This window comes from Lathyrus oleraceus, chromosome 2, assembly GCF_024323335.1.
Source record: "Lathyrus oleraceus cultivar Zhongwan6 chromosome 2, CAAS_Psat_ZW6_1.0, whole genome shotgun sequence".
In the NCBI taxonomy this organism is placed as follows: Eukaryota; Viridiplantae; Streptophyta; class Magnoliopsida; order Fabales; family Fabaceae; genus Lathyrus; species Lathyrus oleraceus.
The window spans coordinates 235,716,902-235,788,990 of NC_066580.1; the positions used below are offsets into that span (position 1 = coordinate 235,716,902).

The window sequence follows — 72,089 nt, forward strand, 5'->3', positions numbered from 1 at the left end:
CCACACTCAATGGCCAACTTTGCATCTTTGTAGGAAGCAAATGAAGGAGTTCTCTTCTCAATAGGCTCGGCTATAGATAAAGCTTGGAAAGGAGTTCCAACTTCATCCTCAGCATCTATATATGAGAAGGAAGACAAGTGGCTGACCAGGAGAGCCTTTTCTCCCCCTACCACTACCAATTTCTTATTCTTCACAAATTTCAGTTTTTGGTGTAGGGTGGATGTCACGGCGCCCGCCTCGTGAATCCATGGTCTGCCTAAGAGACAACTATACTATGGGTGAATGTCCATAACCTGGAAGGTAATTTGGAAATCACTTGGTCAGATTTTGACTGGGAGATCAACCTCCCCAATCACTGTTTTACGCGATCCATCGAAAGCTTTCACAACAATTCCACTCTGCCTCATGGGAGGCCCTTGATATGACAGTTTCGAAAGAGTGGTTTTTGGCAATACGTTCAGTGAAGACCCAGTGTCCACCAGCACATTGGACATGGCATCGTCTCTGCAGTTCATAGATATATGTAGAGCCAAGTTGTGGTCTCTTCCCTCCTCAGGAAGATCAGAGTCACAAAAACTCAAATTGTTACAAGCAGTAATGTTTGCAACAATGTTATCGAATTGTTCTATTGTGACATCATGATCTACGTATGCCACATCCAATACCTTCTGCAATGCCTCTCTATGTGGTTCTGAGTTTAAAAGCAAGGATAACACCGATATTTTGGATGGCGTTTGTAGAAGTTGGTCTACAACATTGTACTCACTTCTCTTGATGAGCCTTAGCATCTCATCACAGTCTTCTTTCACATTGCCACTCGGGCCAACAAAAGTAGGAGTTATCAATGTAGAGGAGGGCTTAGCAACAGGTGCCGGATTCGGGGTGCTCACAGCATTCCCAATCGGGCGTTCAACAAAACCAGCATCAGCCTGAGGCTTGGGAGGTGCTGAAAACACACGACCGCTGTAGGTCAAACCACTAACATCCGCGATATTAACAATAGAGGAAGATGGTAAGGACACTTCTTTCCCATTTTCTACAGCAACAGCGTTGTAGCGAAAAGGAATTACTTTTTCGGAAGAGTATGGTACCGGACCGGCAGGCTTAATGATAAGAACAGGAGAAGCCTTCTGCTTTCCACCATCATACTTGATGATAACAGGCTCGGGCATCCGGAATACTGGGGAAATTACGTTGACCTCAGGCTCATCTTCGTCAACATTCTTATTCTGAAGAATCTCAATGACTCCTTCATCCAGCATTTCCTGAATATCCTTGCGCACCTGGCGACAACCCAATCGGTTAACAGAGCATACTCGGCATCTATCATGGTCGTGCTCATAATGACTGTAATCACATAGCAGACGATGCATTTCGACAAGAGACTGTCGAATATGACTGACATATTTGACTTTGTATTTGCCAGGGCAGCCCTGGACCATGTTGACAGATTTCCCATGCTCGGGCAATGGGTTCTTCTTCACATTAGGACCTATGTTCTCGAAAAACAGAATGCCACACCTTACAAGGTCTTGAACCTTGGTCTTCAAAGGGTAACAATTCTCCCCGTCGTGGCCGGGAGCACCAGAATGATAAACACAATGTAATTCAGGCTTATACCGCCACTCGGGGTTAGCAGGTATAGCCGGTGGGTCTCTCGGAGTAATCAACTTTCTCTCTATCAAAGAGGGATATAATTCTGCATACGTCATTGGAATAGGATCAAAGGTGACCCTTTTCCTCTCGTAACTCGTGCTGGTTTGATTACTGTTTCGAGGCTGGTAAGCCTGCTGTTGCGGACGGTGTTGTTGTTGCTGATATTGTTGATTGTCTCTGAAAACAGGTGCTATATGAGCCACCTGGTGCTGGTTACCGGCGGGACGCACGGTCTTCCTCCTCACAGAGGGTCTTCTTGGTTTCACATGGGAGGTCACAACATGTGCCTCTCCATCTTTCTTCTTTACAAACGCCCCATAACATTTGACAGAAGAGCCTTCTTCTCTGGTTAGACGCCCTTCTCTAACCCCTTCTTCTAAACGCATCCCCATATTCACCATCTTGGTGAAGTCAGAAGGAGCGCTAGCAATCATCCGCTCATAATAAAATGAACTCAAGGTCTTCAGAAAGATCTTGGTCATTTCCTTCTCTTATAGCGGAGGCACGATCTGTGCTGCCAACTCTCGCCACCTCTGGGCGTATTCTTTAAATGTTCCCTTGTCCTTCTGGGACATGGCCCTCAATTGATCCCTATCGGGAGCCATATCCACATTATACTTGTACTGCTTGACGAAAGTCTCGCCAAGATCGTTGAAGGATCAGATGTTTGCGCTGTCTAAACCCATGTACCAACGCAGAGCGGCACCGGACAGATTGTCCTGAAAGTAGTGGATGAGTAACTGATCATTGTCGGTCCGAGTTGACATCTTCCTGGCATACACGACCAGGTGGCTGAGAGGACAAGTATTTCTCTTATACTTTTCAAAGTCAAGGACCTTGAATTTCATAGGGATCTTCACATTGGGAACCAAGCACAGTTCGGCAGCAGACTTGCCGAAAAGATCCTTCCCTCTGAGAGTTTTCAATTCCTTGCGAAGCTCAAGAAATTGATCATTCATAACGTCCATCTTCTCATAGACATCCGGGCCCTCAGACGGCTCAGAATGATAGATGGTGTCGTCTACTCTGGGTATAGTATGCACGACAGGAGGAGGAACAGCAAGGACCGGGCTAGATGCCGGCACAGAAGCAAAAGTTGGAGCAGGACCCTCAGGCATAAAATTGGGAGGCATCCCCCACGGGAACCCGACTGGCATGGACGTTGGGACAAAGTGTGCATTGGCTACAGGCACAGTCGAGGAGGCAATCTCAGAGATGACTGTCCTCTGGGGAAGAGTTGAGGGCGTCGGAGAAGACTGGCTCTGCGCAGCCAAGAATGATTCCATCAAAGCACTTAATCTGGCCACTTCCTCTTTCAGCTCACGGTTCTCTTGTTCAAGGTGATCCATCAGTCTCGAAATGTTGGCTCTAGTGTAGTACCGGTGAGTCAGCTTGTCTTCAAAATAAATGAAGAACACAGAGTTAGACCACAGGACAAGAAGCTAAGAACAAAACCTGCTTATGCACATGATGCATGCAATGCTTGTGCATATGATTTGTTTTTATTTCAAAGGAACTCTAGGGTTTTATTTGCAAATTTTGGAAATATTAAACATTTGTCATATATGGAAATATCTCATCAAATAATATCAGCGGAAAGAAGTACAGCATCGTCAATCATATACAAGAGAAAAGGAAAATAATCATCCTATGGATCCCTAGAAACAATCATCTAAAGCTCGGGACACAGGAAGATAGGATGCACGAAGCCTCTTCACCTCCCTCTCATAGGCTGCCTTCATATCTGCGTTCTCCTTGGCGAGTCGATCATACTTCCTTTTCCAAAACTTGGAAGACTGAGGAAGTAGAGAAGTCCATGCATCATCTGGATCATCAATAACCTGATGTTCGAGGAACTCTATCAAAGCATCCTTCTCCTTAATTTGCTGAAGCAACTCTTCGCGTTCACGGATCCAAGCACGTGATCGGTCTTCGTCTCTCAACTCCTCTACTCCTTGGTTAGGGAGGGTTGAAGGCCCAATCATAACCAAAGGTGTAGGTCTCGGATACTCGTAAGACATGAGATACTCAGAAGCTCTCTTCCTAACCCAAGCAGTGTAAGGCTCCATAGCAACACAATTCTTAGGACCCAACTCTTTCCTTCCTTTCCTATGAATCTTGCGCCAAGCACGGACCATTCTGCCCTTCAAGCTTTGGGGATCTTTACCCTCCTGAAAGAACACACCCTCTAACAGAATGTTATTAGGTTTATCCTTTAGGGGGAACCCAAGCTGACGACGTGCTAAAACAGGGTTGTAGTTAATCCCACCACATGTACCAAGAAGAGGTACATTGGAGAATTCACCACAAGAGTCGATAATCTGCACACCATCATGCACACGGTTATACCAAGAGATATCATCATTAGTGAGAGACATAAGTCTCGTGGACCACCGTAGACATCCTTTGTTCTCCTTGAAGGCGACCGTCTACGGTAAGTGAGAAATAAACCACTTATACAACAGAGGCAAACAACACACAATGGCACCGCCACCCTTTGCATTCCTCATATGCAAAGAGAAATAGGTATCACCCAACAGAGTCGGAACGGGATTAAGAGTAGAGAAGACCCTAACAGCGTTCACATCCACAAACTTGTCGATGTTGGGGAACAATACCAATCCATAGATGAGAAGTACAAATATGGCTTCAAAGGCATCCTCACTCATGGCCTTCCCATATACAGTAGCTTGAGCAATGAGGAACTCAGAAGGGAGACCTTGAATTCCACCTTTGGTAGTCATATGAGCATCAACCAGAGATTCATCTATGTGCAACATGTTAGCTATCTCTTGAGAAGTAGGAATACTCTCCAAGCCACTGAATGGCAACTGGTCTAGAATAGGTATACCCACAAGATAGGCATACTCCTCAAGCGTAGGTAAAAGCTGGAAATCCGAAAACGTGAAGCAACGGTACAAGGGATCATAAAACTGCACCAATACACTCATCAACCCTTCATCCACCTGAGTAGTCAGAAGAGGAAGAAGCTTCCCAAAACGAGCTTTGAAACCCAAAGGATCTAATACATAGGATGTCAGATTCCTTAACTCTTTCAAATCTGGTTGTCTGAAGCTGTACTTCTTTGTATTCCTTCTTTGTCTTTCCATGTCTGAAATTTTTTGCAAATAAACCCCTTAAGTTCCTTGAAAATTTTCTTCATTATTGATGATATGGATGCAAATGAGTGCATGAATGCATGAATGCAACAATCACACTCAAGGATCAAGCAAAGCACACCAAATAGAGGTCATGGGATGGATCATATTATCCTTAATATCAATCATCCATTTTGGTGGATTATGGCTTACACCTTATCAACACCCAAGTTCCATGGATATTAAGGATACATGAACGGATCAACCATGAATCAAGGGTTTGTTGCGAGTCACGAGCATGGAGTCTTGGTTAAGGACCACCCAAAGGGAGTGTATTAGGGTTTAACCTTCCAAACATGTTCTACAAGAGGTTCCCATAGTCATCATCCCATCTTTCGGATATTATCGGAGAAACGACTACTCGTATTCCAATAATATTCTCAAGAGAGACTCTTATGAGTGTAGTATCGCGTAACAATCGTATCAAATCTTACACTTGAACGACTTTCGCACTACATCCTAAGAATATGCCAAGATGGGCTTGGTAACTAAGGTCCTTGGCTTCTAAGATGAAGTTGGACCAGTCCGATGGAGATCACCAGAGAAGATGACCGAAGCACTAGCTCCGGTGGTGTGTTAGCACACCTCCTGGTCATCTGATCATGTTGGAACGTTTTAATCCTGACATTTGGTTTGAATTACCACACGCACACCACTTTGACTTGTGTCCACCATGGAAAGCGCGCGTGTGACCATCAGATTTGCCACCTTAATTAATGAGGGAGATCTGATGGCCCTTGTTTTTTCTAATTTCTTTTTATTTTCTGAATTTTCATTTAATCATTTTATTTTGTTTAATTCATATTAATTTCATTTTTAGTCCAAAAAATATGGGACTTTCACCAAAAATCTTTAAATGTTTTTCTCTTCTATATTCTGAATTAAAATTATCTTTTGGATTAATTTTGATATTTTTCATGAATTAAAAGTTTTTGTGCATATTTTTAATTGTTTAAAAATACTTCTGACTTTTGAAAAATAGTGAAATTTTTTGTCTAAGGTCCTTTGACCCTGTTTGACCTAGGATAAATCTCTTGGCCATTTATTTGATGTTTTGAAGAGGTTTTAGGTTTTGACCAAATTGAAATGTATTTTAATTCACTTTTAATTGGATTTTTAATTGTTTAATTGTTTTAAAATTATGTTGAGCCATTTTTATGGTCTTGTGATGTTTGAATTTCTGTTTGGGCTTTGGTCAAGGTTAATTTGACTTTTGTTGGATCAAAACCATTGGATTTAGGGGATTGATGAAATGTACATTTCATCTCCCAAAATGAATGAATGGTTTTGATTTGATGAAACTCCTCCCATGACCAATTTGTGTTTCTATCTCCCCCCCCCCCCCCTCTTCATCTTCATCCCTATTCTTTCCTATTCCCTCATTTGACCAATGAGATTTCTAATGTCTCAAGGCTAATTGGTTCATCAATGACCTTGTGTCAGATGAACCAATATAAGTATGACTGAGATATGTCATTCCCTCTTGATATTTTCTTTTAGTGTGTGGTATATTTTAGGAGTTTGGTTCTTGATACCAAATCTCTAACATGCATTAACACCTAAGTTTTTTACCCAACCTCAGATAGATGTGACTTCTACATAAGTCCAATTACGATTGCTTAACATGGAGCTAAATTTGACCCTAATGGCATAACATTCTAGTAAGTGAGATTGTAAGTCTCCCATTCTTCATGGTATTGTGTGGAGACTTGACCTTTTTTCCTTTCATGAGAGCTAGTGGCATACTTGTTGAATTATCCAAGTTTGAGCCCTTCTCATGGAAGATGTCTTGGTTTAAGGATTCATACTTGTGAAAGAATGGTTGAGTGTTCTCCAAATAATGACTTAGTCAATTAAAAACACCAACAATCTTTAACTAACTTTTGACTAATTCTTATTAATATTGCTTTACTTTCAAGTCATTTACTTTATGGAATTTAAATTTCAGTCATTTATCATTCATTGCCATTTACATTTCATTTAACTTGTTTATGTTTATGTCATTTTTTACTTTGCTCATTTGAGCCATATCTTGTGATTGTATATATTTGTTTGTGTGTTTTGGTTTTTGTTTATGATCTTAGGACCTTAAAATACTTAATAACAACAAAAACCCTAAAAAATGTCTGGTGGACTGTTGATCTTGATCTGAACTCTTGGACTTAGAACTAGGCAACATTCCCTGTGCAAAAAGGACTTGGCCAATGCCAACATTTTAAGACCAAGCTCTTGAGACTGGGCCTTCATCTGATGCAAGACTTGGGTTTTTGTTTGAATTCATCTGCTACTCTGTCTTTGTGCTTTATTGTTATTTTGATCATGTGTTTGATGCTTTATTATGAGTTGATCAAGGAATATTTCATCTGATACATTGGAAAAGGGATCAAAACATAAGGGATCAAAACCTCGTAGTTTGTGGGGATGACAAAGTTGGTGGGCAAAAATATAAATTAATGAATTCTTTTCTCATTCCACACTTTATTTTTCTCAAACATATTTTATACCAAAAACACATGCATACATAAAAAAAGGGCTCCCTAGGAGTACCTAGGACACTTTGGGTGCTAACACCTTCCCTCTGTGTAACCAACCCCCTTACCTGTAATCTCTGGCATTTTATTAGTTTTGATTTGAAAACTTCTTATCTATGAGTTTTGTTCGTACTTTTCCCTTTTCCTTTGGAAACAATAAAAGCGCGGTGGCGACTCTAGTTTTATTGACGTTAAGCTTATCCATAGCTTGGTGGTCATGAATTTACCGTTACACTTACCTTAATGAACTGTCAGACTAAAGGAGGAGCTTATAAACCTCAACTTAAGGCCTGTCAAACTCAGGTGGAGCTTACAAACCTCAAACTTTGATGTTAGAATTTGTTGATTATAATTATAAGATCCAATTAACATAGATAAGGAGTTAAGGGTAGCTTACAAACCTTGTCTTAATGGACTATCAGACTTAGGGGGAGCTTAAAAACCTCACCTTAATGGAGCTTACAAACCTCAAACTCTGATGTTAGACTATTTAATTAAATTATCAAACATTTTTTTTAAATACATTTGTTTCTCATCAGAAAAAAAGAGGAGATTGTTGTAACAATATTTGTTCAGGCCCTTAAAAGGTTTTGATGATAACAAAGTATTTAAAGAACAATATTGTTTCCTAATAGTTATTCAAGTGTGCAGGTTTTGAAGTCAAAATATATCAAGGGTTAAAGCCCATTAAAAAACTTAGTTCCTCATAGAAGTGACTCAGATTCAGATTGATCAAAATCTGTAGTTGTTTATCAGTATCTGAAGACATCAGATTCTGGTCTCGACCCAACTTCTGATAACATCTAAGCTTCTAAAAGACTGAAGGGCATATGATCCGTACATTATACTAAAGAAATCTTGTCTTATCAAAGCCCTAGAATTCTGGACAAAGCCTACTAGAGTTTCGGTTTGCAAGGCTCAAGAAATAAAGATGTGACATATTCAGTCTGCTCTACCTATTGGTAGATATCTAGTACCTTGAAAGGTATTGAGAGCGTTGCTATTATTCAGTGGATAAAGCTTCATACTAGATGTTAGTTTCCAATATCTCTCTTGACATACTTCTTTACCAAGCTTTCTGTTATGATTCAAATCCTTCAACAACTATTTTCCAAGTCCTATAAAAGGAAGTTCAAACACATGAAGAAGTTGCCAAAGATAATTGGTCAAGTTGATCACTATGGGTTTGTTGACTTTGGTTGAAAAACTTTGAATGTGCTAAAGATTCAAATATTGTGGAAGTGCTTGAATAAGTTATCAACAAGAACCACACAACTCAAAGAGGATATGATATAAGCAAGAAAACTTATGTATATCAGTTAGCTTGTACAATAGGGTCTTAATATTTCTTATCATTATTAATCTTATAAATCTTAAAGACACCAGAATCTGTGTTGTAACCATGCACCACTAATAAGAGTATCTAGTGCATTTGTAATTACTATCCTAAACTGTTGTTTAGAATATGTAAGAAGTCTCTTGCTGAGTGCTTGAGCAAAGAAGTCTCTTGTCGAGTGCTTGAATAAAGAAGTCTATTTCTAATGATTGAGCATTGGAGTCTCATGCTTGAGGGCAGAGCAAGAAGTCTCTTTCTAGATAGATTAAGCATTGAAGTCTCATGCTTGAGGACGAAGCAAGAAGTCTCTTTTAGGATTTGATTAAGCATAAGTTTCTTTTCATGGGATTGAATAGGAAGTCCTTAATGGGTTGTTCATGCAATGAATTCTCTTGCTTGAGGGCTTAAGCACATGTCTCTTTCTAGTTTAATTAAGCAAATTATAATCTGATTGATTATAGTGAAAATATCTTGTGCTGCAAGGGGGCTGGACTACTCTCGGTTTGAGAGGAACCATAATATATTGTGTGCCTCTTTATTTACTTTGGTATTTACATTCCTCCATGCAACAGACTCTGAAGTTAGACTCTGATATGATTCTGACTCTTACTTGGATCAAAATCTGAGCTTGACATCTCAGGTTCAGAACATGTTTAAGAAAAAGAAGTAAATTTCCCATTACACAATCCAACCCCTTATTCTTGTGTATATTTTTCTCACATTCAAAACTCTTTGTGTTAATTTAGAAAGAAATGCCATGGTATGCTAACTTTGTCAACTACCTTACTGCCAAAGTCTTACCTCTGAATATGAATTACCAACGCAAGAAAAAATTCTTTTCAGATCTTAGGCATTACTATTGGGATGAGCCTCTACTTTTTAATAGAGGTGCCAGTGGAATTTTCTATAGGTATATCCCAGAGGAAGAGTTCGAAAGTATGATGACCCATTGCCATGTTTCGATCTTAGGAATTACTATTGGGATGAGCCTCTGCTTTTTAATAGAGGTGCCAATGAAATTTTCTAGAGGTATATTGTAACACCCCGATAAAATATAATAATTATTTAATTTAAGTTAATAATATATTTATTAATTTAATTAAATAATTGGAATATTATTGGATTATTATTATTGGAATAATAAAGTTGGAATTAGAAAAGAGTTCCATTTTGGTAAAAAGAGTTTTTCACGTGAAAAGAGAGAAGCGACTGAAAAGTGGAAAAAGGGCAAAAGGAAGAGCAAGAGAAAAAGGGTTGAAGAAAGGAAAAGCTTGAAGTTCAAGGATTTGCCGGATTAACTCAGGTAAGGGGGGTTTATCGTCGTTTAATGGGTATTATGGGTTAACATGTAATGGGTAGTGATAAACCATTGAATTGCCTCTAATTTGGATGATGAATGTCGAAATTTTGAACTTATGAACGAATGAGACGTGGGTTATAATTGAAGGAAATTCGTAGGAATTCAATGTAATAAGATTAGAAATTATGAAATTGAATGGGTATGATCTGTGTTAGAAGATGTGAACGAATACTGTGTAAAAATTGGACTGTGGGAGGTTGGATTTGAGAAATCTCGTAGCAGAGAAAACCATAGCAGATCTGGAAATTCTGGTTTCTGGTCATACGCGTATGACACTAGGCCATACGCGTATGAGATGGCCTGGAGGGGAGTGGTACGCGTATGGGTGAGACCATACGCGTATGAATGAAGAAGATGATGTTTTAAACGTAGTTTTGTCTCTGTTGGTACGCGTATGGGGGAAGTGGTACGCGTAGCATACGCGTATGAGACATGCCATACGCGTATGAGTTTGGCTAGGAAATGGGCCATACGCGTATGGGCATGGGGCATACGCGTATGGGCAGAATTTTGATTTTTCTGAGCTGTTGTTGTGCAGTTTTGGTCGTTTCAGCTGAGTGATGTAATTTAGCCGATGTATGATATAGTAGGGATCATTTCCCGTTATTTTGAGCAGTATAGGTATTAGTAGAGTGTGCTAATACTGTGATTTATTAATTGGCATGACATGATATGATTTTGTGATATATATGCTGATGATGCGTGATGGTATGCATAATGCTGTGAATATATCTATTATGTATGCGATTGTGGATGGACTGTTTATGGCTTAGAGTGTGAGCATATGTCCATTGTGGGTTGTTGTTGATGTTGCATGCTAGGTGATTTAGCGTGCATAGTATGGCCTTTATGGTGGTAGCTAATTCCCATGGTGAGGAATTAGTGAGTGAGTTGTTGTGGATTGTTGTTGATGTTTGCATGCTAGGTGATTTAGCGTGCATAGCATAGCCCTTGGGGTGGTAGCTAATTCCCATGGTGAGGAATTAGTGAGTGAGTCACTAGATCTCAAATGAATGGGACTAGTGAGCTTGGTAGCCATATCTGGATTTGATCGGTGAGGTTGAACCATGTGTTCACGAATAGTCGGTACCGCATGCATGGAGTCTCATTGCATAATGTATGTATGACGTATAATATGAATGGATGTATTCCAATATTATAAGTGTGTTTTGTGTTGTGTTGTGTTGAGTATGATTATGAGTGGATGTTGCCGTTGCTGAATGTGTGATATGATTAGGGTGATGAAATGTGTTAATTTACTTAGCATTACATGATATTTTATAATGCTTATTATATCGATTGAGGAACTCACCCTTACAACTATGTTTCAGGTAACGAGCAGTGATTGAGTAGAAGCTAGTGCTTGGAGTCTAGTGTAGTTCCTTAGTGGGTCATGCTCTGGTAGATGTAACATCGGGACGGGATGTTTTACTTTGTTTTCATTTTGGTTGTTGAACAACTTTACATGTAATGTATTACATGGTTTGCATGATTGATTAGATCTCTATCCGCTGCGAATTGTGCAATGTTTTATTTTGATTAATAAATGAGCATGACAAGTTATTTTGGTGAATGGTGTGAAGTGTCAAGTGTGACACCCTTAAATTGCATATCTACTCTGATTAATATTTTGTTGTTTTAATTAATTATTGGGGTATTTTAGAAGGGTGTTACATTAGTGGTATCAGAGCATAGTCGGTCGAGTCGAGTCGTAATTATTCTGTTTCCCCTGTACGGGATAGGTGTTGTGTAACCCTATAAGTACTTATTGTTTTAGCTTGTTGGGCTTTCAGAATAGAGATGGCTGGAAGAGGTAGAGACGATGCTGCGATTGCTAAGGCTCTGGGTATGCTAGCTGGAGTACTTGGAGGGAATCCGAATGTTGTGGGAATGGGAGCTGCTCGTCAACTGAGTGAGTTCCAGAAGAACAATCCTCCAATGTTCAAGGGAGCATACGATCCAGATGGTGCTCAGAAGTGGTTGAAGGAGATCGAGAGGATCTTCCGAGTGACTGAGTGTGTCGATAACCAGAAGGTCAGGTTCGGTACGCATATGCTGTCAGAGGAAGCAGATGATTGGTGGGTTGCTGCCCGCACTGAGTTGGAAGCTGCTGGGAGTGCTGAGATCACTTGGGCGGTGTTCAGAGAGAGATTCCTGAGGAAGTACTTTCCAGAGGATGTCAGAGGAAAGAAAGAGATAGAGTTCTTAGAATTGAAGCAGGGCAACCGGTCTGTTACTGAGTATGCTGCTAAGTTCACAGAGCTGTCGAAGTATTACACTCCCTATGATGAGGCTACTGGGGAATTTTCAAAATGTGTGAAGTTTGAGAACGGGTTACGTCCCGAGATCAAGCAGGCTATTGGGTATCAGCGGATTAGAGTGTTTTCTGACTTGGTCGACTGTTGCAGGATTTTTGAGCAGGATACCAAGGCCAGAGCGGAGAGCTATCAGCAGAGGGTTGATAGGAAAGGCAAGAATCAGAATGATCGTGGGAAACCGTATGCAGCTGGAAAAGGTTTCCAGAGACAGAGTGGGATGAGGAGACCTAGTGGGGGAGACTCCAGTGCCCCTGCTAAGTGTTACAGATGTGGTCAGGCTGGACATCGTATCCATGAGTGTACCAGTATTGAGAAGAAGTGTTTCAAGTGTGGAAAAGGTGGTCACTTGGCTGCAGAGTGCCGGTTGAAGACTATGACTTGTTTCAACTGTGGAGAGGTGGGTCATATCAGTCCACAGTGTCCTAAGCCGAAGAAAGAGAACCAGTCGGGAGGCAAGGTCTTTGCTTTATCGGGTTCTGAGACTTCTGCAGATGATCGTTTGATCCGAGGTACGTGTTATATTAATGGCTTTCCTCTTGTAGCTATTATTGATACAGGTGCGACTCATTCCTTTATATCTTTGGATTGTGCTGTGAAACTTAAATTAGAGATATCTGAGATGCATGAGAGTATGGTGATTGATACTCCTGCGAAGGGTTCAGTGACTACTACTTCAGTTTGTTTAAATTGTCCTTTGAGTATTTTTGGTAGAGACTTTGGGATGGACCTCGTGTGTCTTCCACTAGTGCAGATTGATGTTATCCTGGGTATGAACTGGTTGGTGTTTAACCGAGTTTATATCAACTGTTTTGATAAGACTGTGATCTTTCCTGAGATTGAGGAAGGAAAGAGTTTGTTTTTATCAGCAAGGCAGGTGAATGAGGCAGTAGCAGATGGGGCAGAGTTGTTTATGCTGTTAGCGACTTTGGATGCTAAAGATAAACTAGTGATTTGCGATCTAGCTGTGGTGTGTGATTTTCCTGATGTGTTTCCGGAATAAGTGAATGAATTACCGCCAGAGCGTGAAGTTGAGTTCTCGATTGATTTGGTACCTGGTACTAGGCCGATATCGATGGCTCCGTACCGTATGTCTGCTGTTGAGTTAACTGAATTGAAGAGCCAGCTGGAAGATCTGTTGGATAAGAAATTTATTCGTCCGAGTGTGTCACCGTGGGGCGCACCAGTGTTATTGGTTAAGAAGAAAGAAGGTACTATGAGGTTGTGTGTGGACTACAGGCAACTGAATAAAGTGACGATCAAGAATCGGTATCCTTTGCCGAGGATTAATGATTTGATGGATCAGTTGGTTGGTGCGAGTGTGTTCAGCAAAATAGATTTGAGATCGGGGTATCATCAGATACGTGTGAAAACTGAGGATATTCAGAAGACTGCTTTCAGAACAAGGTATGGACATTATGAGTATTCTGTAATGCCTTTTGGTGTGACTAATGCGCCTGGGGTATTTATGGAGTATATGAATAGGATTTTCCATCCGTACCTAGACAAGTTTGTTGTGGTGTTTATTGACGATATTTTGGTGTATTCGAAATCTGAAGAAGAGCATGCTGAACATTTGAGAGTGGTTTTAGGAGTTCTACGAGAAAAGAAGTTATTTGCTAAACTGTCTAAGTGTGAATTTTGGTTAGAAGAGGTTAGTTTTCTTGGTCATGTGGTTTCAAGAGGTGGTGTTGCTGTTGATCCTTCTAAGATAGAAGCGGTATCTAAGTGGGAAGCTCCGAAGTCAGTTTCTGAGATAATGAGTTTTCTTGGACTTGCAGGTTATTATAGGAAATTCATTGAGGGATTTTCTAAGTTGGCGTTACCGTTGACGATGTTGACTAGAAAGGGGCAAGCGTTTGTTTGGGACTCAAAATGTGAAGAAGGTTTCCAAGAGTTAAAGAGAAGGTTAACTACTGCTCCTATTCTGATATTACCGAGTCCGTCAGAACTATTTGAGGTTTACTGTGATGCTTGTTTGGGTGGTGTGTTAATGCAGAATAAGCAGGTTGTAGCTTATGCTTCGAGACAACTGAAGGTTCATGAGAGGAACTATCCGACACACGATTTAGAGTTGACAGCTGTGGTATTTGTTCTGAAGTTATGGAGGCATTACTTGTACGGGTCAAGATTTGAGGTCTTCAGTGACCATAAAAGTTTAAAGTATTTGTTTGATCAGAAAGAGCTGAATATGAGACAGAGGAGATGGTTAGAATTTCTGAAGGATTATGACTTTGGTTTGAATTACCATCCGGGTAAAGCAAACGTAGTGGCTGATGCATTGAGTCGGAAATCATTGCATATGTCTATGTTAATGGTTAAGGAATTGGATTTAATTGAGCAGTTCAGAGACTTGAGTTTGGTGTGTGAGAGTACTCACAATAGTGTTAAATTGGGAATGTTGAAGTTAACGAGTGGTATTCTGGATGAGATTAGAGAGGGTCAGAAATCCGATGTGCTTTTGGTTGATAAGTTGACTCTAGTGAATCAAGGTCAAGGTGGTGAATTCAGAGTTGATAAGAATGGTGTTTTGAAATTTGGTAATCGGGTGTGTATTCCGGATGTTACCGAACTTAAGAAGAGTATTCTTGAGGAAGGACATCGTAGTGGCCTGAGTATTCATCCTGGGGCTACGAAGATGTATCATGATTTGAAAAAGTCATTTTGGTGGCCGGGAATGAAAAGAGAAATTGCGAGTTTTGTTTATTCTTGTTTGACTTATCAGAAGTCAAAGATTGAGCATCAGAAGCCGTCTGGACTAATGCAACCGTTGGCTATTCCAGAGTGGAAGTGGGATAGTATCAGTATGGATTTTGTTTCTGGTTTACCGAGGACAATTAAGAATTTTGAAGCTATTTGGGTGATTGTTGACAGATTGACAAAATCGGCTCATTTCATTCCGATCAGAATGGATTATCCGTTAGAGAGATTAGCGGAGCTGTATATTGAGAAAATTGTAAGTTTGCATGGTATTCCGTCGAGTATTGTTTCGGACAGAGATCCTAGATTTACATCGAAGTTCTGGGAAGGTTTGCAGAGGGCTTTGGGAACTAAGCTGAGATTGAGTTCTGCATATCATCCACAGACTGATGGTCAGACTGAGAGGACGATTCAGTCACTGGAGGATCTTTTGAGGGCTTGTGTTTTGGAAAAGGGAGGTGTTTGGGATTGTTATTTACCTTTGATTGAGTTTACCTACAACAATAGTTTTCATTCGAGCATTGGTATGGCACCGTTTGAAGCTTTGTATGGTAGGAGATGTCAGACACCTTTATGTTGGTATGAGTCTGGTGAGAGTGCTGTGGTTGGACCGGAGATTGTTCAACAAACTACGGAAAAGATTAAGATGATTCAGGAGAAGATGAGGATTGCTCAGAGTCGTCAGAAGAGTTATCACGATAAGAGGAGGAAGTCACTTGAGTTTCAAGAGGGAGATCATGTGTTTCTTCGTGTTACTCCGATAACTGGGGTTGGTCGAGCTTTGAAGTCGAAGAAGTTAACACCTCGATTTATTGTCCTTATCAGATTTTGGAGAGGATAGGGGAGGTAGCCTATCGTATCGCTTTACCGCCGTCACTTGCGAATTTGCATGAGGTTTTTCATGTGTCTTAGTTGAGGAGGTACATTCCTGATCCGTCGCATGTGGTCCAAGTAGATGATGTACAGGTGAGAGATAACCTGACTGTTGAAACATCACCTATGAGGATCGAGGATCGAGAGTTGAAGCAGTTGCGGGGGTAAAGAGATTGCTTTGGTAAAGGTAGCTTGGGGAGGACCAGCAGGTGGCAATGTGACTTGGGAACTTGAGAGTCAGATGAAGGAGTCTTATCCAGAGTTATTCGCTTGAGGTATGTTTTCGAGGACGAAAACTCTTTTAGTGGGGGAGAGTTGTAACACCCCGATAAAATATAATAATTATTTAATTTAAGTTAATAATATATTTATTAATTTAATTAAATAATTGGAATATTATTGGATTATTATTATTGGAATAATAAAGTTGGAATTAGAAAAGAGTTCCATTTTGGTAAAAAGAGTTTTCCACGTGAAAAGAGAGAAGCGACTGAAAAGTGGAAAAAGGGCAAAAGGAAGAGCAAGAGAAAAAGGGTTGAAGAAAGGAAAAGCTTGAAGTTCAAGGATTTGCCGGATTAACTCAGGTAAGGGGGGTTTATCGTCGTTTAATGGGTATTATGGGTTAACATGTAATGGGTAGTGATAAACCATTGAATTGCCTCTAATTTGGATGATGAATGTTGAAATTTTGAACTTATGAACGAATGAGATGTGGGTTATAATTGAAGGAAATTCGTAGGAATTCGATGTAATAAGATTAGAAATTGTGAAATTGAATGGGTATGATCTGTGTTAGAAGATGTGAACGAATACTGTGTAAAAATTGGACTGTGGGAGGTTGGATTTGAGAAATCTCGTAGCAGAGAAAACCATAGCAGATCTGGAAATTCTGGTTTCTGGTCATACGCGTATGACACTAGGCCATACGCGTATGAGATGGCCTGGAGGGGAGTGGTACGCGTATGGGTGAGACCATACGCGTATGAATGAAGAAGATGATGTTTTAAACGTAGTTTTGTCTCTGTTGGTACGCGTATGGGGGAAGTGGTACGCGTAGCATACGCGTATGAGACAGGCCATACGCGTATGGGTTTGGCTAGGAAATGGGCCATACGCGTATGGGCATGGGGCATACGCGTATGGGCAGAATTTTGATTTTTCTGAGCTGTTGTTGTGCAGTTTTGGTCGTTTCAGCTGAGTGATGTAATTTAGCCGATGTATGATATAGTAGGGATCATTTCCCATTGTTTTGAGCAGTATAGGTATTAGTAGAGTGTGCTAATACTGTGATTTATTAATTGGCATGACATGATATGATTTTGTGATATATATGCTGATGATGCGTGATGGTATGCATAATGCTGTGAATATATTTATTATGTATGCGATTGTGGATGGACTGTTTATGGCTTAGAGTGTGAGCATATGTCCATTGTGGGTTGTTGTTGATGTTGCATGCTAGGTGATTTAGCGTGCATAGTATGGCCTTTATGGTGGTAGCTAATTCCCATGGTGAGGAATTAGTGAGTGAGTTGTTGTGGATTGTTGTTGATGTTTGCATGCTAGGTGATTTAGCGTGCATAGCATAGCCCTTGGGGTGGTAGCTAATTCCCATGGTGAGGAATTAGTGAGTGAGTCACTAGATCTCAAATGAATGGGACTAGTGAGCTTGGTAGCCATATCTGGATTTGATCGGTGAGGTTGAACCATGTGTTCACGAATAGTCGGTACCGCATGCATGGAGTCTCATTGCATAATGTATGTATGACGTATAATATGAATGGATGTATTCCAATATTATAAGTGTGTTTTGTGTTGTGTTGTGTTGAGTATGATTATGAGTGGATGTTGCCGTTGCTGAATGTGTGATATGATTAGGGTGATGAAATGTGTTAATTCACTTAGCATTACATGATATTTTATAATGCTTATTATATCGATTGAGGAACTCACCCTTACAACTATGTTTCAGGTAACGAGCAGTGATTGAGTAGAAGCTAGTGCTTGGAGTCTAGTGTAGTTCCTTAGTGGGTCATGCTCTGGTAGATGTAACATCGGGACGGGATGTTTTACTTTGTTTTCATTTTGGTTGTTGAACAACTTTACATGTAATGTATTACATGGTTTGCATGATTGATTAGATCTCTATCCGCTGCGAATTGTGCAATGTTTTATTTTGATTAATAAATGAGCATGACAAGTTATTTTGGTGAATGGTGTGAAGTGTCAAGTGTGACACCCTTAAATTGCATATCTACTCTGATTAATATTTTGTTGTTTTAATTAATTATTGGGGTATTTTAGAAGGGTGTTACATATATCCTAGAGTAAGAGTTCAAAAGTGTGATGATCCATTGTCATGCTTTCGCCTATGGTGGACATACGAGCACTGATAAAATGGGGTGGCAAAATTTCTCCAAGCGAACCTTTATTTTCCCAATCTCTTTAAGTACGTGCGTTCATTTATAAAGAGGTGTCATCAATGCCAACATACTCGAAACATCTCAAAGAGGAATGAGATACCACTCAACAACATCATATAAGTTGAAATCTTTAACATTTGAGGGATTGACTTAATGAGACACTTTCCTTCATCTACGTGAAACCAATACATACTTGTTATAGTCGATTATGTATCAAAATGTATTAAGGTGACAACTTCTCCACCAAATGATGCACAAGTAGAGACCAAAATGTTTAAAATATTTTTTTTCCTAAGGTTAGGTGTCCATAGGTTATTCATAAGCTATGAGGGATAATACTTCATATCTAGGTAGTTTGAAGACCTTATGAAAAATCACTGAGTGAAGTCAAAGAACAAGAATCATTGTCTTAGACTCTTGTTTTAATATAATTCAAATATTTTCTTTTTGTACGCAAACAAACTAGTTTTCACATAGTCTTAGACATACATAAAAACGATAAATAACGACACTTGATCACTGGGATCTGAGGATGATAACTCTTTTTATTACTTCAATATAGTCTTCTACTTGCGACATATGACAGAGATGTGAGTAGAACATATTCCGCAGGTCTGTTACAAATGAAATTTCTTAGTTTGGCTTAGTCAAAGAAGTTGAAGAACTTAAATATCTAAAAGTAATTGTCATCCATATGATGAGCGAGGATGAGTCAACAGTTGGCAAAGATCTTGATGAAGTTGATTTCTGACTCTTGCGATGATAAATCATAAAAAATATAGGCTAAAGTATATCTTTTTTGTGCCATTTTTAGTGACGGTGATGATGAGAATGCTCAAGTACCACATAGAAGACATGAATACAAAAATAAGATTATGAGAGAGATGAAGAAGAATGAAATAAATAGTACCTATTTATAGAGCATGCTTAATCAACAAAAAAATATTTTGATCAATTAAGCCATAAACACCAATCGATTCCTGATTGGTTTCTTGAAACGGTTATGTAACAGGGTATTCGTTACCATTAGAGATATTGACTAAATCCAAGGTAAACCATACAAGTCGAGTCGCCACCGCACTTCTATTTATCCAAAGGAATGGTTAGAAAGCGAACAAAAACCAAAAAGTTTTATCGAATCAAAAACTAGTAAAAATGTCAGAGATCTGGGTAAGGGGGTTGGTTATGTAATGGGAAGGTTTTAAGCACCAAAAACATCCTAGGTACTCCTAGGGAGCCCTTTTCATAAGTGTTGTTCTAGTCTAAAGGGTGTAGGTATATCTAAAGTACTATTTACTAAAATGAAGGTTAAAAGAAAATGACTCGCAAGGATGTCGCATCCACTGCCTACGTATCTCATCTGAGTATGAGAATCAGAGTCTTCGTAGCTCGGCTACCTATGGGTTAAAGAGAAGTGTGCTCGGTAAGACGTCGCGTCTTATGCCTACGTATCTCACCTGGAATGAGAATCGGAGCAAAAGTGGGGAAGCTCTGCCCTAGAGTTGTCATGCAATATGGACCTATGTGTTAGGATTTACAAAGGGGAACATCTACCTAATGTTAGCATGCAAAGAATAAGGGAATTCTACCTATGTTATCATACAAAGGGTTCTACCTAATGGGTGCTACCTAAACGGAACAAGAGTCGACGGATGGAGTGCGGAAAGGAGTTACGGAAAAGGGTAGATGCCGATGCTGGAGGCAATCGACTTACAGGTAGATGGCGATGCCTGAGGCAATCGACTTACAAGAGGATGGATGAATGCATGTTGGTTCTGTTAAGTTTTGAAAATGATTACTCGACGTTGGATCGAGCTTTTGATCTTATTTTGAAATGGTTATCGGATGTTCGTTTTAATTCTTGTATTAACAAGTGACTAAAGAAATAAAGAAATAAATATTATACACTTTTATGGGAGAGGGGTACATTTGTTATGAATGGGGATTGTTCATGGCAAACAAACAATAAGAATATATGCCTCATACATCATACAAGTCGGCAACAGTTATCAATCAGATAGGATAAATAAACAATATATAATCAAACCAAAGAATCAAATAATGGAGCATTTGAACAATGCATGGGAGTATGAACATGTTAAATAATCAAGCAATAGAAAGCATGAATGAGAGAAACAAGTATAAAAGATAACAGATGAATCAAACAGATGAAAATATGCACACGAAGGGTCCACTGAATAATTTAATCAGGAAATGAGGTAAGGACCAAATAAAATCAAGGTAAAAGGCCTCTAATACATGGCATATGAGATGAACAAGGGAGGATCAAAAGATCTCTTCAATTGCCATAAGCAATCCCTAAGTCAAACATCGATCATAAAGAAGTCAACTGAAAATTCAAGTCAACTTAAAAAATAACAAATAAATAGCAAATTAATCAAGAAAATTATGAAAAATTAAACTAAATAAGGTGGGGTCAGGATATCATCAACCCTCAAAAATATTTTAAAAATAATAAAAATTGGTACGTGAATTAATTAAAATAAAACAGAAGTCAAATTAAAAGTCAACCAACCAAACTAGGTAAAAAATAAATCCAAAATAAATTGAAAATGTGAAATAAAATTCCAAGAAAAGGTCAGGTTGACCATGAGACAGTGGTCAACCTTCATCCCAAAAATCAAATGCTAACAATAATTTTAAGTCATAAAAATAAAATCAATAAACAAAGTGTGTTAAAATGGACCATTTAGAATAAATAATTAAAATAAAATATTAATATTAAAAAAATACGAAAATAAAAATTATATAAAATTAAATAACATGTTAAGAAAAGTGAAAAATATTTTTGGGTAATTTTATGGACGAAGAAAATATTTTAAATAAGAAAAAGAAATATGAAAATGGAAGGATTAATGGTGATGAACATGGTAAGCAAGCGTAGATATATCAAAACATGGCCATGGAAGAGATGATTACCTAATGGAAAATAGAAGTGGAATGGAATCTGATATGTGATGAAGCTTTGTCTCCTTTCCACGAAATTCCAATGCTCCTTTAGGGTTAGGGTTTCAGCTTCTTAAATAGGGTGGATTAGGTGTTCTCATGGGCTTTTTAATAAGTGATTTATCCATAAGAATAAAAGTGTGAAGTGAGGTATAAAATGTTGTTATTTTGGGCCAAACTTAAGTGAATGAATTTCCAATGCATGGCTAAAAGAGGTAAAAATCGTGACTGGTTTGTGCAGCATGCTTAGAAAATCTGATTGGGCCAACCAGGCCCAAAATCTGCCTAGAAAATCAAGTCATGGTGCCCACTTTAAATGAATGTATCTCTCAAATCATGGATCCAAATGAGATGATTTCAAAAGGATGTGAAAGAGGACATGGAAAGGTACAATTGTTGTGAAGAAAGTATTTTCAAATAATGCCTTGAAGTGCAAGAAAACTGGCCAAGAAGTCTTGACAAATTTTGAAGATTTTGGACTTAGAAATTTTTCTAAGTGTCCTAAAAAAATGTCTCACTTTGACTAAGCATAACTTTCTCAATTCTAATCCAAATGGAGCAAACTTTATATCTATAGAAATCTTAGAACAAGAGGAACAAATTTCATGTTGGAGAAATTTTCAAATGGAGCTTTTATCGTGATGCAAAATGGGCTTAAAGTGAGTGCAACGATCATGAAAACTTGCCCTAAATGGAAAGTCAACCATTTCCAAATTAAGTAACTTTTCCAATTCCTGATTAAATGATGAGTCCATGATCCAACCTTGATCAAATTTCACATGTAGGATCCCCTAGGCATGGATTTTGAGATTCCACTCTCAAAATGTCAGGAGTTGACTTTTCTGGCCCCACAGTTGACTTTTCCCAAACTGTCTGATTCCCGATTCCATTGATCAATTGAAACACTTCTAGCTCAAATAAAGAGCTGATTTTTTGTATGTAGACCCTTGTGGACATATGGAGGGTCATGGAAAAGAGTTTCACCCAAAGAATCAGAAATAAACTGATTTTATACCAAACCCTAGTTTTAGGGCAAAATGATCAGGAATTGATTGCACTGATTGCCAACGGATCTTTCTGAGATAATTGTGAATCTTCCTAGGCCAAGATGACTCTCTAATCATGAAATGGATGAGCTCCTCTACTTCCAACCAAACATTGCCTGTTGCAGGTAGCCATGAAACCCTAATTTCTGATTAAATCCAGATGAACACTCTGATAGCTTTGAATCCTTCACTGATGAACTGAGGACCATAATAAGATACTTGGACCCCCTGAGACCCTTGAGACTTGTATACTTAGAAAATGAAGTCCAATTCTCAATCTTGCTTTGTGTGGGCTCGTTCTGTTAATGAGTGATCGATCAAAACCTGATCTCCATGTCACTAATGCAGTATGCAATGAGTATGATCTAATATGATGCTAATGAAGTGTAAAACATAATCCCATGCTTCCAGGAAAAATGAAGGGTAAATTTTGGGGTATTATAGGTTCTAACCTTTTTAGTTTTAATAAATTAAAATATCAAATTCAATTGATGAATATGCACGAAATTTGAATTTGAAATTGCCTTAATCAATTAAAACCTTTTTTTTTCTTAAAAACTTCATTTTTAACAAATGATTAGTAGATAAATAAATTATTTTGAAGGTGTAATTTTTAGCATTGATGCTAGATCACATGACATTCTATAGGGTAGATCATATGACATTCTCGCCACTTGGTAGCATTGATGTGATTAAAAACATTACTTCATGTTTATAATATTAAATAAGTAATTAAATATTATTGTTAATGTTGCGATAATTTATAGGATCACACACATAAGTTAGTCATGTATTTCTAGTATTTCCTTTTGTTCCTAATTAGCTCTGTATGCAGATAAATTACTTGTTGCAGATTTTGTTCGTGCAGACTGAGTATATTTATTGTATTTTATGTTGCGCCAGTGATTAATAGTTTTGGTGGTCAAAGACTCTACACTACAAGAGATAATCGACAAATCCATAACTTATGGTATTCCATAAGAATTCATAGTAAGAGTTTTTTATTTTTTATTTATTTTAATTTTATCTATTGTGTTTATAGTGATTTCCTTCACTACCTTCTAAATCAATCATAAATGATTTTAAATCTCAATAAGGGTTTGCATTTTATTTGAGCGATGGTGTTGTAAATCGAAAAAGTTCCAACGATTATAAAGAATTAGAGTGATGATGATTCTAAATTTTAGTTGGGTTAAACATTACAAGAGTGACGCGTTTCATTTTGTGACTGTATGTCTACTCAAAATAATCGATGAATAAATATAAGGAGGATGACATGTTTACTCTTTGTGATCAATTGAAAAATAAATAAATTACACATGATTGATTATTAGAAATATGTAAGTGTTTTGGTTAAAATTTTGTGGCATTATTTTTGTAATTTAAATTACCTTTATTTATATAGTTATAGACTCTTTTATAGGGATGTTCATGGGTGCCGGTAGACCCGCGAATCCACCTACCCAAACCGAACTAATCCACTAATTATCCGGACACATTCATTTACGGGTATATCCGGCCCAACCCGTAATAACCCGTATAGATTTGGTTCGGGTATTGGATTTTAGTTTCTAAACCCGTGAACCCGTGAATCCAACCCATTGACGTGACATAATTATTATAATAATAATAATACTAATACTACTAATAATAATTATTATTACTATTAAATAATTCATAAAGGTATGTAAGTTGTAAGTTGTAATGTAACGTACGAGTTTGTAACTTAATAGAGTATATATTATATTAAAAACTAAAAGTAAATTATATATATTATTTAACTTTAAAAATTCTACTATTGAAGCTAATATAATACTTTTGAAATACTAATATATATACTCTATAAGTATTTTGTTGCTAAAATCTTTTACAATTGCTGTTGCTGGATTTTCTGTTGTTGCTAAACCTTTCACTGTTGTTATTCAAACCTTTTGCAGCTGCTGTTGCTGGATCTTTTTATCATTGTTGTTGCTGAAACCTTTAACTGTTGTTGCTATTGTTGACCATTTCTAGACTTTTTTCCTCAAGTGCCCTATTTCTGAAATTAAAATCCCACTTTACCCCTGTTTAAAAAAAAATCCCAATCTACCCCCTTTTTCTTATTGGGCTCGTCCATTCATTGGACGAGGGTATGAAGCCCAAAACGCGTTGGGTAGGCTCGGCCATTCATTGGCCGAGCGTGTGAAGGATTTTTTTTTTAATATTTTAAAAACTTTATTAAATAGTTTTCTAATTATTATTAAATAGTATTTTAATTAATTCTATATTTAATTAATATAATTGATTTTTTTAAAAAATAATAATAATATTTTTATAAAAATATTTAAAATAAAATGTTAATAATAATAGTTTTTTATAATAATAATAATTTTTTAATATTGTTTTTTTTAATATTAATAATAAAAATGATTATTTTTTATAATATTAATAATAGAAATAATTAATTTTTTTAAGAATTACAATGGAAGAAATGCATTTTATTGATATAATGGAAGCAATACATTTTATTTATAGTGACCGCCTATTCCACATCTTGTGCCAACTTTTTTGCGTTTTCCCTTGCCCAAGTCTTCTTGTCTTTGTCTTGCGGGAGACGGAGATGAGTCGGAAGACAATTCATCAAGGGCGTCTTGTTGTTGTTGATGTTGTTGACTTTGATGTTGTTGTGATGTGTTTGGAGGCATATCCATACTGTCGAGTTCTTGAATGCGAAAAGAAGGCATACTCATTAGATGGTCATCAGTGAGGTCAAAGTTGGGTAGTGAATGTGTGGCTTGTGTGTGTTGGATAGGAGGATAATAGACATCATCAGGGTTGTATGTGGGAGTGGGATGTGCGAATATGGTGTTAGAAGGTTGGGGTTGAGAATGAGGGTTTGAGTATTCAAAGTTGGATTGAGGAATTGGAGTGTATTGTATGGGTGGGCGTAGGTTGGTTTGTTGTTGATATTGTTGGTTGTAATAATAGTTTGTTTGAGGGAATGGAGTGTGGGGATTATGGTGTTGGGTTGATGTGGAATAAATGGTGTGTTGTTGGGTGGTCTGGGTGTGTTGGTAAGTTTGTTGAGCTGAGGATGATGGTTGGTTATGTTGTTGTGGGGGTGATGTTGTTTGTTAGGTTGAAGAAGCTACACGTTGACGGGGTAAGCGAGAATAGTGAGGATGATCTTGAGGAGGTTCGATTTGAAGATCTATCTGGTGTTAGCGATGACGATGGCAATGAGGACATATTCGACACACTGACCGTTGCACTAAGAGCGTAACCAATTAGTTTGTACAACCCACCTGCGTACATGCAAAACATAAGTTTGGATGATGCTGAACCAATCTCCGTTTTCGGCAGTTTCATACCAACTCACAATTCTGACGAAATAGAGGAGGGCATCGAGTATGAAGATAAGGAAGAGTGTGTTCTGGAGTTACAACAATGGCATATAAAACGTAGTCTAGATTTTTCTGTGGTTAAATCTGACAATGTACGTTTTGTCATTAAATGTAGAAATTCAACATGCAATTTCAAATGCAAGGTCTCTTTGCGTAAGGGCAACTCAAGGTGGAGAGTTGGTAAGTCTAGTGGGCCTCATACGTGCACAACCACTTCCATGTCACAAGACCATACAAAACTCAGTTCAGAAATGATTAGCAAGAGCATAATGGAGCTTGTAAATCGGGACGCTTCTCTTAAGGTGAAGGTTATCATCGCTCATGTTGCTGAGAAATACAGGTATATCATATCATACAAAAAGGCATGGATTGCAAAGTGTAAGGCAATTGAGTCGCTGCATGGAAATTGGGAGACATCTTACAACGATCTTCCGCAGTGGATACTGGTAATGAAAACATATCTACCAGGTACCATTATAGAATTACAATCCTTACCTGTGATTTCAAATGATGGTTCATACTTAGGTGACCAAAGGATATTTCATCGTCTGTTTTTGGCGTTTAGACCATGTATACGTGCTTTCGCGTATTGTAAACCAATTGTGCAGGTTGATGGAACTTGGTTGTATGGCAAGTACAAAGGGACTCTGTTGATGGCTGTGGCACAGGATGGGAACGGGCACATATTTCCGATAGCGTTCGCATTGGTTGAAAGTGAGACAAAGGAAGCCTGGAGTTTCTTTCTTAAGAATTTGAGAATGCACGTTACCCCCCAAGCAAATCTATGCCTAATATCAGACAGGCATGAATCGATAAAGAGTGCATACAATAACCCAGAAAATGGATGGCAGTTTCCTCCTTCATCACACGTCTATTGCATTAGACACATCGCGCAAAACTTCATGCGCGAGATTAAAGACAAGGATCTGCATAAAATAGTTGTTAACATGGGTTATGCGTTAACATAGGCAATATTTAACTACTATCGGGGGGAAATCCGAAGAACAAACAACGACACTTTATCGTGGATAGACAACATCCCTCAGGAGAAGTGGGCAAGGGCATTTGACGGAGGGCAACGCTGGGGTCACATGACAACTAACCTAGCAAAAGCAATGAACTCGGTGCTAAAAGAAACCCGAAACCTTCCAATCACTGCATTGGTCAAATCTATGTACTATCGTTTAGGATCACTATTTGGTAGAAGAGGCCATCAGTGGACAAAAATGTTAGCCTCTGGGCAGGTTTTCACTGATAACTGCAACAAGGGGATGGTTGAGGAAGTCATCAAAGCTAACACGCACAACGTCATGCAATTCGATTGAGAGAGATTTTATTTCATGGTCCAAGAGAAGATTAATCATAACGATAGTCGACCAACCGGAACATTCAGCGTTGATTTGAGGAAACAACACTGTGAATGTGGGAAATTTCAGGCATTTCACTTACCTTGCTCCCATGTAATCGCAACATGTTCGAGCATACGCCATGACTATTCCATTCACATTCCAGACATCTTCAAAATTCTTAACGTCTTTAAGGTCTATCAGGAGAGTTTCCTAGGACTTCCCCATGAGGAGAATTGGGCACAATATGAAGGATTTACTCTTTGTCACGACGACTCTATGAGAAGGAGGAAGAAAGGGCGCCCAAACAGCACCAGGATTAGAACCGAGATGGACGACGTTGAGAAGGAAAAGAGAAGATGTGGAATTTGCCGTGAAATAGGACACATGCGTAGGAAATGTCCTAATGTTGCAGGACCATCCCAGCGACCATGCAGATGATTATGTTGTTGTTTTAAATATCCGTCCAGATGATTATGTTTTTTTTTATAATTATTAACTACTATGCACGTAATATATATAAACCATTGTGTATTTCTAATGTCTTTTGGGAACAAACAATTATGAAATACATTTGATAATCAAAGGCTTATGGTTACAAAGTACGACCACATTAACTAAACAACAACAACAACCAACACAACTGGTAATTAAAAAACTAATCAACAACAACAACCAACACAAGTGGACCTTCAACTCCTCTATTAACTTCACCACTATGTGCCGAAAACATACACTAGACATCTTCATCATTTTCGATACGATCCAAGTAATACATGTACGTACCATCGAGGCTTGCATCAGTCAATGTTATGTATGGACAACGATACTCTACTTTCCTCACCTTCATACGACACCCGCCCTACTGTTGGAAGCCAGTGTGGATGGCTGAAATCAGTGTTCTGAAAATTCCATTGCGGATCAAGGAAAACACTCATTTTTTCACCGTGTCCATAAAATACAAGACCACAAACAAACATTCTGACCAAAAGAAAAGATTTTGTGATCTGAGTTACATTTCTACAAGTTCTGCTATTTATAGAAAATTAATACTTGAATACTCGGCCAATCATTGACCGAGACAGTACAAACATAATTTTTTTTGGCGGGAAATATATCATTCCCAAAAAATTATTGAAATTTTGGAGGGAAACATATCAATTTTATTATTAATATATAAGAAAAAAATTATTTCTATTATTAATATTATAAAAAATAATCATTTTTATTATTAATATTTTAAAAAAAACAATATTAAAAAATTATTATTATTATAAAAAACTATTATTATTAACATTTTATTTTAAATATTTTTATAAAAATATTATTATTATTTTTAAAAAAATCAATTATATTAATCAAATATAGAATTAATTAAAATATTATTTAATAATCATTAGAAAACTATTTAATAAAGTTTTTAAAATATTAAAAAAAAATCCTTCACACGCTCGGCCAATGAATGACCGAGCCTACCCAACGCGTTTTGGGCTTCATACCCTCGTCCAATGAATGGACGAGCCCAATAAGAAAAAGGGGGTAGATTGGGATTTTTTTTCAAACAGGGGTAAAGTGGGATTTTAATTTCAGAAATAGGGCACTTCAGGAAAAAAGTCTCATTTCTATTACTCTTGTTGCCTTTTGAATTTTACATTTTGGTACTATTAGACCGATATTTGGCCAATATATTAATGTCATTTTAAGACAAAGTTATGTTTATTTGCTTTTGAATCATATAGAATAGAATTTATGAATTTTATGGAAATGGTATTTTATGAAATTTTATATATTATTAAGTGTTAATATATCTGAATCAATTTTTATTAGATATTATTTGAAGGTTTTTATAATTTAATTGTTGGAAATGTGCAAAATTATATTGAATTGTGTTATAGGTTTTTTAAATTGAAAAAAATATTTATTTTATACACGACCCGTGAACCCAACCTACTCGTGAATGATCGGGTTGGTTCGGGTCAGATTTTATAATTAAATTACGAGTTTGATGATGAACCCAATCCATTGAAAGTTGAACGGGTTGGATAATGGGTTAAGACAAATCCAGCCCAACCCCACCCGCGTACACCCCTACTCTTTTATATTATATTTTATCTTATTTATAAGAAAAAAATTGCTTTTTAAATATATTAGTAACTAATATGTTTAGATAATATATTGATTAAATATAATAGTTCTTCAATAAATTTAAAAAATAATTTTTTTATGAATAAGACTCGTAAAAATATTTGCTTAGTTTAGACGATTTGTGTTATGTAATTAATAATAAAATTTAAATATATTTCAATATCCAACGCTTCATTAAACATATTTCAAAATGTTTTTATATTAAAAGTGTATTTTATTTCATAATAACATCATCTATCTTTTTGGTACAAAAAAAAATCACCAGGCTGACCATACCACTTCCGAATCTCATCTCATCTCCGTCAGGCCAATCCAGGAGACCCGTACTGCAAATAACAACTCTCTTTGTAGCTTCAACAACACAAACCCAAAAAACTTGATACACAAAATTTCCGAACCAAATCCAACTCTAATTTCTCAACTCTCATCCATCATCCTAGGTATTATTACTCAATCTCTCTCTTCAAACTATTATTATTCAGCACGAATACTATATTACTCATCTCTTGTCTCAAATCACCACCAATTTTTTCTCACAATTACCATAAATTTCTTAGCAAAATGGTAAACAAGTTAAATTTATATTGCGACTGTGTTTGTCTCATTCAGCATATTGCTAATTACTTTGTTTTGATAGATTTACCTTATTATCTTTGTTTCTTAGGATACTAACTTGGTATACCATTATTTACAAATGGACGTCATGATTCTTCTCATGTTTAATTATTTTATGATGCATTGTTCAGTTAATTTAGTTATTCCAATTTTGCTGTTTAGTTATTTTATGATGCATTGTTCAGTTCATTTACTTATTCCAATTTTGCCACCGCTACCGGGATGAAAGGTGAAACTACAGTGTGCTTCTCAAAGCAAACAATTACGGCTCAGTTGTAATTGAAGGAACCTGGTCTCTCATCATTTGGTCTGGTGGGAAAGCATATACAACTATGCACAGCACATATTTTTCCTCAACCACATATGGTGTTAGCTGCAAAGAATCATTCCCTTTATCTTTCAACGGCTACTCAAACCTATGGTATGAAAGATTTGACAAAACCTCGTCATGTCGTGCTTGTTGTGACTGTTGTGCTCTCTCCACCCGTAAACTACACTTAAAGCCTTCTCTTCTCAATGGGTTGAGTCAGTCCACTCTCCTTCAATTCTCAGCATCTAGGAGGTTTATTTTCAGAGGTGATGACCTCTATTTTTCTCAGGTTCCTTATGGTCTTGTTAAAAGCTCTTACGAGCTTAAGTGCCCTACCAATGACATAAATGTTTACAATAGAACTAGAAGAAGCAGAATAAAGGAACGATGTTTTTGCTCAGCCTTTCAGAAAGGGAGAGAAAATTTCCCTTCATTTTCTTCTCATGATGACTCTGAAATAATTCTTAGCTTTTTGAGTGAGGAAGCAGATAAAGATGCTTCAGGTTTCAAATTGAAGAATGTATCTTCATCCAAAAGAATGGAAATTAACAAGAGAAACAATGTGAGTAGAGCGAGACATTCGAGTTCAAGTGAGAAAATAAAAACAAAGGAAAAAGGAAATCTAAAGCAACACGAAGCATCCTCCATAGACTTGACAAGAGAGTGTGAAAAATCTGACACTGAACGGGAGCCCCTTACAAAAGGTGAAAATTGTAGGAAACAAAGAGATACGTCTAGTTGTTCATCTTATTACACGCTTTCGTCAGGAGATTTTGAGAGTTACTTGGAAGTGCAACATAATATGGGTTTGGAAGAATTTTCACTGGGATATGAGAAGAATGAAGTAAATCATATGGAGGAATTGATAAAGGCAGAATTCAACAGACAAAATGATGACTCAAAGAAGGTGCATGACGTTTCAAATAAAGAAAGAGTTGTATTTGGCGCGGATATTGATTGGAACATAAGAAAGAAGTCTGAAAAAAAGTTGACTGAGGGAATCTTTCTAGAGATTGAATCCACTAGGGATCACCAAGATATGCATTCAAGAGAATCTACAATACATGAATCTGGTTATAGAAAAGCTTCTATTTCACAGAGGAAAGTCCATTGTGATGAAGATAATGCATCTTTTGTTAAGCATTTGGATAAGAAAACAAACAAGGCATACATTCAAGTAGGAAACAGAAGAAATCATCAATCTGCATATACACACGAGTCTGGCTGTGATGAAAACGAGTCAACTCTGTTATCAGGAAAGAGACTCAGTGGCAGTGAAAGGAACCTTGAAATGTCCAACACACTATGTAAGGAAACAAGTGACAGACATGAAAAGTTTGTTGGTTCTACTTCTACCATTGGAAAGGAAAGTTTAAAATCAAAGAAGACATTCGGTGGCAAGGAAGGGAAACTGGAGATATCAGAAACACATTTACAGGAAACAAGTGATAAAAATAAAAACTTCATTGGTTCTTCTTCTACCAAAACAATGGATGTAATGGAGAAAAGTTCCCAAAAATATATAGAAAATTTAAATATTGAAAACACTGAAAGGACCTCTGATTCAAGGACAAAGAGCATGGGAGAAAAAAAGAATTCAGTTCTGAGTTCTTCTCAGGGAGTGGGGTTGCAACACAAAGGAGAGAAGACCGTTACACATGATGATGCCAGAAAAAGAAAATCCCAACAATTTTCTGAAGTATCACAAGCTCATGGGATTCATGTTGAAGATATATCTGTCATGAAGTCTAAAGCTAGTGTGAAGAACAAAGAAGAAAGTTCATACATAAGCTCACAGGCAAGGGATTCATGGCTCCAAACTGATAGAAGGAAAACTCAGAGTGTTCAACATAGGAAAGGATATGAACATGTCAGCACTTTATCGGAAGGTCGTGCCAATGACGAAAAGCATGTTTCGAGTTCTCAAATAACTTCCGAGAAGATGGAATTCATTCCAAAAAGTAAATTAGCATCAGCTGTTAAAACTAGAGAAAGTTCTTCTCAAACTAATGAAACTACCTCAAGAGAGAAATCCAACTTCCAGGGATCATTAAATTCAGTTTCCGAGGCTGGAAAAGAAGTGTTGTTAGCAGAAGGTAATGAAAGGAGTTCTGAAATAATGTTGATCCCTTCTTCCCAAATGGGTGGAGTTTCAGCTCATGTTGAACACACTGCTGGGTTTGCCAGCCCTGATATCTACCTTGAAACTTCAGAAAGCAGCTCTTCTGCTCTGTATGACAATTTGGGGATAAGTCCTGCTATGCTTTCAGGACCACCATATAGCGGGCCTTCTATTATCACGACTCCAGAAGATGTGTTTGGTTCAGCTAATCGTTTTGAGGAATCATCGAAACAGTTTGTTGATGAGTTCGTGAACAGGGTGAGGCACGAAGTCACAACTTCTGAAATACAAGAGATGGAAGTTGCTAGAACAGAGTCGCCCTTTGATGTTGTGGATAATCAAAGGCAACAAGGCACTCAAAATGACTCTCAGTTAAAAATTCACAATTCTAGTCATTCCACTGTGCTTCTTGGTGCCAAAGGAATTTCCGATGAAATGTGGGATGTAAAAGAACCATCTGTTGGGCATGGTTTATTAGCTGAAAAACCAGAGATCAACAATGAAACTGCAAAACCAATTGTAAATAGAACTGGAAGGTCCCCATGGAGAATTATTTCTGATATTGTTCGATTACGTTGGACTTCAGATGCTGGTTCCTCCTCTTCTACTGGAAGATCAGGTGAGAGAAACTCGCCAAACAAATCTGGCAGTGAGACATGGTTTTCTGGGCAAGAGCATGAGGAAACCTGTAAAAGTAATGTGATGAAAGAAACAAGTGTGCTACCACAAGCCATAACTTCTGATAAATCAAAAGCAAGTGCTCGTTATACCCTAAGTGAGGGAGAGGTGTCTGAGACTAAAATGTTGAAGGATAAAGGAAAACTTATTGAAGTTGTTGGGTCATCTTTTCCAAATAAATTGGAAAGTGGATCAACATCAATAAGTACCTCATATGCTGATGGAGAGGAATTTTCTATTTCTATTGAAAATGAAAAAGATTTGAAAGTCACTGCTTCTAGCTTTAAAAAAATGGACTCACCAATTCCATTATCTATTAGAGGAAAACCTATTGCAGGAGAAATTATAAATATTGGTGGATCCATCATTTCCAGAACTGAATCAGGGGTGCCAATAAAAAAACCCATTGCTCCTGCGAAGACTGAAATGTCTGGCTCAGAAAAAAAGGATGGAGAGTTGAAACAAAGGAAATTTCAGCGGAAAGGGCAGGTTTTACGAGATAGATTCGATGACTGGGAAGAAGCCTATAAAGTTGAACTTGAGCAGCGAAGAATTGATGAGTTGTTCATGAAAGAAGCACTTTTGGAAGCCAGGAAGGCTGCTGATACTTGGGAAGTTCCTGTTGGTGCTGTCCTTGTGCAGCATGGAAAAATTATTGCCAGAGGATGCAACTTGTAAGGTTCAATGTTTTTGCATTAGTTCATTCTATCCAGTTACCTTAATTTTTGAATTTATACCAAAATATATGTTTCAGAGTAGAAGAGTTGCGGGACTCCACAGCCCATGCTGAGATGATCTGTATACGAGAAGCTTCAAAATTTCTCCACTCATGGAGACTACCAGTAAGTTTTCCCGGTTTTAAGTTCAAGTGTATTTTGATGTTATAGCCAAAGTTTAATATTCATTTGATATGTTTCTCTTATGTTATTTTTGAACTCGTTAACTTACTAACTAACGATAGTTGCTTAATGGATTTGAAGGATAAGTAATAAGAATGCCTCTAAGGGCATGTTTAGTATATATTTACTAATGAACCTTTTCCCCAAAGGAGCTCTAGAGTTACTTTGAGTCCAAACTAAGATTTGCAGTTTCTCAACTTCAAAACCAAACATGAACCCCAATGCCAAGTAGAATTGTGTTGGGAGCATTTGTGATGTTGGCAGTGGGATACACTATAGTTTAGAGGCCGCAATAGTGGTATTGTGTTGCATAAGGGCCATGCAATTTTAAGGAAAATGTTGTTGAGTATCTGGCTGCCACTCGGCCATCCGATAGACATGATACTCTCTCCGTCCCAATGAATGGCTCAATTGACTATTTCACACATATTAAAAAAATGTATAAATGAAGGAGAGAGAAGAATGTTTTTAGCAAAGTATCCATTATCAAGCATTAGATGAATCATTCATTGTGTGACGACGGAGGCATGGTTGTCAAGATCAGGATCTCGATAGAGATCATTAGGGTATGGAAAAAGCCTAAATTGTAGGATCGTAACTCAGATCGTAAGATCACAACAAATAGACAAAATTATAGAAATAACTAGGAAAAATAACCAAAACATAAAATTCTCATTTACTAAATTATCAATAGCAAACAATGAAGCACGAACGCGATACGAGTATCCGATATGATACGTATCCGATACGACGATACGTTACTAATTGAAAACTGCAAGATACGATACGTTTAAAATACGTATATAAAAATTAAAATTATATATTTAGATAGATCATAATTTAACAAAACCAAACTCAACACAATAATTAATACATTATTATATTGCTGAAAAATATTAAAGTGATAATTATTTTATGGTAATAAGATTTTCTTCGTAAAAAATGTGAAGGAATGGACAATGGTGGAGAGGCAGTATGAAGAAGAAGAAGAAAGGAACAATTCAGAAAAAGAGGTTGCAAGGTGTAATATTGAAACTAGAACTTTCCTCAAAAATAAAAGTAAATAAAAGTAATGATGCCTACAAAATAAAGAAGTTATACTTAATATGAATTAAATTTAAAATATTGAAAATTGATAGCAATAAATTATGAGAAATAAAACCATTCTTGAAAAATGCCAAGTTTTTGAAAGGAATTAAATAGAATATTAAAATCGCCAACATTTTGGAATTTTTTATTTAATTTTTAAAATTAATAATTCCGGATACTCCTTCGATACGTATCAGCTTTGAATCGGAGCGTATCGGTACATATCAGATACAATTCGACAGAGTTTTTTAAATATCCGTGCTTCATAGATAGCAAATATTCAATCCAAAAAAAATATAATTTCCTCAAACATATTCTCAACAACAACTACAGACATAATTGAAGAACTCTTTTGTAAGGAAGGAAGAGGTTTTGGAGTGCAGGGATGGAAAAGATGAGAGGATTAGAAGAATCTGATTTGAATTTGTAGAAAAGTATCAAAGTTGAATAATTTGATATATTATTATTAAAAATATAAAAGTGCTAATCTCTTTAAATAGAGTATTCCGACCTAATGGGTCTTACTAAAGATTCAAACTTAAATTACTAATAAAAATAACAAATTAATTAATTATTTATAGCACTCCCCCTCAAGCTGATGAATATATATATCTATCATTCCTAGCTTGAAAACAATTTCTTCAAAGTTATTGTTGTTCAGTCCTTTTGTTAAAAGATCTGCAAGGTTGTCTTGAGAGGACACATAGAGTGTAAATAACGCCACTGTCTAATTTTTCTTTAATGAAGTGTCTGTCAACTTCAATATGTTTGGTTCTGTCACGTTGCATTGGGTTATGAGCTATGCTGATAGCCGACTTATTATCACAATAAAGTCGCATTGGTTCATCGCACTTTATCCTCATATCTTATAAGATTGATTTCAGCCATATTAGTTCACATATCCCTTGTGCCATTGCCCTGAACTCTGCTTCAACACTAGATCTCGATACTACATTTTGTTTCTTACTTTTCCAAGTCACAAGATTTCCACCTAGGAAAGTGCAGTAATCTGTAGTTGATCTCCTATCAACAATTGACCTTGCATAGTCGACATCTGTATATGCTTCAAGACCTACACTCCCATTTCTTTCAAACAAAATTCCTCTACCAGGTGTTCCTTTCAAATATTGTAGAATTCGGAGCGCTACTTGTAAGTGAATCTCCTTTGGTCGGTGCATGAATTGGCTGACTAAGCTAACAGCAAAAGCAACATCAAGTCTAGTATGCGAGAGATATATAAGTTTTCTGACTAATCTCTGATACATTTCCTTATCAACCGCAATATCTTCTTTTGCATTTCCCAATTTTACATTTGGATCAACTGGAGTATTTGCAGGCTTGCATGCTGTCTTGCCAGTTTCCTGCAGAAGATCAGTAATGTATTTCGGTTGAGATATGAAAATTCCTTTCTTAGAGTGGACAACTTCAATTCCTAGAAAGCATTTCAATTTTTCCAAGGATTTAATCTCAAATTCCTTGGCTAAGTGTATATCCAACAATTGTTGTCCTTCCTCATCATTACATGTGCCTATAATATCATCCACATATACCTCTTGAAATACAAGAGACTAAGAGACATTTGAATAAACCGTGTGCTTTGAAAAGTACTACAGAGACTTTATTATATATAGAGAGATCACAACTAATTACATGACATAATCGATGTGAGACTATTTATATACAAATATTCTTAACATTATATATTTACAAATATCAACACTCCCCCTCAAGATTGAGCATATAAGTCAAATGCACCAAGTTTGTTACATATATAATTAGTTCTTGGGTTTCGTATAGATTTTGTAAACACGTCTACCAATTGATCATTAGAGTTGACAAATTTTGTGACGATATCACCTGACTCGATTTTCTCTCTGACAAAGTGACAATCTATCTCAATATGTTTGGTCCTCTCATGGAAGATTGAATTTGAAGCAATGTGCAATGCAACTTGATTATCACAAATAAGTGTCATTAATCTTGCTTCTTCAATTTAAAGTTCCTTGAGCAACTATTTTAACAAAAAAAGTTCACATTTTGCCATTGCCATGACCCTATACTCTGTCTCGGCGCTTGATCTTGCTACTACGTTTTGTTTCTTACTTTTCCAGGATATAAGGTTTCTTCTAACAAGTACACAATACCTAGAGGTAGATCGTCTATCAATGGGTGATCCTGTCCAATCAACATTGGAGTATCCAACTATCTGAGTATGTCCTTTATTTTCATACGCTAGACCTTTTCCTGGAGCACATTTGATGTATCTCAGAATTCAGATAACAACATCTATGTGTTCCTGACAAGGGGAATTTAAGAATTGACTTACCACACTAACTGCAAAAGAAATGTTTGGATGAGTGACTGTGAGATAATTCAACTTTCTAATTGGGTAGTAGTTTGACACTCTACTCAATAGGAGTATCAACTGGTTTAGCATTAAAAAAACTTGTTTCTTCCAAAATATCCATTAGCATATTTCCGCTGAGAAATCACCAAACCATCTTTAGATTGGACTAACTCAATACCCAAGAAATAACGAAGTTTACCAAGATCTTTTGTTTGAAATTGATTCGAGAGATGTTGTTTTAACTAGAGTATACCCTGCTGATCACTACCAGATATGACAATATCATCTACATACACAATAAGATAAATACATCATTGGGCTGAATGACGATAAAAAACAGAATGGTCAGCTTCACTACGAACCATATCAAATTGTTGTACTACAGTGCTGAATCTGCCGAACGAAGCTCTCGGAGATTGCTTAAGACCATAAAGAGACACATGTAACCTACACACCATATTCGATGACTCCCCCTGAGCAACAAACCCAGGTGGTTGCTCCATATATACTTCCTCTTTAAGATCACCATGTAAAAAAGCATTTTTGATGTCAAGTTGATGAAGAGGCCAATATCGAATGGTTGCAATGGCTAGAAGAAGTCTAACAGATGCCATCTTGACTATTGGTGAGAAAGTATCACCATAATCCAATCCAAAAATCTGAGTATATCCTTTGGCTACCAAGCGAATTTTAAATCGATCAATCTTACCATCTGGACCATCCTTCACTGTATAAAGCCAACAACAACCTACTAAAGATTTTCCATGGGATAGAGGAACCAGTTCCTAGATACCACTGCTTTGAAGAGCACACATTTCATCAATCATTGCTTGCCTCCACTCAGAGTGAGATAATGCTTCACCTGGAGTTTTAGGAATAGAAACAAAAGACAAAGAAGACAAAAAAAATACTGCAAAGGGGAAAGACGATGATAACATAAATCAATATAAATGTGGAGAAGGATTTCGTGTTTGACGTATACCTTTTCAAAGGGCAATCAGAAGATCGGACTTAGGTTGCAGGATTAGATCCGGTGATGACGGAGGCGTCGAAGGAGAGTCTGCAATGACCTCAGGGATAGGTATGACCTCAGGGACAGGGACGACAGACGTTGGGTGACGAAACTGATATGTTTGAAGTGGTCGAGAAGTGAGGGGGTCAGGAGCCATAGACTGATGGGGGATAATGGTAGGCTGGACATTAATAACTGGCGGAAAAGGTGTGGAAGTACTTTCTTGAATTGGTTATGGAGTTATGTGACTGGACTCGAAATATGGAACAAACTCGAAGAAGATACCGATATGAGGTAACGATAAGAAGGTAACGACGATAACCTTTTTGGGATCGATGATAACCAAGAAAGACACACTTTAGTGATCGAGCTGATAGTTTATCAAGACCAGGAGAGAGATTGTGTACAAAACATGTGGATCCGAAGATTCAGGGAGGAATTGGGTGAAGTGGGGAATTGAGAAAAATGATTGAATGAGGGATTTTATTGTTAAGGACAGATGAGGGCATGCGATTTATAAGGTAACATGCCATTAGCACAACATCCCCCCAAAATCGAAGTGAACATTACCGTAGAGAAGTAGGGTCCGAGTGGTTACTACGAGATGCCGATTTTTGCGTTTGGCTACCCTGTTTTGTTGAGGTGTGTGAGGGCAAGATGTTTGATGGAGAATACCATTGCGTGACATAAAATTTTGAAATTGTTGGGATAAATATTCACGGGTATTGTCACTTCTTAAGGTACGGATTGACACACCGAATTGAGTTTTTATTTCTTGATAGAATTGTTTCAAAAATAGAAAATAATTCAGATCTATTCTTTATTAAAAGTAACCACGTGCAACGTGAAAAATCATCAATAAAGGTGGCAAAATACCTATACTCAAGAGTAGAGACAGTACGTGAGGGTCCCCAAACATCGGTGTGAACTAAAGCAAAAGGGGACGAAGCTCGTTTATTGTCTCGATTGGGAAACTGACCACAAGTGTGTTTCCCTAACTGACACGACTCACAATATAAATTAGATACCTTCGATAAATTTGGCACCAACTTATGTAGTTTGGAAAGACTACGATGACTTAACTGAGCATGGATAATGAGTGGAGAATCTTTGGCTGAACATGTCTGAGAAGACACTGAGAGGTAATAAAGACCTTGAGACTCACATCCGACGCCAATCGTCCGTCCCGAACTCCGATCCTGCAGGGTAACATTATTGTTAGTGAAGGTGACACTACAATCCAGAGAACGAGTTAAACGACTGACTGAAAGTAAATTAAATGGACAATTAGGTACATAGAAGACAAAAGTAACAGAGAGAAGGTAGAATTTGAACAGTACCAATCCCTTCAGATCGAGTTTGAGAACCATTGGTATAAGTTATAGTAGGTAAGAAATCAGATGTAGAGAGGGAAGAGAAAAGATTTTTATTATCAGTAACATGATCAGACGCACCAGAATCAAGGACCCAAGGACCAAGAGGAGATGAGTGAGAGAAGCAAACAAATGGATTACCAATGTGCGCAATCGAAGCCATGGAACAAGAGTTTTGATTAGTTTGACACCACCTGAGAAAATCCTCATAGCTTGGCGTAGAGTTCTGAAGAGAAGGTGAAGTCTGCAGAGTGTTTAGGTGATCGATTTAAGCTGCATTTACCTGGCGTGGAGGTCTGCCATGCAACTTCCAACAACGGTCAATAGGATGCCCAAGTAGGTTACAATGATCACACTTGGGATGAGGTTTGGAGTTGGATAATCCTCCTCGAAAGCGATTCTGATTATTGCCAAGAGATGCAATGGTTTTCTTCCATTTAACAAGTTTGGCTGCAGGAATAGTATCCACTTTTGTGGTTAACTGATCTTCATATCCTTGACGGTTGTAGTTGGATGAGCCAGTTAGCTTTTCACATGGGATAAGCGGAACTTTGGTAAACGAATCACTGAAACCAGAATTAGTGTCTCCCATGGCTTGGACAACAAAATAACGAAGTGAAATCGGGGCTGTTTGCATTGGAGCACCGTTTTCCGTGAGTCGAAAAGTAAAACGAAGTCCGGATCTTGAACAGGTGGGGAGAGGCGAGTAAACCGGCGGAATCAGCCGTCGTATGCGCTGGCACTCGCGGGGCAGCAACGGAGAAAGGGCAACAGCCAGATCGGAGGGCGGCGTGTCGAATAGTTATTGGAGAATTTTGAAAAGTGAGAGGCAAACCATAGTGATGACACAGTTTGCAAAAAAAAATTCTCACCTGAAGACAGTGGGTCAATCAGGTAAAGCAAGACGAAAGAATTGCCTCTCAGTAGGCTCTAGATACCATGTTGAAATACAAGAGACATTTGAATAAACCGTGTGTTTTGAAAAGCACTACGGAGACTTTATTATATATAGAGAGATTACAACTAATTACATGACATAGTCGATGTGAGACTATTCTATATACAAATATTCTTAACACTATATTTACAAATATCAACAATACCAATAACACAGTTACTCCCTTGTTTCAGAATGTCTGATAAATAAGGGATGATCTCCTTGACTTTGTTTAAAGCTCAAACCTATCATAACTTTAGTGAATCTTCCAAACCATGCTCGCGGCGATTGCTTTAACCCATATAAATTTTTTTTTAACTTGCAAACGGTGTTGGTGGTAGTATGTTCACGGAATCCAAGAGGTATATGCATGTAGATTTCTTCTTCAAGTTCATCATGAAGGAATGCATTCTTCACATCGAATTGGTTTAAGTTCCAATTACAATTAGCTGCTAAAGATAATATCACCATAACTGTATTCATTTTTATAACTAGAGCAAATGTCTCTGAATAATCTACTCCATAGGTTTGAGTGAATCCTTTGGCTACCAATCTTGCCTTATACCTCTCAATCGATCCATCTGCCTTGTATTTAATAGTGTATACCCATTTGCATCCTACGAGTTTCTTTCCATTTGGTAAAGAAATCAATTCCCAAGTATTGTTCTTTTCCAATGCCTCCATCTCCAAATCCATGGCTTGTTTCCATTTCCTGTTAGACAATGCCTCAGATAGAGAGGTAGGTAGTTTTGTAGTGTTCAGATTTGTAAGGAAGACTTTATGGGTAGGTGAAACGTGTTCAAAACTTAGGTAGTTGGATAATGGGTAAGTGGTTGTTTGGTACAGTTTCGGTATCTTTTCTAAGGACAATTGGAAGGTGTAATTCTTGATAGTGTGATGGTAGTGGTGGTGGAGTTGAATTGGATTCTAGTTCCTGTTCATGAGAAAATTCAGAAGTTGAATCACTAGAGTTAAAATTTACCTCATGTAATGTCGGGTCATACTCTTGGATATGAGTAGATTCAAGAATGATCTTCCTTCTTGTATATACTAAATTCTTCCCATATCTTACATCAGTTTCATCTTTTTCATAATCACTTTCAGTCTCAAAAGTAAGGTCAGGAAGTATAAGGGATTCATCTTCCTTATTTACATTCTCCCCCTGAAGATGAGTTTGAACGAAGTAACTTTCTTGTTCATGGAAAGTGACATCTCGAGAGACAAAGAACTTGTGAGGCGGTGGATGATAATATTTGTAACCTTTTTGGGTGGAAGAATATCCTATAAAGACACACTTTAAGGCTCTAGGATCAAATTTCCCTCTACCATCACTATGAATATGGACGGACGATGTACACCAAAATATCCTAGGAGTGAGGTTACTAGAGGTAGACACATTAGGATAGAACGAGGATAAAACTTCCATAGGAGTTTTGGAAGCAAGGACAGTAGAAGGCAAACTATTTATAAGATACAATGCCGTTAAGACTGCCTCGCCCTAATATTTCTTGGGAACTTTATTTTGAAATATCATAGCACGTGTTTGGCCTAACAAATGCCCATTTTTTCTTTCATCAATGCCATTTTGTTGGAGTGTTTTAACACATGAAGACTCATGAATAATACCTTTATTTTGACACAAAGAATTAAGATTATGATTATAATAATCCTTGGCTTTATCATATCGAATCCTCTTAATACTCCTACCAAATTGATTTTTAACAATAGAGAGAAATTGAGAAACCACATGACTAACATTTTTGTTTAAGTAGATCCAAGTAACCCGAATACAGTCATCAATAAAGGTGATAAACCAACGGGCACCTGAAATATTTGGAATATTAGATGGATCCCACACATTTGTATGAACTAGATAAAACGGAAAAGTACTCATTTTATTACTAATAGAGAAAGGTACATGCATGTGTTTAGCAAGCCCACACACCTCACAATGAAGACTCTCAACATCTAATGTTTTAAATAAAATAGGAAATAACTGCTTAATGACTTTAAACGAAGGATGACCCAGGCGACAATGGTATAAGAGAACCTTCTTCCTATTGGTCTTTATTGATTCTAACAAAATCAAATTGATGCTGAGAAAATATGGGCTTGAATCTTCGTGATCCAAATAGTAAAGACCATTCCATTCTCTAGCACTTCCAATCGTCCTCCCCGAATTCTTGTCCTGAAAAACACAAGAGTTCTTATAGAAAATTACATTACATGATAGGTCTTTTGTGAGTTTATGTATGGAAATTAGGCTAGTAGTCAATTTTGGGATATGAAGGACGTTGTTAAGAGTCATGGATGAATTAAGTTTAATTGTTCCTTCACCTGCTACAGTTATAAGGGTGCTATCTGCAGTGGATATTTTTGTTACTGGGGTAAGGTGAATAGGTGGAGAAGTGTGTGGGTAAGGGTGTCATATGATCAGTGGCTCCAGAATCTAATATCAAGTATTGTTTAAAGGGTATATCTGAGGCATTAAGTCCAAACAAAAATGGAGAGTTGTCAAATGAAAAAAATAATAGAAACGTACTTGGACGTGTTAAAGAACAAGTACCTGTTGGTTTCTCCAACTTACTGAGGAGAGATCTCACTTTTTCTACTTCACTTAGGTTAAGGTGCACCCCTCCTTCTAGACCGACTCCACTAGTACTTCCAGTCATGTGTGCATGTCCTCCCTTTCTGGACAAGTCTCTTTTTTGTCCCCATTCTCTATTAGGAGGCCGACCAATCAATTTTCAACATTTTTCTCGAGTATGACGAGGCTTGTTGCAATAAGTACACCACACTCCTTCACCCTTCTTCTCGACATAGATTTCTCCGAATTTCTTATGATCGACTAACATGGTTGAACTCTTCAAAACTAGCAATGTTGAGCTTTCCATAGATGGTGGTGTCATCACTAATTCCCTTCTACTTTCTTCACTCCTTACTATAGACACTACATCATTAATGTTCGGTATTTTTTCTTTGCCAAGAATTTGTACTCTAACATGGTCAAAGTCAGAGTTGAGCCTTACCAGAAAGTCGTAGACTCTATCTTGCTTAATGTACTCCCTAAATTTTGTTGCATCTGCTGTACATTCGGTTTTGATAACTCTGTAGTGGTCTAACTCCATCCACAAGGCTTTGAGATGATTAGCGTATTTTGTAACTGTTTTGTTGTCTTGTTTAGTTCCCAGTGTTTTCACCTTCACATCATTTGCTGTATAGTCGTTTTCATAAGTTGAGACCACTTTAAATAATTTTTTCCATTCAACTTGTAAATTTGAGGAATAATAGGTAATTCTGATTCATATTTGTACGCATTTGTTTCTTCTTTATTGCCAGCCATTGAAAAAATTTAAAAACAACTGCAAATAAAAAAAATCACAAGTGAATGCGAGGTTGTTCAAACAAGGGTGATGATCAGTACCGCAAACAGTAGCAATGACCAATGCTGAAAATTACCGTAAACAGTGCCAAAATAGTAGCGATGAGTGCGAAAGTTTAAACTGTACCGTGAATAGTGCTGCAATGAAAAATGGTTAGTTTTTTTTATGCGGAAGCGAAACCCTCTCGAACGATACAAGTACTAATCTCTTTAAATAGAGTATTCAGAACAAATGGGTCTTACTAAAGATCCAAACTTAAATTACTAATAAAAATAACAAATTAATTAATTTTTTATAACAAAAAGATTGATCAAGGTTCTTTTATGGTATAATTTATTGAGACATAATTCATTCTCAGAGTTCCAATAACTTTCACGATAATAATAGCTCCCTCTGTACCAAATTATCATAAATGCAGAGTGAGAGAATAATAAATTGATAATAAATTAAGAGTATTAATTAGAGGACATAATTTAAAGATAAACATTAGAATTGTATTGGAAATAAAAAGTGACCCTCATTCAAAAAAAATAATTTTATAAGATGCCACAATTATTTTGAGAGAGAGGATTTTTCATAAGCTTATTTAAAACATTCTAAGTCCCAAATCCCTAAAATACGTGAGAGCAGCCGTCAGGGTTTAATTAGCGGGGTCAGTTTTTGGGCTAAATCCTATTATTAATGACCGGGTCAAATGGGTCTGAAACCGGTCAATATAAAATATGGATCGTTTGGATCTCACGATTTAACGATCTTCCTCTATGATTTTAACGCTCCAGCCAAACTCACGATCTTTGTGGAACTTAAAGTGGTGGATGGTTTGCCGGATCGTATGATTTTGGGAGTTTAATAGTTTAAATGTACAAGTTGCAGTTTTTATTTTTGTGCAGTTTGACGTCAGTGAGTCTACTCGTAGTTGGGTTAGAAAGTTTTTCTTTCTTAGGACACGTCTTGGAATTCTGTGTTATACTTTTGGGATCATGTTCAGTGTGTATTAACTACAATAATCTATAGTCAAACCCATTGTTCTACCTTCTCTGGTGGCTTAACTACAACAAACTTTGTCCATTTACCTATTTGACCAAAGTCAAAGCCATTTTTCCTAATACATTGTTATTAGGTGAAATTATTGTCTATTTGACCAAAGTCAAAGCCATTTTTCCTAATACATTGTTATTAGGTGAAATTATTGTGGGATCTATTAAATCACACTCTTCCAATAAATTAGTATGATGGCTTATTCGGACACAAATTTCCCCTTGTCAGGAAACTACACTTTATGTAACGCTTGAACCCTGTGCAATGTGCGCTGGTGCCATTCTTCAGGCAAGAGTAGACGCCGTTGTGTGGGGAGCTCCCAATAAGCTTCTTGGAGCTGATGGTAGCTGGATTAGGTATGCAGTCAATATACTTGTTTGTATTGTTCATTATTATATGCAATGGCATGGAGTCTTTAATGTTTGTTCATTCGATACACCTTTATTTTCGTATTGATATCTCTGGTTGATTTAACTTGGTCGTGCCTTGAAATCTCTTGAAAAAGAGGGACTCGGCACAGACAGATATGTAATATGTTACTAAGCCTTGAGTATGCTTTTTAAATAAAATTGGTTTGCAGGCTTTTCCCTGACGGAGGGGAAAATGTTTCAGAAGCAAGAGATATACCTCCTGCACCAGTTCACCCATTCCATCCGAAAATAAAAATAAGAAGAGGGGTATTGGCGACAGAGTGTGCGGATGTAATGCAGCAATTCTTTCAACTGAGAAGGAAAAATAAGAAGGAAGAGGTACCAAAGGAACCCTCTTGCCTTCCTCACCACCATCCTGCCAAGTTACTTAATAAGATACATGACATATTTCATCTAATGTTTTGTCTGTAAGTGACTAGGTTGAAATCATATTTTCTATGTTTTAAATGAGCATTAGAATAAAATTCTCAAATTTGTTGTAGCAATTTTTGTCAAACTTGGTGAACAATACATTATTCCTATTCTCTTTGTCATTTTCAATCACCTATATAAGCTGACGTGGAATGCAATTTCAACCACTGATTGCAACTTTCATTTCAAGAAATTACTTTGAACGCCACCATAACAAGGACTTAATCTTCAATTGAAAAGGGCGAGAAATCAGATTGAATAGAAGATAGAACATCGGAGTCACCTTGGTGCGTTGAAGTTGAACCATCAAATACTAACAGAAAGGGAAAGAGACCTCGTACTTACATATAGGTTGTTTTTCAGAAAATAGTTGATAAATCATTAAAAAATGTAATGATAGCTCTTACTTTCTTTCTAAAATCCCTATTTAACCCCAAGAACAAGTGGATGTATTATCAATAGGGTGAGAATAGGCCACACCTAGGCGTTAGAATGTCTTTGACCTACGAATTGTTTTTCTTACATAATGTATTCTTCACCTACCACAATGAAATTTTAATAATGCTCCTAAAATATGAATTTTATTTTTTTGCAGGCATCTAAAATGAAAAAAATACATTAAATGGATGATGTAAATACTAAAAAAATTGAGATTGGAATCCAAACCCGCGCCTCACATTACACATATATTAGATTCTAATCTCTGGAATTCCTACGGATATCAAACTTCGGGCGTTTGATTCATATCCTCACGCCATACTTTCCCTCTTCTTTCTTCATTAAAAAAAATTCAAAATCCAAAATAGAACTCATGAACAAACCTCATTCCCATAATTTTCAAACAATGCATTCAAGTCTAAGACATCACTCAATGTATTTTTTCTAGTTTAAAAAAATACAAATTACCAATACTATTGAATAAAGTAATAAAATCGTTTAAAGTAGTTACCAGTTAGAGTATGAGTATTCATTGTTGTATTATCATATATATATTATAAATAAATTTATATGTTTGTCCTTCTTTATTTCAACAACTTTTACCAATAATTTTTTTTAACTAAATAAATTTTAATATTATTGAAATCAAAATAAAAAGATCTAATATTAATTTTTTTTAAAAGTAAAACTTATACATCCACAAATATCTTAATATTATCAACATAATAACTCCATTAATATTTTTAATGCACGTAAAAAGTGAATTATTGGAATTAAAGATGTTGAAATCTTATAATATTAATAAAAAAAATTACCTTACATATAATTTATTTTTAAAATATTGAGAAATTTTATTTTCAATATTAATAAAATTGCATCATCCTTTATTTACAATTTTTTATCCACTTAATAAAATTGCATCATCCTTTTTTACCTAGGAACATCAATTAATATTTAACGAGTATAGTAATTAATGAATAATAAATATCCTTTGAGTAGTATAACAACCAATAGGTTTAAATGCATTTTGGTTTTCTTATTTTTAAGTTTTTTAAAACTTAGTCCCCTATTTTAAAAATCAGTTTTTTTTTGTCCCTATAGTTTAATTCTCTTGTGATTTTCATGGTCCCCCTCCATTTGGCAGATTCATTAATGATGTGGCAACACCACTATGGATCTATGTCACCTTTTTTGAATATTTAAATGATATCAACATATATTTCATTTTAGAAAATGACAACATTATATTTTCAGAAATCCATAAATCCTTTTGAACCCTAATTGTATTTTTCCTTTCATTATCTGAAGAAGATCGTGAAGAAACCCTAAATCCACTCAATCACACTGATCCAAACGTCAAACACGAAGTTCTGGGATTCATGAAGATGACTAGTGGACAAGTGAAGTTTTGTTTAAGGTATGTTTTCTTGTCTCTCTTTATGGGATTCACAATTGTTTTTCCCCCCGTGATATTCATGTCGTCCACTTTCCTTTTCAACTATTTTGTTGTGGTCCCTTAGTTGTTTCTCGTTTACGTGTAATAGTAAGATATTATGGTCCACCGTGTTTTGTTTAATGTTTTTGTTGTGGTCCGCCATGTTTTGTTTAATGTTCTGTTGTGGTCCCACTGAATGTAAACTTAATCGGATGTTAATGTTTTGTTGTGGTCAATAAATTTTAGGCCAACTCAAACTAATAAGGTTATGTTAAAAATGCACCATAGAGGGAAATTAGTTTTTAAGCCTATTAAATGGTATGATGGTGGAAAGATAACTGAGATGAATTGGTGATGAGATGTGGATTTCATGTCATACTGGATGTGGAGAGATTGATTAAAAGTGAGGGTTATATAAACATAAAATGTTTGTGGTATTAGAACCATGTCTTCGGCTTTGCAGTAGTCCTAGACCATTGAGTAAAGATAATGATGTGTTATAGTTTGCCAAAGATGTTGTAGGACACGAGGCGATCAATGTATATATGGAGCACAAACTAGCTGACCTCCTTGTGATTGTGGATCCAAGTGAAATAGAAAACTACATCGATGTGAATGAGGTACAATGTACTGGTTTCAGTCAGCCTAATGCTGAAATGAATGAGCCTGAAGTTAGCGATGGTAATGTTACTAAGGGTAATGCTTATGTCATTGAGGATAATGTTAGTAAGCCTGGAGTTGAAGTCAATGAACCTAATGTTAGTGAGCCTGAAGTTGAAGTCAACTAGCCTAATGTTAGTGAGCCTAATATTGAAGTCAATGAGCCTAATGTTAGTAAGCCTAATGTCAATGAACCTAATATTGAAGTTAACAATGAACAAGCTGAATTGAATGATGATGATTATGTTGCAAGTGAGTTTAGTGAGTTTAGTGAGTATAATGATGATAATGAAGTTGATGGGGTCAGTGAAGATTCTGATGAGATGAATTGGACTAAAGTACTCCCTTCTGAAACTTTAGGTGAGGCTAATGGAAGCAAATGGCCAACTGATATGCAAGGCAAATGATGACTCATGTTATGAGATGAGCAATTGGTCGTCTAAAGAAATTGAGGAACAAGGCAAATGATGAACCAAAGAACCCTCATGTGCTTTCAAGGAGACTTGCAACTCAAGATTAAGGGTGAAAACAAAGCAAAGAAGGTAAATAAGACAAATGAAAACCGGGTTGAGATTGGACAGGGTTTTCAAGCACCACAAGCTACTCAAGATTAAATGCAATGCTATTTTATAGTACCTGGTTGTCTATGCTATGTTATGATCTGTTATGTTAGGTTTATGAACCAATATGGTTTGTTTATGAACCATTGTCTTTTTTTTGTGTAATGTGGTTTGTTATGAACCAATATGGTATGTTTATGAACCATTATCTTTTTGATATAATTTGGTCTGTTATGAACCAATATGGCATGTTTACGAACAAGTTGTAATATGATTTGTTATGATCTTTTGATATAGTATTCAATTGTTATGGTTATTCAACTGTTATGAACAAGTTATGATTTGTTATGCAACTGGTTATTCAACTGTTTTGAAACAATTATAAGTAAATAAACTATTATGCAACTAAACCAACATATTGTTATTTCATTTCATTATCAAGTCAAGTTACACTAATGTAACACCCTAAACCCCACACATAATTTATCGCAAAAATTAAATATAAAATAAAACCACGTAGGGTGTCACACCTTCATAACACACATGACCTGCTCTGTAACACGGGTTTCAATAGTATATTTCAATACACACATTTGCAATAAGGATGTTTACACGACATCCCACTTATCTGAATCATACCTGGGATGTTTACACGACATCCATATCGTCTGATCGGTATTATATATTCACATAATAAGACATTCATAACGTGTCACCGTATGCTCACTTCAATTTTAAAGTATCATCGCAGCAGAATTATCATCACAATTATGGAAGATAAAGCAAGTATTAACATCTAGTCTCAATTTCAATTGTAATAACAAAATAAGAGAGTTGTAATCAATCAACTCAATATCTTAAGAATTCTCAACAACAAAACTAGTCTTATGACTTCAACATAATCATACATAAGGAATAAAATAAGCGTTTAACCCAACCCGGTGTTCCATGATCAGAGCAAGGTACCACTAGTAAAAGCGACAAAATAAATAAGTAATCCAAGAGCTACCTTCCACTTGCTTCAACAATACTACTCTTAAGTATCTGCACGATGCCCATGTAAAGGCAACATTCAAACATAAGGGGTGAGAATTAATTTCAATAATAACGATATAAAATAAAGAATAGAGTACAACATCTACACAATCATGCATAACAATATATCACATTCTTACATCCAAATTACAATCAACATCTCAATTATCATCAACATCATACAAAACCACATCTCAATTATCATTAACAACATATGCAACAACATCTCATCCAACAATACATCAATAACAACCAATACAAATGCAACACTTATGCAATATACTCAACACCGACTCGACATGCATGTGGCACCAAATATGAACACTCAGGTTCATCTCACTCCATGATCCCCACCATAGGACCGATTCCCTCTTGGAACCGGAGCACACCAAAATCGCTACCATCACCATAGGTAATGCTTTACTAATCCCCCACAATAAGAATTATCTACTCACACTCGGTCCATCATAATGGGATCGAGGCTCACCAAAACTCGTTACCATCAACATAGGTAACGCTTCACTAATCCCTCATAATAAGAACTAGCTACTCGTACCCGATCCATCACCATAGAATCGAGGCTCACTAAAATTGGACCGAAGCCCATACACCAAGATGCATGACTCTCAAATAACATGCATCAACAAACAGAAGCAACTCGCCAACATCTTAACATCATCGACATAGCAACATAATTATCACACCACGATATTACAACAATGCAACGATTCATCAACCAAACGTATAAACCAATACCTTTATTAACATACTAGGCATGTTAATATTATTAAAACATATTAACAATCACTACCATGTTGTAGGTATGAGCATTAGCTTTCTAACGCTTCCAACGACATCAAAATAGGACTTACGGAATAAAAGGTATGACCAAAATCGTCGGGATATGTCAATAATTCATTAACCGAACGTATGAAAAAAACTTCACCAACACAGTAGGCATATGAATAATACTAAAATAATTCACTTATCACCATCACGTTATATCTTTGAGAGTCAACTTTCTAATGCTTCAAACCCCAACCCAAAATGATTCACGAGTTGAAAATTATGATCAAAACCGTGCATGAAGGTATTACTAAAAAGTTATTGTTTTCTAAAATTTCCAACACAATTTTCATCTTCTTCAACCCCAAAAAAGTCCATGAAATAATCACCCAAATTATTTTATCCCTGAAACAAAGTTATAGTCCTCTGTTTCATATATTCAACACTTCAAACGGCACTCGATTTGGACTTACGAATCAAACGTTATGGCCAAAACGATTTCGACTAAAAAACATAAAAAAAGGGCTCATGCGCTGAGCGCGATCGTGACGGACATAATGCATAATTTTCTGCATTTTTCATCGTTGGAGGCCTTCCGGACCTCCGATTTTGATTCTGTAAAAAACCAAATGCTCAGAAAATTATAACTCATGCAATACTCTAATTATATAAAGTTAATTTACAATTTTAACACAATTAAATCATTTAATCACAATTTTAAGATTATGCCTAAAACTTTCAAAATTACAACAATGGTGGATATATGTTCAATCATAAAAATAAAAAAATACACGCATATAAAGGACACGAAATTCATCATATAACAACCATCATAGCATCCCAATTCAAAATTATGAATCAAAACACTCAACCCTAAGGAGGTTAAAGGTTCCTCCATTCTACCCTTCTACCATACTCATTACTATTGGAACACGTTCCCGCCCTTACCTGAATTCCTTGCAAAAATTCTAAATTGAAACCTTCACTCTCTTCCCTTGATCACCTTTCCTATTGTCTTTTTGCTCCTTTTTCTCAAATGTCACGTACTGTGAAAATCTCCTTACACCTAGGTTCCTCTTAACTTTTTATTTTTAGGGTAAACTTTTTATTTTTAGGGTAAACTTTTCCAAATCACCAACTTGGCCCAAACTTAATTATCTCATATTCCTTTCTCCCACTAACTTACTCAATTTCTTATATTTGGCTCAGTTATTCTATCTTCACTAATTAATATAATAAAAATAAATAAAATATTATTTTTAATTATCAAAACAATTCTAAATTATTCTACTTACTTTTATCATCCTTCTATACCACTAGCTCAAAGATACATACTCCGCTAATACACAGGCATAAAATAAATCATCAAAATCCATAATTCAAACAATTAAAATATAATAAAATGTCTAATAAAAAAATAGGGTGTTACAGATGAGATGTTGTTGCATATGTTGTTAATGATAATTGAGATGTAGTTTTGTATGATGTTGATGATAATTGAGATGTTGTCGTGTATGATGTTGATTATAATTTGGATGTAAGAATGTGATATACTATTGTGCATGATTGTGTAGACATTGTACTCTATTCTTCATTCTATATCGTTATTATTGAAATGAATTCTCACCCCTTCTGTTTGAATGTTACCTTTACATGGGCATCATGCAAATACTCAAGAGTAGTATTGCTGAAGTAAGTGGAAGTTAACTCTTAGATTACTTCTTTATTTTGTCGCTTTTACTAATGGTACCTTGCTCTAATCATGTAACATCGGATTTGGTTAAACGCTTATTTTATTCCTTATGTCTGATTATGTTGAAGTCATAAGACTAGTTTTGTTGAGAATTCTTAAGATATTGAGTTGATTGATTACAACTCTCTTATTTTGTTATTACAATTGAAGTTGAGACTAAATGTTATTACTTGCTTTATCTTTCATAATTGTGATGATAATTTCGTTGCGATGATACTTTAAAATGGAAGTGAGCATGCGGTGACACGTCATGAATGTCTTATTATGTGAATATATAATACCGATCATACGAGATGGATGTCGTGTAAACATCCCAGGTATGATTCAGATAAGTGGGATGTCGTGTAAACATCATTGTAACACCTCAAAATTTGCCCTCTTCTCTTGGGACTAGCTTAACATATTGCATATCATTTTTAGGTCATTAGGCATTGCATATTGCATATCATGTGATCACATTGTGCAAGTCATCCTCCTTAGTCTTGATCAGAAGATGGAGAGGTCATGTGCAAGCTAGGGTTTCATTGGACTGGTCATTAATCATCTGAGGATGTGGAGGTCCAAATTAGGGTTTTTGATTCTCAAGGAGATTGGTCTTCATCTTGATTGAAATGATTCATCATCATCATCATGGTTTGTCATCATCAAGTGTTGGAGCACATTCTTTGAGATTAGGGTTTTGACCACTAGTCAACCCTAATCAGTTGCATTGGGCCAATCAGGGCATAGCAAGGAGATGGGGTCTATGATGGATATGGGGATCATCATGTGGTTTTATTGAGATTATTGAGGCTAGGGTTTCATCCTTGAGCCATTTCATCAGAAGATTGGGGCTCAGATTGATCAGTGCATGGCCAGATTCATCTATCAGTTGAAAAAGTCAACTGTGGTCAACTGTGCTTGATTTTATGGATTTGGAGATGGGAGAGAGTTGGATACACTTCATTCATGTTGGAACAAGTGTTATTTGACATGTCAAAGCTCATGAATGGAGAAAATAAAGTCAGAACAAAAATTGCCAAAAATAGAAAGTGACTTGTAATGGAAGTTTCCAAAAATGGAAAGTTTTTGACCACAAAATTACATGTCCAAGGGAGGTTCAAATGAAAATTTGTTCAACATGAAAGTTGTAGAGCTTGTTCTAACCTTTCCAAAAAGTCCAAGAACTTGAAATTCCCATGTATGGTTGACAAGTTATGGTCCATTCAATTTCAAAAAAGACCTATAATCAAAGGGGCATAACTTTCACATGGAGTGTCCAAAATGAGTGATCTTTTTATGAGCAAACTCCATTTCACATGTACTTTCATGGTGCATAATCAAAATTCATCAAAAATGGTCAATGCAAAAGGTCAATTTTCAAGTGCACTAATTAAAATCCAAGGGCAAGATGGTCCAAGTTGAGAAATAATTGGAATTTTGGAATGGGAGTTTTTGCAACACATCACAAATGCCAAATAGAAATGGTTTGAACTGTCATGAGTTGTCAAGGATCAATATTTGGCTAGGCTATTTTTGAACTTTCACTTTAAGTGCATTTTTGGCATGGCATAGTGAAAATGAGAAATACAAGGCCAATTGACATGAGACCAAAGCCAACACATTCCAAATGGCATTTAGAAGATGTCTGAGCTGTCACATTGCTGTCATATAGCCTAATGTGAAATGTCACTTTTGCCCTCGCATTAAGAAAATGGCATTACACTAATTAACTCATTTTGGCTAATTTGGATTAAAAGGATGATTAAGGCATGAGTATAAAGCTCTAATTGTAACTGAATTGCAAATCACAATCACAATTCTCAAGGCTTGTAATTGATTTTCCCTCCAAATTCCCAAAAACTCAAGAATCTTCATCAAGCTTCTTTGGATCCAAACTCCTTCAATTCTCAACCAAATCGAGAAATTCTTTTTGCTTCATCTTCCTTACATCTTCCTCTCCAACTGTTTTGGTGATTTGGTGCAAGAAAGCTTCAAATTCGTGACTGTTCAAAGTGTGCATATCAATGGTGATTTGAGATTTCTCACATCTGGATCGTGTTTGAGCTAAGACAACTTCTCCATTCAACTTCAGGAACCTTGGCACGCATCTGTTTGAGGTTTTTATGTCTAGAAGCATCACGAATCACAGCTGTCTTCAAATTAAGCTGCAAATTCGAATCTCATGATTTCTTAAATTGTTATATGCGTTAGAAAGTTCATTCAATGTAGAACAACATGCGATTCGTGGTTTGTGATTTGGTTAAGTGTAGGATGAGAAATTGTGATTTGAACTTTTGATGTCAAACCTTTAAATGCTCGATCCGTGAGATACAATATGAATTAGGTTAAATGAGTTACATATTTGGAATCTACATGCTCAGACGGTTCTAATGACTATAAGTTTGTTGATTTTGGTTGAGTTTCGTTGTGCTTCGATTTTCTGGAAATTTGGAAGTGTGTTTGCTGTAAGTGGTGAAGCAACACGCGTTTAATCCGTTTTGGCCATGGCTTGGTTCAAAAACGTGTTTCCCGCCGGCTTCTACCAATGATAACGCGCCATGTAATCTAAGTCATACGACGCCGTTTTGGCGTAGTCCATTAAAATTTACAAAACTGCCATTGCAGTATTTAATTAATAATTATTTCATTTTTCATTTTCTTTTCTTATTTCATTTTGTTAGGTGAACTTAGAAAATTAATAACTCACTCAAAATTCATCCAATTTTTGTGAAATTTTTTGTACCATGCTCATGATAATGTGTAGAATTTTATGATGATTTTTGTGAAATTTTTGCACGTGTAGAAGTTTAATTGGCCTATTGATTTTGTTCATGTGTGCATTTTGTGTATGTTTCACCATATCCTTCATGAAATGCTCATACTTGTAAAGAAATGAATGAAACTTTTTGTGCTTATTCTGGACATGTTGATGGTGATTTTCATGTAGAGTTTGTGATTTTTGGATACTTGGTGATGGAGATATGATTTTTTGAATAGAGGTGTGACAATTTGTGTCACACCAAGCTAGGTCATCTTTCTGATTTTATTTGCATGGTCTAGAAATGTTTGATTGGGTTGAAATTTTGCATGAATGATCATTGATATGTCAAGGTAACATGTGAATTTTTCTGGAATTTTTGGTTGTATTTTCAAATTGATTGATAATTTTCTTCTCTGTGTGCTCATTTGGTAACCTTGTGTGACACATGTTGGCATTTTGCTTGTGAAATTCTCATATGGTATTGGATGAAGATGAAATTTAACATGAGCATTTTAGACACGTTATAGGACATTATGGTTTTGATCCCATTCATTTCTAATATGTTGTCACTGTTTTATGAATTATGGAAGTTGATGCTTGTTTGGATATCTTGAATTGGCTTGTATAAATGTGTCTGGACTTCTTGATTTTCATTACCCTACTTCCTTTTGTCCAATTGAGCTGAAAATTGACATGCCATACATTGAATGTGTCCTGTTTAGGTGTGAATTTTTGTGGAATTAATTGAATTGTTTTGATATGGATTTGATTGAGATAGTTCTGTTTGGTCTTTTGGAGTTGCAAATTGCATGATTAAGGTTAAATTGTGCATGAAATGATAATGGTGAATGGTGTGAGCATGGGACCAATTGCATTTGCTTTTGATTTGTTTGAATGTGATTTTGGTTTGTTTGCACTTGCTGTTTTGATTTTTTTATCCCCTTTGGACCCTAGGCTTGGCCTAGTGGTCTAGTTTCTCACATTTGGTGTGGATTTTCAGGATGAAATGCAAAAGGCTTAAGGGAAAAAGTGCAAGTTGCAAAAATTGAATGTGTTTGATGTTGTCCACTAACATGTTTTTGTGTTGTAGGGATTGGTGCTTGAGCTTGGGCTTATAGCTTGCACTTGTGTGCATTAACTTGTGTTGTCTGTATAGATTAACATTTGCTGTTTATTGTTGGTTTGTCTGAGTACTGATGATACTTGATTAATTTCAGGTACATTAAGTTGCTTACAGTTCTTTAAGAACTTGCTTGCTGCTGCTTGGTTTTTAGACCAATTGAGGTAGGACTTCTATTCTTCATGTAGTCTGGAAGACCTGGCCTGTTACTTGGCCAGGCAACTGTCTGAAGTCCTCCTTAAGAGGTGATGTTTGTGGTTGTTTACATTTGTGCCCAAGCAGGTAAAGACCTCTATGAGGCAATTGGTGGATCAAAGGGATATGCAATCTATCCCCCACTATTCTGTTGAGTCGTCCCTCTGCTCACACCACTGTGTTGATGCATTGGGACACAAACCCAAGATCTTGTGCTGTTGCACAATCGAGTCAGAGTCTTTGAGCGTAGAAGGGTCCCTCCATTCTGGACCCACGCTCCTGTGTCTGAGGCTCTCCCTGGTCAGGGATAAGAGCTGTGAAGTCTAATCTTCACTCACCTTTCATCTGCTTCACCTTAGCCTCACAATGGCAAGGTTAAGAGCGAACAATACCCATGTACAGATGACTTGCTTCGGCAGTCAAACCCATTGTTTGAGCCCACTTGGTTGGATATAGTGTGTGCTATGTGAATATTTGCTTGAAATGCTTGTTTTGATTGGTTGATGCTTGCATGCTTGCTTTCTTCCTGGATAGGATTAGCTTGCAGTTGTGCAAGTAGGTAGAAACCATAACATAGGGCAATGATGCATGATAACACTAGGCTCGAGTACAGCTCCCTGGTAGTGTGTCTCCCCTTTGTCTCTGGTTAGAGTTTCTTTCCCTTTCAGGGGAACTACATCGCCCTGATCCTCGTTCCAGACGAGGTATGTAGGCAGGAGACCGTGCGAGGTCTCTCTGGGCACTTTGTTTTCTTTTTGTGTGTGTTTGCTTGGTATCTGCTTGTGTGTCAGGATATGGACGTAAGCCCAGCGATTGGCTGTACGTATCCTGATTGTGTTTGTTTGGTTCGGAAGCTGACGTAATTCCATCGAGTGGTTGTCGGGTTCCAGGTTTGCCTGTGGGTGTGTGTGTCTTGTTTGGCGTGCGTGAGCCAAACTACGGCAGCTCTGATTCTCGTTCTAGGCGAGATACGTAGGCATAGGATGCGACGTCCTATCGAGCTCTCTTCCTCTTAACCCCACCTGTGTTGTCCTCGGTGCGTGTGTGTGTGGTGTTTAGCAACCTTTTCTTTTCTTAGAGCGTGGATCCCGTCGAGTACGACAGACGTGAGGGGTGCTAACACCTTCCCCTTGCGTAACCGACTCCCGTACCCTTTCTCTTTGGTCGCGAGACCATGCCTTTTCCAGGTTTCTCTGAGCGTTTCCTTTCCCTATTTTGGGATAAATAACGCGCAGTGGCGGCTCTGTGTTGTTTTTTGTTTCAGCCCGCCGGTTGTTTTTCGCGGATGCGACAGCTGGCGACTCTGCTGGGGACTCTCGGATGTAGACCTGTGCTGGTCCATCTTCCCTAAGCGAGTCCTTCCTGGCGTGCTAGGATTAGTTTAGGTTGCTTGTGTTGTGTTATTTATTGCATTTATTATTCTAACCAGTATATATATTTGCATAAATATTTGCATGCATCATACTATCATGTTGCCGTCCTCTGTGCAGGTGGTTCCTCTGTTTGGGGTGGGTGTTTTGAGTGGGGCTAAAACCCAGGCCCGAGTATACACCTAGGATTAGTGTGGTCTCATGTTGCCTCCTTCATGTTAGGTCAATATGTGCCTGGCAGCATGATGTACCACAAGCCAGACGAGGTTCATTTGATAGTGCTTTCCTCTGTGGAGTATCCACTTTGGTTGAGTTACTTCATTTGAGCTGTTGACTCTGGTGACCGATCATTTCCCGGATCTTTGGTTTAGACGATCTCAGGAGAGCTACAATGGCACACCCGAAAGGGCAAACCCATTGAGTATCTCTGCCCGATTGTCGAGACTATTATCCGCCTTAGGGTGACCTGATTAGAATTTACCTGTGAGGGGAGGGTGATTCTTTCAGATGCATGTTCAGATGGTGACTTTGATGGTGACTAATGGTTCCGCTGATCAGAGTTATATTTATAAGTCGGATTTATGGTCATTTATTGCCGAGACGCCGGAGTGCTGTCCGAGTTATTTATCAGTGGGGATTCGTTTATTTCAGGATTCCCCGGGCCGATTCAGATGGTTATGGGTATCAGCTCAGAGATGGTTTGATGATGATGATGATGTATCTTTCTTTCGTTTATTTCGGAACCCTTGAGTCGGATTTGTGGTTACATTTTCGCCCTCAGATGGTTGTGATCAGTTCAGAGATCAGGGCCGTGGTTCAGAGCAACAGTTGATCAGATGACTTGGAGGATGGCAATGCATTGCATTCATTCATCAGCATCATTACATCTTGCATTTACCTGCATCTAACACATGTTTATCCATATGCAGGGACATTTTTGATCGAGATCCTGGTTGAGAGACTTTCTGCTCAGAGATGAGGACCGGTTTGAAGCATGATGTTGCCTACAATTTCTTCGACCCTGAGATTGGTGTGCTGAAGGAGATGATAGCATTGATTACTCCCGACCATGTGGGGATGTTCAGAGAGTCATACGGTAGTATCCTGAAGATGGTTTTCAGACTCACTGACAGTGACAGGAGCGCCATTCATACTTTTCTCCAATTTTATGACCCGGGGCTGAGATGTTTCGTATTTCCAGATTATCTGTTGGGACCTCTGATGGAGGACTATGCTAGCATTCTGGGTATGCAGATCCGTGATCAGATTCCTTTCCATGTTACTAGGGTGGAGCCTGACGTCCTTGGGATTTCTCGTGCTCTTTATTTGAGTCCGGAAATGGTCAAGGAAGTTTTGAAGGAAAAGGGGAAGTTACCTGGATTTCATTTGAGTTTCTTGAAGGCTAATGCCAAGGAGCATGCTGCTATGGGTAATTGGAAGACGGTTTGCGCTCTGATTGCTGCGAGCATTTATGGGATTATCTTATTTCCTAATCAGAAGAATTTTGTGGACCATAATGCTATCAGATTGTTCATACAGAGGAACCCTATTCCTACTCTGATCGGAGATGTCTATTACTCGGTTCATAACAGAAACGAGAAGCGGCGTGGGGGTTTGATCAGGTGCTGTGCTCAGCTGCTCTTCAGGTGGTTTGTGGGGTATTTGCTTTCCCGAGGTGCTTTTGCTCCTCTTGATCCTTCTGTCAAGTGGTCCTTCAGGTTGATGGGTTTGCGGGCTGATGATATTGCATGGACTCATAATGGTTTGGCAGGACGGGGTTTTATATACAGTTGTGGGAGTTTACCTAATGTGCCTCTTGTGGGAGTTCAGGGTTGCATCAATTACAACCCGGTGCTTCTCAGGAGACAGATGGGGTTTGCTGTAGAGGGTCCTCCTCTCAGTCGAGAGATTCAGGAGTCCTTTTACTTCCCAATTGATGGCAATCAGGCCAAGCTGAGGCAGGTATTGGATGAGTGGCGTGATATTCAGAGGAAGGGCAAGGTTCCTTATGGTAAGGTCAACTGTCGGTATTTTCCATTATTTGAGGATTGGTTGCAGAAGAGGATTGAGATTACACATCTACCATTTCCAGGAGGTGATCCTTGGTGTCCTATGATTGAGGGTCCAAGTTCTTCTGTCAGTATGGAAGAATTCCTCGAGATGAAGAGAGCCAGAGATCAGTTGCTTGCAGAGAAAGCGGAATTGGAGATGACTGTTGCTCGGGTTCAGATAGCCAACCAGGAGATCAAAGTGAAGATGGAAGATCAAGACAAGCGACATGCCATGGAAGCAAAGCGTTTTGAGATAGACACTGTCTACTATGGGAAAGTTAACCAAGCCTTAGCGTCATCTACTAGAGAGCACGACATAACTAAGGAGAAGCTAGCCAGAGCTGCAAAAGTTATTGAGGATCAGAAGAGGAGGCAGATTCTCGTGAAGGATCAGAGGGATGACAGAGTCAGAGTTCTCATTGCTGAGTGGGAAGCCAAGCTGAAGGTTAAGGAGACAAAGAGCATGAAGATCATCGCCGAGAGAGATCACTGTATAGCTGAGAGGGATCATTACATGGCTGAGAGAGATCACTACTTCAGGCAGATGAAGATTCACCAGAAGGAGGTGGGGAGATTACAGCAGGAGAATACAGAGCTCAGGTTCGCCGCAGAGTTCGCGAGGATGGAAGCTGAGATAGGGCCATCTGTGGGACCCTCATCAGGCTAGATCTTTCATTTGTGTTGGATTACCGTCAGGCTTGTTGACGGAATTCATTTGCTTGTATTTCTTACCGATTCTGGAGATTTGTATCTGATTTGATGTATGACTATGGCACTTATTGTGCACTTTGCTATGTGATGGTTATTTTCATTCGGTAATTGATCTTCAAGCTTTATTTGCTTTACCGTATGCACCCACACAAGCACACACATGGTTGGGGGTATCATGCTAAATCACCTATCTCCGATCTGCACGATAAAATCAAATGCTGATTGTCAGAATATCGATGCTGGATTATTATTTGTCTCGATGATGCCAGGATCGAGAGACAAAGTGTCCTTCATGTGGATAAACACTGCATTCATGCATTGATCATAATAACCTGTGTTTTATTTTGCAGGTATATGTTGCTAACGTGCTTGATTGTTTCAGGAATCATTGCTCGTGCTCGCAGAATTGTACCTTTGCACTCAACCCGTCCTCACAGATACTTCACAAGGCGCAATACTCCTAGACTCATGGATCTCCCGAGTACTGATCTCCTTGAGCTGAAAGACAAGATGAATGAACTGATCAACATTATGCAAGGCTTTGCGGTTGGTCAGAAAGCTTTGGCAGATAAAGTCGAGAAGCTCGAGCGGGCTTCTGCAGCAAACAGTGGTATAAACCTGGATGGTGTCTCCAACCAGGGGCTGGGGTCTAGAGATGGCGGCAAGAGAACAACTGTTGGTGTTGTGAACAATGCTGTTGGTTTTGGTGTTGGTGGTCAACCTGGGCCCGGTCTGGGGCAGAATATGAAGGACGGTCTGTTGCCTCCATTCTACGGGTTTGATGAGGACAGAGAGGAAGACAGGGAAGCAGACCAGTTTTCAATGCATAATGAGCCCTTGGGGCAATACGGGGTCCAGCCTCAAAGCAAGGAGATTCAGCTGTTGGCTGAGAAGATTAAGGTGCTGGAAAGCTATGCCACTCCGGGGGTGGTCAATATGTCGAACATGGGGCTTGTTGAGGGGATTGTGATCCCGCAAAAGTTTAAAGCGCCCACGTTTGATCGTTACAATGGAAGTTCTTGTCCTGAGACGCATTTGCAGGCGTTTGTCCGCAAGATCTCGGCATACACCATGGATCAAAAGCTGTGGATGTACTTCTTCCAGGACAGCCTGTCCGGAGGTTCCTTGGAATGGTACACCAAGCTAAAGTCCTCAGATATTAAAAACTGGCAGGATCTTGGGGACGCGTTCTTCAAGCAATATCAGTTCAACGCTGACATGGCCCCGAGTCGTACCCAGCTGCAGGGTATGTCTCAAAAGAACAGTGAAGGATTTAAGGAGTATGCCCAACGGTGGAGAGAGTTGGCGGCCAGAGTACAACCTCCTCTTGTTGACAGAGAGATGTCGGATCTGTTCATGGGGACCCTGCAGGGGGCATTTGCTGAGAGAATGGTTGGTTGTCCGGTGACCAACTTTTCTGATATTATTGTGGCGGGGGAAAGAATAGAGAGCTGGTTGAAGCTTGGGAAGATACAGAGTAACGCCTTTTCTTCAGGATCGAAAAAGCCGTTTGGTAATGGTGGCCAGAGGAAGAAAGAGAGCGATACCAGCGCCGTGTATGCTCAACGGGGACCCAGTAGGGATCGTTACTTTCAGCACACTGCTGCAGTAACTATTCCTGCCGAACATCAGCCTGCACCGCAACAGCAGCAACAGCAACAACAACAGAAACAACCCTTCCAGCAGAGGCCTCAGAGGGCTGGTTATCAGGTAAGGGGTAGAGCTATGGACAGGCAATTTGACAGACCTCCGGTGACCTACGCTTTTCTGTTTAAAAAGCTGATGGACTTGGGGCTGGTACAGACAAGGACTCTGGCACCTTTGAGACCTGATCAAAGGCCAGCCAATTATGATGAAAATGCCAAATGTGAATTCCATTCGGGTGCTCCCGGACACAACATAGAGAACTGTAAAGCTTTTAAGCACACAGTTCAAGACCTGGTGGATTCAAAAGCTATCAACTTCGCACCATCTCCCAACGTTAATGCTAATCCCATGCCCGCGCATGGTCAAAGGGGGGTGAATGCCATTTCTGCAGAGAATAGAGTTGGGTCGTCTGATGTTGATCAACTAAGGACTCCGTTGGCTGAGGTCAAGGGGCTGTTGTTGAAGAATGGGATTCAACCGGGCTGTGAAGATGATTGTGCTGAGTGCACTAATGCTGTTAATGGGTGCGAACTTCTGAGAAAGACTGTCCAGGGTTTGATGGACAATGGGGATATTATGATTGAGAAGGAGGATTCTGGGAAGGATGAGGTCTCCACCATAACAATTTACTTTGATCCGGTGGATTTGTCTAATCTTGCTGAAGCGGCTCCAGTTACCATCACGGTATCTGGACCAATTCCGTACGACAAAGATGATGCCGTGCCTTGGCACTATGGTGGGGAGGTGTATTGTAATGGTGAAAAGATGGAGGAACAGACTGCTAGTGAAACCACCATTTCAAAGGTGGATAATGCCGGTACCAGTGGTTTCACTCGCAGTGGCAGATTATTTGCTCTGGAGGCCCTGAGGGGAGGAGAGGGAGAAAAAGAGAAAAAAGAAAAGGCCGAGGCTTTAGCCAGGGCGAAAGGAAAGGCAGTGGTTAGTGATGGTACTCCTGTGATGACACCGACGCCGGTTGGGTCGGAAGAAAAACTTGATGATGATGCTGAGGAATTTTTGAGAATCATCAAGAAGTCCGAGTACAAGCTGGTTGACCATCTGCAGCAGACTCCTTCCAAGATATCGATTTTGTCATTGCTGTTGAGCTCTGAAGGGCATAGGGAGGCTTTTCTGAAAATTTTGAAGAAAGCCTATGTTCCTCAGGAGATCACAATCAATCAGTTGGAGACAGTGGTGTCTAACGTGCATGCCAGCCATGGGCTGGGTTTCACTGATATGGATCTGACGGTGGATGGGAGGAATCACAACAGGGCACTACACATTGCTATGGAATGTAAAGGAGCCGTGCTTTCGCATGTGCTGGTTGATACCGGCTCCTCTTTGAATGTGTTGCCGAAGAAGGCTCTGGCAAAGCTAAACTGTGATGGGCTGATTTTGACTCCGACAGACTTGATTGTGCGGGCATTCGACGGATCAAAGCGGGCTGTATTTGGAGAGGTCGAGCTGCCAGTGAAGATTGGCCCAGAGGTGTTTAAATCGACTTTCTATGTCATGGATATTCAGCCGGCATACAGTTGCCTGTTGGGTCGTCCGTGGATCCATGCTGCTGGGGCAGTGACTTCGACTTTGCACCAAAAGTTGAAATATATCTGGGAGGGCCAAGTCGTCACTGTGTGCGGAGAGGAGGACATCTTTGTCAGCCACTTGTCCTCATTCAAATATGTTGAGATGGACGGTGAAATCTGGGAGACGCCCAGTCAAGCTTTCGAAACCATTAAGGTGGAGAATGCTTTGTTTGCAAAAGAGGAGGAGAAACCGTCCATTTCTTCATACAAGCAGGCCGCTGAGGTGGTGAAGAGTGGAGAGGCTCCTGGTTGGGGCAGAATGATGGATGTCTCCGCAAAGAAAGACCGATTTGGAGTGGGGTACCAGCCTGGCAGAGGCTCATCTGGGCAAGGCAGAGGACGTCGTACGTCGGTCACCTTTACAAGTGCCGGAATGCTGGATCCGGATCACATTTGCATGATGAGTGATGAGGCTGATAGCGACTGTGACATGGACCGGTGGATAAAGCCGTGCACGCCAGGGATGGGAGTCCAGAACTGGAAGGCTGAAAAGATCATCCGGGTCACTCTGCTGGAAGAGTAATATTTTTCCTGTTTTGATTTTATATGCATGAAAGCCTTACGTGTTGCCCGACACGTAATGGTTCATTGTAAGGGCCACCTCATGTTCATAAATTTGTAAATTCGCATCATTAATAAAAGGATGTTTTTCAATTAAAAGCGGTGTTCCCTGTTTTTCATTTATTTTTGCAGTTTAAAAATAAATAAAAAAACAAAATAAAAATGGCAATGTTTTCATTTTTCTTTTTCAATTTTTCTCACACCGGTTCTAAAGCAATGCATGAATCAACATTCATGCAGATGCGATTCTTCTCCGGATCTCATTGATAACAATCCTGTTACACCCTTGTATGAATTCGACAATCCAATCTATCTCGCTGAAGAAGAAGACGAAGAAGATTGTGAAATGCCAGGGGAATTAGCCAGGTTATTGAAACAAGAGGAGAAGGTGATTCAGCCGCATGAAGAGCAGATTGAGGTTGTGAATCTGGGTACCGCTGAGGTCAAGAAAGAAGTGAAAATCGGGGCTGCTTTGGAGGAAAGTGTTAAGAGCAGATTGGTAGTGTTATTGAAAGAGTATGTCAACATCTTTGCCTGGTCTTATCAAGATATGCCAGGGTTGGATACCGATATCGTTGTGCACAAGCTACCGTTGAGAACAGATTGTCCTCCAATGAAGCAGAAGTTGCGCAGAACTCGACCTGATATGGCGATGAAGATTAAAGAGGAAGTGCAGAAGCAGTGGGATGCTGGATTCCTTGCTGTCACTAATTATCCGCCATGGGTCGCGAACATTGTGCCAGTCCCGAAGAAAGATGGTAAGGTGAGAATGTGTGTGGACTACCGAGATCTGAATAGAGCTAGTCCGAAGGATGATTTTCCGCTACCTCACATTGATGTGTTAGTAGATAATACAACTCAATTCTCGGTGTTTTCCTTCATGGATGGCTTTTCTGGCTATAATCAAATCAAAATGTCGCCAGATGATATGGAGAAAACAACGTTCATTACACCGTGGGGCACTTTTTGTTACAAGGTGATGCCATTCGGTCTCAAAAACGCCGGTGCTACTTATCAGAGGGCCATGGTGACTTTGTTTCATGATATGATTCATCATGAAATCGAATGCTATGTTGATGACATGATAGCAAAGTCCCAAACAGAAGAGGGGCATTTGGTAGATCTGGCCAAGTTGTTTGACCGGCTGAGACAGTTCAGACTGAGGTTGAATCCGAACAAGTGCACATTTGGAGTGCGGTCCGGTAAATTGCTGGGGTTCATTGTAAGCGAGAAAGGAATCAAGGTGGATCCTGCAAAAGTAAAAGCAATAAGAGAAATGCCTGAACCGAGAACGGAGAAGGAGGTTCGTGGTTTCTTAGGTAGATTGAACTACATTTCACGGTTCATATCTCATCTAACAGCCACGTGCGAACCAATTTTCAAGTTGTTGAGAAAAGATCAAACGGTCAGGTGGAATAATGATTGCCAAGCGGCATTTGAAAAAATAAAAGAGTATTTGCAGGAGCCTCCGATTCTGATGCCTCCTGTGGAGGGAAGACCATTAATTCTGTACCTGACAGTCCTCGAGGGGTCTATGGGGTGTGTATTGGGGCAGCATGACGAGTCTGGTCGAAAAGAGCATGCCATATACTACCTTAGCAAAAAGTTTACCGACTGTGAAACAAGATATTCACTGCTCGAGAAAACTTGCTGTGCTTTGGTCTGGGCTGCTCGCCGACTAAGGCAGTATATGCTGGTTCATACCACTTTATTGATTTCCAAGATGGATCCAATCAAGTACATTTTTGAGAAGCCAGCATTGACCGGACGGGTTGCGAGATGGAAAATGATTTTGACTGAGTATGATATACAGTATACCTCTCAGAAGGCGATCAAGGGGAGTGTATTGTCTGATTACCTCGCCCAGCAACCCATTGATGATTATCAACCGATGAAGTTTGAATTCCCTGATGAGGACATCATGTTTCTCAAATCGAAAGATTGCGAGGAACCAATCCCAAAGGAGGGGCCTGACCCCGAATCCGAATGGATTCTGATGTTTGATGGGGCCGTTAATGTGAATGGAAGCGGTGTTGGTGCTGTTTTGGTTACGCCGAAAGGATCCCATATTCCTTTTGCTGCCCGGCTAACATTTGAGTGCACCAACAACGTGGCTGAATATGAAGCTTGTATATTGGGGATTGAAGAGGCGATTGATTTGAGGATCAAGAACCTTGTCATATATGGAGATTCAGCTCTGGTGATAAATCAGGTTAACGGAAAATGGTATACGCATCAGTCTCATTTAGTTCCATATCGGGATTATACGAGGAGATTGTTGACGTTTTTCACCAAGGTGAAGATGCATCATGTGCCCAGAGAGGATAATCCTTTGGCAGATGCTTTGGCTACTCTGGCCGCCTTGATTAAGGTGCAGAGGTGGAGTCAGTTCCCCAGTGTTGAAGTAGGTCGTCTAGATAGACCGGCTTATGTGTTTGCTGTTGATACAACGTCTGATGATGAGAAGTCGTGGTATTATGATATCAAACGCTATCTAGAGACTCGAGAGTATCCTGAGGGAGCATCGAAGAAGGACCGAAAGACTCTGCGGAGGTTGGCCATGGTGTTCTACCTGAATAAGGATGGGGTTTTGTACAAAAGGAATTTTGATTGGGTCTTGCTCCGATGTGTTGATGATAGAGAAGCAAGCCAATTGATGAAAGAGGTTCACGAAGGATCGTTCGGTACCCATGCCAGTGGGAATGCAATGGTAAAGAAGCTGCTGAGAGCAGGTTATTATTGGATGACAATGGAGGCCCAATGTTTTAATTTCGTGCGGAAGTGTCATAAATGCCAGATTTATGCTGATAAGGTGCACGTGCCTCCAAATCCGTTGAGTTTAATGTCGTCTCCATGGCCGTTTGCTATGTGGGGCATTGATATGATCGGAAAGATTGAGCCTACAGCTTCGAATGGGCACAGGTTCATATTAGTGGCTATCGACTACTTCACCAAGTGGGTTGAAGCAGCCTCTTATACGAATGTGACGAAGCAGGTCGTGGCCAGATTTCTCAAGAGAGACATCATTTGCAGATATGGGATTCCCGAAAGAATCATTACTGATAATGGTTCTAATTTGAACAATAAGATGATGGCAGAACTGTGTCGGGAATTTAAGATTGAGCATCACAATTCTTCTCCCTATCGTCCGAAGATGAATGGGGCGGTTGAGGCAGCCAATAAGAATATAAAGAAGATTGTGCAGAAAATGGTGGTAACCTATAAAGACTGGCATGAGATGTTGCCGTTTGCATTGCATGGGTATCGAACGTCGGTGCGTACATCTACTGGGGCAACTCCTTTTTCATTGGTATATGGAATGGAGGCTGTATTACCTGTTGAGGTTCAGATTCCCTCTTTGAGAGTCCTGATGGATGTCAAGTTGCAAGAGGCTGAATGGATAAGGACCCGGTATGAAGAGTTGAGCCTGATAGAGGAAAAGAGGCTAGCAGCCATCTGTCATGGGCAGTTATACCAACAGCGGATGAAGCGTGCTTTCGACAAGAAGGTACGACCTCGGGTATATCACGTGGGTGATATGGTGCTGAAAAGGATCCTTCCTCCTCAAAACGATCGTAGGGGCAAATGGACACCGAATTATGAAGGTCCATTCGTGGTCAAGAAGGTTTTCTCTGGCGGAGCCTTGTTGTTAACGACCATGGATGGCGAGGATTTTCCATCCCCTGTGAATGCGGACGCAGTTAAAAAATACTTCGTATAAAGAGACCCGCTGGACGAAAAGAATAAAATAGTCCAGGCAAAAATGGGCATCCCGGCGAACCAAAAAACAGAAAGAAAGGTTCGGGCAAAAATTAGGGATAAAGTGAAAAATGTACACCCGGCAAGTCGAAAACCTGAAAAGGCAACTTGGGCAAAAATGGGTATCCCGGTGGACTGAAAACCCGAAAGGGCGGTCCAGGCAAAAGAGGGATTAAAACGAACAACTGCGTCTAGCATGATCGTTTGCGCTTCAGTTAAAGCATCATGGATAATACCCGGTAGGGATTAATCAGAAACGTCTTGTTCAGAAGGCAGAAAGCATGGAGGGTCTGAGGACATATGGGGTGTAACCGAGTTGGAACTCGATGAGATCACGGGTTTCACATTGCCATTAGGATAGATTTTTCCTTTTGTGCAATTACCTCTTTTCAGGAATTGCTTCCTTTGTATTGCTCAATTTGAGCCACACTTTTTCAATCAATAAAATGCATATTCAGTCAAATAATTTTGTTTTTGTCTTTCATTACCGCTTTGATTGCAAAAACATCTCGATTATTTTGATAAAGAATCTTGCATTTTAAGACATACAGGTCCCTTCCAATGCATGTTTATAAGATTGAAAGCTTGAAATCTTATTCGGAAGGATGAGTGACTCAAGTGTTGAAATCTTGACACGCCTGGGGCACGGTTTTATCTAACGATCTGTTTTGCAGGAATTGTTAGATGTTTTCACTCACTTGCAGGTTGTGATGGAAAACAAATCCCCATGGAGTCCAATCAGGAACGATTGAATATGAAGGAACGAGGGTACGTTGAGACGTACGACGATCCTTGATGATAATCAAAAAGACTCTTCAAAATCGGAAGATTGGAAAGTCTGTAGAAATTCCTCGCAGGGTCCAAACAGGGACGAATGAATGGGTAAAGAAGCGATGAGAGACGTCGAGGCGTACGACGACCCTTGGATTTAATCAAGAAGACTCTTTAAAGTCGGAAGATTGAAAAGTATGTATAAATCCCAGGGGTACGTTTCTCGTCGAGCGCAGAGCGATTGGCAGTACAAGATGATGGAGCAGAAAAGGTCCAGACGAGTCTGGGAATTCTCAAAAGTGGAAAGCTGATACGAGTTTGGGAGGTAGATACCGTAGTTCGACGAGTCGACGGGTGTTCTGTACCAACTTTTCTCATTTCCCAGCTAAGTCCCCAAGCAGAATCGGAAGATCAACTCCCCAGCAGATCCAAGGTCTATGGATCCCCAGCCGAGTCAAGATGGTTATCCCCGGCAGGTTTAAAGTGATGTTTCCTCAGCATCCAGGCCTGAAGGTTGCTATCCCCGAGTGGAGCGGGTTTCAGTGAAATATATCTCCAGCAGTGTTTTTCCTACCCGCGGATTGGACGAGTTTCCATAGCGGACTGATATCTGCATCCCCAGCTGAGCTGATTCTATCTATGGATTGCATGGGTTGTCCCCAGCGGAGTGGCATTCGTTTCCCTAGCAGGGTCAGGATGGTTATCCCCAGCAGGTGTCAGATCGGTGCTTCCCCAGTCATAAGGCAAGGGTTGCTATTTCCCCAGCGGAGCTCTCTGTGAGCGTTTCCCCAGTGAAGTCGTCAGGTATCTGTGAGGGTTTCCCAGAGCAGATTTGGGATTGATATCCCTAGCAAGTCAAAGACTATTGTATCCCCACAGAGTGTTGGTGGTGCTTGTCCCCAGCAGTTTCTCGAGCGGATTGGGTGAAAAGGAGGTTCTTCCCCGGCAAGGGTTGCCTTATTCCCAGCAGCAGTGCTTATTCCCCCGCAGGGTGGAATCGGAGTATTGCCGAGTTCCTCAGCAGAGTGTCTCGTGCTCCCCAGAAGAGTCTCTTGAGGGGGATACTTTTTATGCATTCATCATGTAGAATAGCATAGCATGTTGCATAGAAAAATAATGAATCGCGTAGCATTTCCATGATTATGGAGCATTACGCAGAAAAATCGATCATGCATCATATTGCAAGCATAAGCTAGTCTCAAATCGTGGTTACTGTTTGAGAGGTGGTTTTACCCGAATAGCAAGGTGTTACTCCGAGGAGTTCAGCATCGTGATTTAATCAAGGATATTCCCCAGTAGTGCGATACTGGGGGAAGTTTTTTCCGTCGAGCAGAGAGGGAAGTATTACGCGATCAGTGCGACTCAAGCCGTGGTTACCGCTTGAAATTTTGTTTTGCCGGATGGTGAAGATGTTACTCTGAGGAGTTTAGCATCATGATGACAGGTCAGCAATGTTCTCCAGTAGTGCGATACTGGATGAGTTTTTTCCGTCGGACGGAGATGGAAGTGAAATCGAAGGATGTTACGCGATCAGCGCGATTTTCGGGGTTCAACCGGAGAAAAGGAAATGTTGAGGCATTTTCTGGGGTTCAAATGGAGATTGGAGTTGAAGAATACATCTGGGATGAGGTCCTCAGGATAATCTTCTGTTCATGTGTCACCTTAGACTTTGGCGGATGCCAACGGAAGTCGTTATGGGTGTCTTCGGATGAAGAGATGCACATGTTACCTTCCTTTGTGAAGGTGTACCCTCTGATATGTCGCCCTCAGAGTGGTGTTTGGTGTTATTTCCGACGTTGCCAGCGGAATTATCACAAGAAAGAGGAGAACGAGGTTCAAATGGAGAAAAGGAAATGTTGCGATATTTTCTGGAGATCGGGGTTCAAGCGGAGAAAAGGAAGTGTTGAGGCATTTTCTGGAGAGCGGGGTTCAAATGGAGAAAGGGAGATGTTACGGCATTTTCTGGAGAACGGGGTTCACAATGGCGATCGCGAGTAATTGTCAGGCGACTGGGGTTCAAACTGAAGAATGGGGTTCATTATTTTGGCAAACAGGAGAGCGGGGTTCAAATGCGGTGATTTGAGGATCAGTTGCGTAGAGAAAATTTCGGGGTTCAAGAAAATAAAGAAGGATTATCGGAAGAATTTCGGGGTTCAAGAAAAGCATAAAAAAGAAAAAGAATAATAATCCCCAGCAGATGTGGTGTTCAGGCCATGGTTATCCCTGCGTTATCATTTATTTTGGTATCCGGGTCGACGTTTCTTTTTCGGTATTCAGGCCGACTTTCTCCGTTCCAGACGGATTTTGGTTTAGAGATTGTTTCTTCGCCGATTCTGACAGGCGTTGTTAATTATTTTCCCATTAGAGTGCAAATTGTTCGTCTGTTCTTGGTATTCAATCACTTTTCATCCTGATCATCTGAAAGCCGAGGCTGTTCATATCGACAGGTTCACAGTGGATTGAATAGGGGCAGCTGTAACACCTCAAAATTTGCCCTCTTCTCTTGGGACTAGCTTAACATATTGCATATCATTTTTAGGTCATTAGGCATTGCATATTGCATATCATGTGATCACATTGTGCAAGTCATCCTCCTTAGTCTTGATCAGAAGATGGAGAGGTCATGTGCAAGCTAGGGTTTCATTGGACTGGTCATTAATCATCTGAGGATGTGGAGGTCCAAATTAGGGTTTTTGATTCTCAAGGAGATTGGTCTTCATCTTGATTGAAATGATTCATCATCATCATCATGGTTTGTCATCATCAAGTGTTGGAGCACATTCTTTGAGATTAGGGTTTTGACCACTAGTCAACCCTAATCAGTTGCATTGGGCCAATCAGGGCATAGCAAGGAGATGGGGTCTATGATGGATATGGGGATCATCATGTGGTTTTATTGAGATTATTGAGGCTAGGGTTTCATCCTTGAGCCATTTCATCAAAAGATTGGGGCTCAGATTGATCAGTGCATGGCCAGATTCATCTATCAGTTGAAAAAGTCAACTGTGGTCAACTGTGCTTGAT

General features: G+C 38.6%; 2 protein-coding genes across 4 annotated transcripts; both read left to right on the top strand.

Moving 5' to 3' along the window:
* The first annotated feature begins 25,657 nt into the window (after positions 1-25,657).
* On the top strand, positions 25,658-26,716 carry LOC127122720 (uncharacterized). Its single transcript, XM_051053015.1, has one exon. The coding sequence runs from the start codon at positions 25,658-25,660 to the stop codon at positions 26,714-26,716; it is 1,059 nt and encodes a 352-aa protein (XP_050908972.1).
* Positions 26,717-29,461: 2,745 nt separating this feature from the next.
* LOC127118998 (tRNA(adenine(34)) deaminase, chloroplastic) lies at positions 29,462-46,048 on the top strand. 3 transcript variants are annotated; one of them, XM_051049209.1, is made up of 5 exons: positions 29,462-29,679; positions 30,040-33,638; positions 33,719-33,806; positions 45,271-45,398; positions 45,623-46,048. In XM_051049209.1, exons 2-5 carry the CDS (start codon positions 30,187-30,189, stop codon positions 45,882-45,884), a joined length of 3,930 nt encoding a protein of 1,309 aa, XP_050905166.1. In that variant the 5' UTR covers positions 29,462-29,679; positions 30,040-30,186; the 3' UTR covers positions 45,885-46,048. The 3 variants fall into 3 exon arrangements, with proteins under 3 accessions (XP_050905166.1, XP_050905168.1, XP_050905167.1); XM_051049210.1 differs by having other exon boundaries at positions 29,464-29,679; positions 30,084-33,638; XM_051049211.1 differs by lacking the exon at positions 45,271-45,398.
* The last annotated feature ends 26,041 nt before the right edge of the window (positions 46,049-72,089 follow it).

Excerpts from the sequence above, each read along its gene's own strand:
- LOC127118998 (XM_051049209.1), top strand. The coding sequence starts at position 30,187 with ATGCACAGCACATATTTTTCCTCAACCACATATGGTGTTAGCTGCAAA. Across the intron at positions 33,639-33,718 it reads ATTGCCAGAGGATGCAACTT|AGTAGAAGAGTTGCGGGACT; the intron begins GTAAGGTTCAAT and ends TATATGTTTCAG. Across the intron at positions 45,399-45,622 it reads GCTGATGGTAGCTGGATTAG|GCTTTTCCCTGACGGAGGGG; the intron begins GTATGCAGTCAA and ends ATTGGTTTGCAG.
- LOC127122720 (XM_051053015.1), top strand. The coding sequence starts at position 25,658 with ATGCAAAACATAAGTTTGGATGATGCTGAACCAATCTCCGTTTTCGGC.